A 72089-nucleotide genomic window follows, 5' to 3' on the forward strand; every position below is an offset into this window, starting at 1 on the left:
TTTACTTTAAATGCTGCAAATTGAGTTCAAAAATTGAAACCAGGACATATGCAGCCAAACAAGATCAGAGTGTGGTCAAGATGCCAAAAGTTATTAATGAGAACACACAAACCAGGAGAGGCTGCAGTAGTTTGCTTTTGCCTGAGTCTTCAGGAAAGGACAAGATTCTTCACTTTCCCTGTTGAGTTAACTGAGGCCCGGTACATACCTGACTTTGTGACGTCTTCGTCACGTGCGAGGGTTGCCTGGGGGCAGAGCACCCACATGCCCTGCAACCCTCACATGTGACGAGGGTGTAACAATGGTGGCACCCTGTATACACGGATGCTGCCATTGTTACGTAAGTGCTGTGCGGCATCTGCACAGCACCAAGCAGCACTTACGTAACGAGTGAGCCAGTGGTGCACTTGTTAACGCTGCCACGGCAGGAAAAACCCACTTTTTGCAGGGTTTTTTCCCGCCGGTGGGAAGCCATGCAGTTTGGCGGCTGAGGCTTCCCTCTGATGGAAAAATAGGCGCGGGCAGGCTTCCCTTTTTGGGCAGTCTGTACCGCACCTGAATGCAAAATACATTGGCACTTTGAACTGAGTTTGCAACAATTTATGTAAGCCAACAGCAAAGGGGAGAAATAGAAGGGGACACCAGGATATTTTAAAAGCAGCTGAAAAGCTGTGACAACGGAGGATTAAACAGGATTGTCCCTGTCAGATCGGGACAGTTGGAGGGCATCCAAGTGTATTTTATAGTTTTTTCTTAGTCACAGGCAGACTTATTATTATTGATGGGTCTCTCATCTATGAGTTAGATGACCTCCTTAGGCAGTTCATTTGGGATCTCATGAAAGGCCAGCAAATTGTTAGTTGGTTAATATATTATGATGGTGAGGAGTTGTTGTTGTTTTTCCGGCCCAGGGAGAGGCAACTGTTGGATTTTCCTGCCAAAGAAAGTTGGACAATCTTGGTTACTATGCAACTTGACAAGAGGAAAATGCATCATTTGCTGTTCAACCTCAGGCAGTAAAATAACTTGGGATGACCCTGAATTTGCTCAGTCCTTTTATAAATGCCAACTATGCAATCACACTACTATGCGGCAATGAACTGCTCATAAACAAATTCTGCATTTTATGATAAGTAGAAGTATTTGCCTAGGTTCACGCAATACCTACTCAAGGAAACCAGATTCTTGCAGTGAGTGCTGCAATTTTAATTTGGCTAGCTGTTTATGTCACAGTTGGTGCCATTACATTGAGTGATATACTGGAATTACAATGTATAAGTAACATTAGTACAAAAGACATTACTAAGGATTCTGTATGGTATGGTATGGGAGGAGGTCAATAAGGGGGGGGGGGGAGGTTAACACCATTAGTTTCTACATCAAGTGACACCTATCCTAGTGATGCCACTGTATCTCCCTTCATGAGCCCATCAGAGGTCTAAGATCTTCTGAAAATGCCCTTCTCTCTGCCCCTCTTCCTCTTCAGGCTTGTTTAGTGGGGACAAGGGAGAGGGCCTTCTTTGTGGCTGCCCCCAGACTTTGGAACTCCAACCCTAGGGAGGCCTTGTCCTTGATATCTTTTAAATTCACAACTTAAAACATTATTATGATGACAGGCTTTTAGAAACTGACTGGAGTGGGCTTTTTTTAATGCTGTGTGGTGCTATTTTTAATGTTTGTATATAGGCTTTTAATAAATAATTTCTAATATTTTCAATGTTTAATGTTTTTAACTTTATAAATTGTTTAATCATTTTTAACTTTTATATTCATAGCTTTATTTAACCTTTTGTACAGGTTTAATCTATATTGTTTTTAAATATGTTACAAGATGCCTTTGTTCTCATTACCAAGAGAAATTTAGGATACATATAAATAGATGAAGCCTTTCCATTCTGACTCAGCAACAAAGATTTTGAGAAGCAACGAAGGGTAGGAATCTGTAAATATTTCTTGCTAGTTTATTATCCAGTACTTTAGCTGTCACATTTAAAGGATCAACTTCAGCAGAAGTATTCTTGGATGTGCACTCTCAGATTGCATGCACACTTACTCAACAACTGTTTTTCAAGATCTCTCAAAATCTCACCCAGACACAAAAAGAAATGAATGCATCTATTCAGGTTTAACAAAGTTGATGGTGAGAGCAGACTTTGGTGGCATTTTCCTTTGAAATTTAATTGACCGTAACAACATCTGGAAACCTCCCTGATCCTGTCATAAACCTGTCAATGAAGTGGAATTGCATTAGTGGGTTCTTCCATTAATACAAAATGAAGGGCAAGGACAATTCCACCTCACTGATGGGACAATGCAACGTCATATGAAAGTATTTCACACGTTCGATGTCATTTGCGCTTCCCGGATGGGACAATGCCCAGATGAGTGCTACGTCGTCTGAAAGCCCTTCTCATGATCATGTGGGAAGGATGGGACAAGGACAGAAAAAGGACAGGACAAGGATGTCCCATCCCCCATCTGATAATCTCCAAAGAGTGTTCGTGCCTCACAAAACTACAAATCCCAGGATTCTATAGGATGGAGCCATGACAGTGGTGACAAACTGCATTATTTCTATAGTGCAGATGCACCCCTAGATTTTCTAACCACCACTTCCTACACACACTATGTCGTTTTGAGTAGGAGTATGCATGCCAAGAAGACTGCTTGCTGCAGGCTGCTGCTAAGGGCCTTGGTAGTAAATTATATAAAGCCTTGCTAATAAACCAGTTATGATTTTTAAAAAAAAATCTCTGTAGAATCTGAATTCACCAGTCAACAGACAAATGGCTTGTAGCGGGTCCTCCCTGGTGATGGAAGAGTATTCAGCGTATGTTCAAAGGCATTATCCTATTTATTATTTCATAAAATTGAGAACCGAGCCTGTTATGAAGCAGTTTTGCTTCAAATAGTGCTTCTCCTTCTGTGTTTACATGCATAAAACCTTCTGTCAAGCTAATGACTCCACCATGTGTAAAGCTACATTTATGGGATGCCCATTTTTGGAGATAGATGAAGGGGACTGTTGTAGCTGAATCTCCATGATTCATAGGGCTGATCTGCAGATGCTTGCACAACATTTGATTTTTATCACTTGATTACTGATTACTTGTTGACGCAGCACTTCACTCGGCCAAGCAACTTCATTGGAAAGCATTGTGTATGAGAGTGTTACTGGATAATATGAAAACTCCTCTCTGGTGATTAATTTGGACTGGCTCCTTCATGTAAGCCAATAATCACTTGATGCTAAAGTTGTGAGTGATGAGCATGTCCTAGTGCAGAGATACTGGAGGAAGCTGAACAGCTTTTACAATGGCCCTTAAATCTGAAGTTGCTAGCATCACTTTCCACATGTCCCTATTGAACTAAATGTGTGGTAATTTCAGTTACAAGAATACCAAAAACACATCCTAAACACAAAATAGCATTTAAATATCAAGCCCCCAGAAATGTTTTTAGGCAATAGCATCTTGAAAAATATGGGGCAAAACTAATGCACTCTAATAGAAGACAAAGTATATTATTAAAGAGGACAGAGGAAAAATAGAAAAGCAGATATATCAAATAAAAATAGCATACTAATTCAATTTCCTACTGCAGAGACTGAGAAATAGGCCACCTTTACCAGGAATTTATATTCTGTTAGATGGAATAAAATCTCTTCCTCTTTCAGTCACATAGTAAAGGCAGCATGGACACACAGTACTTCTTACAAATTAAATGCAAGTCTGCCTATGAAGAAAATCAAATCATAGAGGCTGTGTAGACCGCCCCTAAGGGGCAGTCTGCAGACACCTCCAGCTGTGCTGGATCAGGCATGCCGCAGCTTCGATCTGGCCTTTCCAGAGCGCAAAAAGGAGCCACAAAAAAGCAGCTCCTTTTTGCACCCTAGAAAGGGTGTGATAGCCATGGTGCTGTGGCTTTAAGGCACTCCTTTGGAACTTCATTGTGTAAACGCAGCACCAGAGGAGCATTATCATGCTGCCCTCCGTGTGGAGCAGCACGCAGCATCATGCCACCATATGGATGCCATGCCCTGACTCCACCCCCAGGCCAGCCTTAATGGCCATTCTGCACAGTCCCATAAACTCTTGACATTTAAAAAAAGTCAGAATTCCAGCCAGAATGAGGCCATATGTTTCAAAGACAACTGAAAGATATGTAAGTATAATGTAGTTACTTCATAGCTTATTTTGTACACACGGACCCCAGAAAGGGTTGGAGATGCAGGAGGCTTCAGCACCAGTACTGTTGCTACAGTTGTGAGTTGCTCCTGCTAAGGCCACACAACAAGGTGCCCTGCCATGTGTGCGATAATCTCCCGAGTCAACCTTGAAGTGAGTGGCATCCACAAAGTATGGCGGGTTATAGACCGCCATTTCGGGCGTCCTCAGGACGTCCCATTTTAAAAAAGGGGCGTCTCTTCTAGACGCCCCTTTCCCTATCATGGACTCAGTCCGTGACAAATGGCAGCGGCCGTTCCACACGGCTGCCGCCATGTTTACGTCTTGGATGCATAGCGTCCAGACGGGTCGCGGCGGTTATGACATTGTGGGGTGCGCCATGGGCGCCTCGCGACGTCATAATGGCGCCGCAGGAAGAAGCTCCATTTTGGAGCTTCTTTTTTTCTCCGTGAGGGAGTTGCGCGGTTTGTATGCTGTGTCTCCCTCGCGGAGCAAAGAGCAGTGCCAGCAGACCGCCGCAAAGCGGCGGTTTGTAACGCCTCCCCGTTCCCCCACTGATTTTTGTATACTGAATATGCTTTGGAGCTAGTTTCTCTCAATTTTTTATGGCCTTGGGACATTGATGGCTCAAGCCTAAGTTGCAGAATCATACAGTTGTAAGGGATCCCAAGGGTCATGTAGTCCAACTTCTGCCAGAGAAAGAATCCAAAATAAAGCATTTTTTGACAGGTGGCCATCCAACCTCTGCACTTTCCAATGAAGAAGATTTCACCACTCTCTACAGCAGTTCTCTAAGTGACGTTTTTATGCATAATACAAGAGGAAGATACTCTATTATACATTAATGTGTTATGTTTAGGTTCTATAAATATAAGCCTTTTGGTTCTATAAATATAAAAATAATTTTTGTTCTAAAGTCAACTACCCCCCCCCCTTTTTTTTTTTTTTTTTTTTTTTTTTTTTTTTTTTTTGGCCATCTTATGGACTTTGTTTTGTTTTTAATTAGGATGTGTGAGACTTCCTGAAAAGAAAAGGGAAGTCTGCCTTTTGGTGCTCATTGGCTAGACCAGCCAATCTTCATAAGTTATATTTTCTTTATTCTTGACTTTTCATTTTAATTTAAGAGTTCTTTCAAGAGCCCACAGAAATTTCCAGGTCTTCAACACTTGGGTTGATACAGGGACATAAGAAGAACCATGCTGAATTAATCCGAAGAACTATCTAGTCCAAAATCATGTTGACACAGCAGCCAACCATTTGTCTATGGGGAAGCCCACTAGCAAACCATTAATGCAAGTGTACTCTTCATCCTGTGCTCTCTAGCAACAAATATATAGAAGCATACTGCCACAGATATGGGATGCGATATACATATAACTTCCTCACCAGTAGCCATTGATGGGCACATCCTCCATGAATTTATCTAGTCTCCTTTCAAAGCTGGCAAGCAGCAATATATCTTGTGCCAGTAAATTCCACAGTTTTGCTATGCTCTATTCAACTATGCTTTATACATTTATCTGTCTTGAATCTTCCACTGTTCCATGTCAGTGGATGACCTTGAGTTCTAGAGTTATGAGAGATACATAATTTTATACATCTGTGTTTTTTATTTGGCCTTTTCTCAGGCCAAACAACCCTAAATGTTGTAACCTGTCCTCATAGATGAATTGCTCCAGCTCTTTATTCATTCTGAGTGGGCTTTTCTGTACATTTTCCATCTTTACAACATTCTTGTTGGGTTCAGTAATCAGAATTCCATATAGTATTTCAGTTATAGTTGTATTATGATATGATATCAGCAATGTTATCTCTGATTCCTTTTCTAATTATGCTCAATCTTGGAATATGTTTTTTTTGCAGGAGCAGCAGCAAGCACACACTGGGTGGTGTTTTTTAAAAAGATATCAACATGACCACTAGTTCCCTTGGTCAAATGCTTTCAGCTCAGGTCCCATCAGTGTATATGTGAAGTTGGGATTTTTTATATATATTTTTGCCCCAGTATGCATTACTTCCTGTTTCTTTTTACTATATTTTCATTTATTACTCTCAGTTTAGAAAGATGCTTTTGGAGCTCTTCACACTCCCTTTTTATCCTCAGCACCTGAAATAATTTATTGTCAACAGCAGATGTGATCACTGCACTAGACACTGTTAACTCCAGGTTATGTATTAGGTGAGTCTTTGTACCACAACCTTTGTAGATATACCTGTTTTGGTTCTTCTTTTGACAGCATTGTGTGTATGATCCTGCATCTTCTAATACTTATACATTTTTTGCTTTTAAAGTAATGTAGTGGAGATGTGGATGTTTTAGGAGATATTCTAGGCATCTTTGCATTTACTTAATAGGGTTTTACGTATTTCTTCCCTTTACTTGACATAGGGCCTGTACAGACAGGCAAAAATAAAGCTGCTTCAGGTCACTTTGGAGGTATGCTGTTTAAAAGATGCATGCGTCCTAAGATTCCAGAAGCCGTGCCAAAGTCACACTCCAGTCTTTATATTTTTCTGCTTTGGCGCAGCTTCCAGACTCTTAGGACGCATGCATCATTTAAACATCATACCTCCAAAGTGACCCGAAGCAGCTTTATTTTGACCTGTCTGTACGGGGCCATAGTGTGTTTATTCATTATTATTTTATTTAACCAAATTTGCACATCATTTATTACTCTTCAGTTGCTTTTATGGTAGTCAGATTGTTAGCTGATTCAGCTGGATATTATTGTTGTTTTAATGCAATGTATTCTGAGGTTTCATTGTCATGTAAAAAAAACATACCTGCAGAAAGGGAAAATTAATAATAACCTGCCTACCATTGTAAATAGTCCTGGTGATCATGTATGTACAGCAGATAAATCACCTGTTATTAATGAAAAAGGTCAAATATATTTGCAAATGAATAAATATAAACATGAAAAATGACAACAGCAATGGAATTCCAGTACTGAGTATGCATGTAGCGCTTTCTTCTAAGCGTTCAATTTCATAGCTTTCTTAGGTAGTTTTGCCAATTCCTTCCTCTGAAATATAGTCTACAGCACCTGGTATTCATTGTCAGTCTCCTATCCAAGTACTAACCAGGGCTGACCTTGCTTAGCTTCCAAAATCAGACAGGACCTGGTGGCCTTGGGGTATTTAGGCAATAACAAATGTCCTGTGAAGAAAGTATCTTCCTCATATTACAAAAGGCTGTGGTTGGGGGGGGAGGGGATTATACTGTCTTGTAAGAACCTGAATGGACTTACTTCCTGCCAATTTGAATTATTCTGTTTGTCTCACCATCTGTGTAAATACTACTGTGTTAATTATCTTTCCATCCCAGCAATATAAGAAGCTCCGAATAAATACTCAGTAATCAAGTGGATACGATTTAAATGTAGAAAGGCCCACTTCAAAAATCCCTGCTGAGTATCTAAAGTCTTTTGGGCAAATCAATATTGCTATTAGACCATTACCACCATTCTCATTCTTATAACATAGAGCAACCAATGTTTCACAACCATCATGACTTATCTAACAGAGGGCCATGGAGAAGGCAAAAATTATTCTTATTATATTGATATCTTACTTTCCCCCCAAAATTGGGACACAAAGTGGCTTACAAATTAAAAGAACAATACAGTTAAAAACAGGCAAAAGAAGGCACCCAGCCATGTGATCAACAAGGTTGAGTGCCTTGTTTTTGACCTTAGAGGGAGCAACTTGCATCAGCAGTGGCAGTGCTGGGTGGCACAACAGGACTCCTGTGACAGCCATTCGGCATCACTCCAGAGTATGGTGGTAATCAACGAAATTCAGTGCAGCTCCAGAGCCAAAATCCTCTGAGAGCAGGCCAGAGTATTCTGGCCAGTGTAGACCCAGCCCAAGAGGCAGAAAAGTCTCAGCAGCCAGGCAGCAGAAGCAGGATCTTTAAGGAAGGAACAAACATTGCTAGAACTCCTGGGCAGTAGCACTCGGCCTTCCCACTACCACCCCACCTCCAAAGGAGGCTTAAGCAACCCTGATTATAATAATTATTGGAACAAATGAACTAAAATTAAACACTTTTAAATCATATTGGTTTAAAAGGAAAAGAATTTAAATGCATGCTTTAGTCTCCCACCGGAATCCAGGGTCTTAAAATTGCTTCACATTTTCTCTAGATTGTGTCCTTCATGTACATGTGCAGACAAGGACCAATTCTGTTTTAGTCGGATTTATGAATGCATTAAAGTTCTGTTGGTTAAAGAGTTGTTGTCAAAGATATTGGGGCAGCTGCACCTGTAGCAAAGCACAGCCAACCAGAGGTAAAATAATGTGTGCACTGGGAGCAAAACACACATGATGGACCACCACAAAAATAGAAACTATTTCCAAAAAACAAAAAAACCAGAGCAGAGCAGAGCAGTGAAAATTGTTATTTGAAGAGCTATAGAGCTCTATTGTGTTGTAAATGTGATTAAACACTGCCAGCTCATGCGAATCAGTTCTTAATGGAGCTATTGTCCATTCTGCAAAGTGCTGTAGACTAGTAATGCAGGCAGTTATCCCAAGCACCATCAAAGCTATTTACAAACCATTCATCAGCATTAACTCCCATTGTGGAAATACATGGTTTCCTAGTTTTTAGAAGCAGTAGTTAAAGCTGCATACAAAAGGCAGGAATTGCAAGCTTGGATCAATTCAGATGTTTGCTGTATACCCTGTTGCCACTGACTGTATTGTTTACTTTGGAATGAAACAGACATAATAGCTTGAAAGACACAGAGAAGTAATAATGATAGTGAAAGCAAAATGGAAGGCTTTTTGAGGCCTGGTGCACAGAAACAAGTGGTGGCAATCTACAGTAAGGTAGCCTCTTGAAGCATTTGCTCAACAGCAGAAGCCAAGGCCAAAATCTTACTTTTGTTTCATCAAGAAGGCTGTTGAGGGGCAACTAAAATGCTTTATGGCAACAAGGAGATGAAGTTGATAAGTGTTCCCAGCTTGGGAATGAAGTGTTTGCTGGACTCTTATCTTGAACCTACTATGTATCGAATTCCTGCGTATAAACAGACACCCTGAGGCCTTGCCATTCAACAACAGAATAATACACAGATTAACATGTAAATCACTTCCTCTCAACCCACAGTATATATACCCCACTCTTTTCTATGCCAACGTTCTCTGAAGATGCTAGCCACAGCTGCTGGTGAAACTTCAGGAATGAACTCTTCTAGAACACAGCCTCATAGCCCAAAAAACCCACAAAAAACTATTCCTGAATATAGTTCAAATATAAGCCACCCTGGAAATTCTAAAGAGATTGCACACAATGAAGTATTTTTAAAAAAATAACCTAGCAAGGTGAAAAGTCCATTTTTTTCATGGATTTTTCCTCTGAATTTTTGTGGGTCTGGCAGCCCTTCTGATGTCTGAGCTAGAGTAACCATTAGCCTACAGAGCCCAGTCTAGGTGCTTCAATTCATCTTCCCAGTGGGAAGAGTCCATTGTTTCTATATTTACACTTAGTAATTTTGCAGAATATTAATGGTACCCACATTGACTACATTTCACCACATGGCAAAGACCTTCCTGTTTAAGCAGCCATTTGTTTCTTAAGTTTTATGTGATTACCTATATCTATTCAATTATAGAGAAAAGGCAGAACTACTCAACACCTTCTTTGCCTCAGTGTTCTGCCAAAAGGAAAAAAAACTGGGGAAAATGGAGCAAATGATGCAGTAGGGAAATTGCAGCAAGTAACAAGTAAAGAGGTAGTACAGGAATACTACAGATTGGGAGAAAGGGGCGATCCCCTCGATCGTTGCAGCAGCAACTGCATGGCATGGCAGAGAGTTGGACTGGATGGTCCTTGTGGTCTCTCCCAACTCTATTATTCTAATATCCTACATCCTCCAACTATCCTGATTTAGGAGAGACGGTCCTGATTAATTTTCTGTTTTTCATCCTTTTCAACTGCTTTTAAAATGTCTCAGTTTCTCTTTCTCCCTTCATCCATATCTTATTTCAACTTTTGCACAGAGTTCAAAGTTTGAAAGTAATTTGCACTCAATTAACTCAGCAATAGTGATGTAAAATGACTGCTTAATTCTTCTCGTGCCTGAAGAAGGATGGGAAATATAGGCCCAGTACAGATGGCCGTTTGCGCCGATATTAGGGCTCAACACGGTGCAACATCCAAATTTGGCAAGCCCTAATATCAGCGCCACTACATCACAAGGCTGCCACCCCATCCACACAGGGCACAGCCTTGTGATGTAAGGGCGCAAGAGCATCCAAACGCATCTGGACAGAAGAAGCATCATAGGGCTGCATCACAGCCCTTATGGTGGCGCAAAAAAAGGAGACGCCTAGAGTGGGTCCTTTTGGACAGTGCATCTGTGCTGCAGCATGCGGGGCTTACAGGGGCTTACGTGGATGGCTTCTAGCCGCCCGTCTATACTGCCCCATAATTATTGTTCTCTCCCCATCAGAAGTGTGAGATAATTAAAATGTCTCATCCCTCCCACATTGTAGTTAAACTATATCTGGAGGGCCACATATTCACAAACCTACTGTCTTTAATGTTAATCTTGGTTTTACAACCCCCTCAGCCACAATCCTGGGTAAACATACACATGCCCATAATACTCTCTGCAACTTCTTGTTGTGGATCTCCCATTTATAATAAATACTAAAGGAGAAGTCATTTTTCTTAGTACCCATCCTTATGGTGCACCCACATCCAAGAGAGGAAGCACTAGTAGTCTTCAGTAGAGATGGGAAAGCCTGGGGGGGAAAACGTAAAAATTCAATAACTGAAAATACATACTGGCACAAAGCTTTGAAACTATTAAAACCATCATACCATTTGTCTAGCTAACATTCTTTGAGCAAGCCTTTTTTGGAGTCAGAATACGAACATGTAATGGAATCTGTGCAAAGAAAAATCAACAAAGCATTATGCCTTGCACTACTTACACAGGGATGGATAAATATGTAAGAGGAGAAGGAATTATTAATTTTGTAATAACAACACCTCAACCAGGTGTTTTTTTTTACAGAAGCATCGAAACAGGAGACAACATACATACTTGTTGGGTGTAGAGAGATGCACTGTGTCCACTACGACCACATGAAGAGTTAATCCACGCAGGCAGGACGCCACGAGAAGGCTCTTGGAGAGACGTCTGCAAAGGCTTCAGGCAGAGAAGGAAAAATTCCTCCCATGCAGGATTCAGCCTTGAGCTCCCAGCTTGCAGAAATAAACACTGCTGGACAGCAAGGCTCTCACTCAAACAAGAGGGCTTTTAATCACCTGTTGCAAGCTGTATACAAGATAGCACAGAGTACCAAACAGCCATCTTGGATACTCACAGTTCTATATACAAGCAGACACCATCCATAACAACCCAACAACGGAGATAATCACCTTCTCCCTTATATAGGTGGTCTTCTGTGAAGTCATGTGATAGCCATGCCACCAACGAAACCTTGCTGGTTTCATCCTCAGTGCATGTTGCATCATACCATTTCCGATAATGCACCCCTTGACTGACTTCACCAGCTGTGCATGTTGCATTAGATGTCCCATGATGCACAACTCCCAAATGCTGACTCATGCACACCTGCCACTTGAAATGTAGTTACCTCTGCTCCAGTTCCACCTAGTGGCCACATCCATGTCATTTCCAGGCCAAGTGTGCCACATGGTCCTGACATTACTGCAGATTATATGTTGTAAAATATGTGAAGTATTCACTTCGCTGACTGACATTACCAGCAACATGAAAGCAGCATGGGAGATCATAATGGATAGGTATCCACATATTACTGCACTAGGATATGCATTTCATTGGGTTAGATTTGCTTATTAATGATATTATGAAACTGGACACCCTTCAAATGATCTATAGACAAGTAAAAGAAATTAAAAAAACATGTAAACACTATTCGTGTTGTAGCTGCAGTTTTCAAGAAGAAGCAAGAAAAAAAATGCAAAGAATAATATAGGGCCCATACAGACAGGCCAAAATAAAGCTGCTTCGGATCACTTTGGAGATATGCTGTTCAAATTACACACACCTCTTAAGAGGCCAGAAGCTGCCCCAAGCGTGTATGCATCCTAATAGGCCAGAAGCCATGCCAAAGCCATGCTCCAGTCCTAAGGACCGGAGCGCAGCTTTGGTGCCGCTACTGGCCTCTAAAGGTGCATGTGTCTTTTAAACAGCATATCTCCAAAGTGACCCGAAGCAGCTTTATTTTGGCCTGTCTGTACAGGCCCATAGTGACACTGAAGAGGTGTAGTAAAGCTTGGTGGGGTGGAGTTGTGATCTCCTTTGAAAGTTTACTAAAAAAAATAAAATAAAGAAGGTCTTCAAGAAACAGTAATAGCTGAAGATCTTAAAGTACTCAGGACTGAAAGAAACACTGTTCTTGATGAGGATGTCTTCTGGGTTCAGCTGCAGAATTCCCTGAAGATTCTAAAGATAATTTCTACAGCAATCACTGCATCTGAATCAGACAGTGCACTTCTGTCAGAAATTCCTTATCAAATGGCCAAGATAAAAGCAGCTGTTTTTGAGAATCTGAGTGTATCTCCACTTACAACTGTAGAAAAAAAAATAAAAGTGAAAGATTTTATTAAAATAAGAGAAGAATTTTGTTAGCATCCAATTCATGCTGCTGCAAATCCGTTAGGTCTAAGATTCAAAGGTGGTAATATAAGTGATAATAGCATTGCTACTGCATTTGAATGGGTTACAAAACAAGCATCATACTTGGGACTTGATGTTGGGAAGGTACTTGCAAACACTGCAGAATATAGAGCATCTTCAGGGATTTAGTCCAAGAATGCAATCTGAGATTCTGCCAAACATACCCCTCCTGCAACATGGTGGCAAGATCTTTGCATAATGCAGCCTCTGACTCCTCTTGCTACTCACCTTCTTCAGATCCCTGCATCTTCTGCAGCATGTGGAAGAATGTTTGGAATGTTTGGGCTATGTTTGGAAACACACTAAATCAAAAAATCAACTGACATGTGAAAGAATAGAGAAATCTATTTCAAACCAGGCAAACTTTCAGTTTTCAGAAATCCATGATAACTGTGTTGATGACAAATGTAACAAAGCAGAAGCAGAGAATGAAACTGATACTGATTACTATAGCTCAGAAAATGAGTCTGACTAAATTTCATGCCTTTTCATTAAAATCATAGTCCCTCCTTTTCCCATCCACACACTCCCCCCCCCCCTCAATTATTTTTATTGGAATGAGTGCTTTATGTCTATTTGATACAGTGGAGAGGAAATATAATTTTTTGTGTTACTAATGTTGATGGTTTCTTCTGTGTTTTATTTTTATTTTTTGTCTGCTCCACCTTAACTCGCAAAACCAAAGTTCAGGAGATTATTTACGCCATTTGTTACAAATAATTTTTTTAAAAAAAATAAAAATAAATTCTGTTTGTTATAATTGTTTGAATACACTGTATTTTAATATATCAATTGTGATAATTCTATGCCAAATCAAATTGTACATACAGCGCACCCGCACCATACGCGGGCACGCCATACACGGCCTTGAGCATACGTGCTCAAGCCGCGGGGCTCCCACGGGGCGGAAGGGGCGGCACGTCCCATTCAATTGAATGGGCGTGCGCGCCTGTTGTGCCCTGCGCGCGCCCGCACCGCCGCGCACGAGCTTCATTGTTTCCAATGGGGCTCGAGCATAGGCGGAATTCGCCTTATGCGGAGGGATCCGGAACGGATCCCCTGCGTAAGGCGAGGACGGACTGTAGTCATATTTTGTGTTGCTAAAGTAACAGAGTGACTTTCAATCTGTAAAAAGTGCTAATGTTGCATTTTTTTCAATTTTTCTGAAAATTTTCCATTTTTTTCAGGAAAAAAACTGAAAAAAGTTTTTTCCCCGTGGCTTCAAAATTTCCAGAAATTTGACAGTTCTAGTCTTGAGAGCCCTATGTGTTGCACAAGTAATAAAAACAAACCCTTTAGATGAAAAAGTCCAAATGGGAGAGAATTCTTGAAAGCCCAATGCAGCATGAGCATGCACAGTGGCCAAGATATAATTTGGAGGCAAGAAACTGGAATAAAATTTTTGGAAGAGGGTATGGCTGGTTTGTTGGAACACTGATCATGGAGAAGAACACTATGCTGCAGCACCATTGTTGTTGTTTTGTTGTTTGTTTTTCAAAACCTGCTGTTTTCACATTCTACCTTGATGTATTGTAATACATCATAATTTTCAAGTCATGTCTACCGTATAGGATTCTATGCTGGGTAAATTGGTCAGTATTTTGCCAATTTCTTTGTTATCATGAAGGAAGATTCCTTTACAACTGGTACTTAACTTTTGTGAAGTTAACATGGATAAAATCCATATCTAAGATCAATTAATTTTTCTTTAAAGATGTTCTTTCCATAATCTCCTGGTAAATAGGAAATGAAAATTGTTTGTCAGCCTCAACTCTAAAAGCCAGTATGGCATAGTGGTTTCAGTGTTGGACCAGGACTCTGGGAAACCCACTGGGTGACCTTGGGTAAGTCACCCTCTCTTAGCCACAGAGGAAGGCAACAAATCTGAACAAATCTTGCTAAGAAAACTTCATGATAGCTTTAGGGTTGCTGTAAGCCAAAAACAACTTGAAGCCACACAAGAGGCTGCATCTTTCAGTCCACTTCATCAGCCTGAATTTATGAGTCTAACACTTGATACCTAGAAGCTTTGCTATATCAATTCTCATCATAGAGGCTGGATTGCAGATTTGTTCATTAGAGCATCTTATTTCCCCCAGCCCTATCCTATTGTCTTAAAAGTCAAACCATGAAGAAAGGTTATTTTAAGAAATCCGGTTGTCAAAGTTTCTGTACTGTAGGTTCAGAACATAAATAGAAATGCAGATGGAAAACAACTGCATACTGGCTTGGGAAGAAAGTGAAACCATAATAAAGAGCTCGGCTGATGTAATTAAAACAACAAAAATAACAAATCCCAAAATCCTAATGCAATCTAGAAGGAGTAAGAATGCCATTGCAGGTGAAGCTGTCAGAATCATTCTGCAGTCCTCATTTAACAGTACTTCTACATATAACAGGAAATTATGTAGTACAGGAACAGCCTTTTGCCTTTTGTATCTGAGGAAAATGTGATGTTAAGAACTATCCATCTTATGGGGGACAAAGGGTGCAGTAAGGACAACATTTTCCTTTTTTACTGTAATTGTCTTAAGTCTGAATATTCCTGATTGCTAAAAGCTAGCAAAACCATTCAGTATACTTGCGTAAAAGTGATTATTCCCTGCAGTAATATCTTTTTTAAAAAAAAAAAATCACAGTAGTGTTCATTTTATTTACTGCACACAAAATCTGTCCAAATGACAACTGAGCAAGGAATTAAATAAACAGTCCCTGAACACTTGGGAATTGTTAAAAAAGCATTCTACTTCTCTGAGGTTTTGTTTGCATGTCATGTTTTCTTGTTAGGAAGCCTTGAAGACTTTCTAATATTTAGCATAGGACTATATGTCAATGGCACTTTATAAGAAACAGTGGGTTAATCTCTTTATCTGAGGATCACCAGGAGACAGGATTGCAATTCTAGTCACACTGACAGATTAAATTTCATTGAACTCAGTGGGAATAATGCTTCAATAGAGATATAGAGCAGGACCAGTTCTACTAGGGAGAATCAGGATGACTGAGGTGATGTGTTAAAAGACAACAAGGTGCTGGAGGAAAGAACTGCATACTAAATGACCTACCCTGTGTCTCCAAAGCCAACTTACAGAATCATAGAAACGTAGAGTTGGAAGAGACCACAAGGGCCATCCAGTCCAACCCCCTGCCTTCTTTTGAGAGATGGCCTCCAATGAGGGGGGGGGCGGTCAACTGCTCTTAACATCACATAGGATCTTAACATCACAAGTGACTGCTCATCCTGTTATGTTTGTACATGAAAGGGTGGGGAGTAGAATCACCTTGTTCACTTAAAGCCTTTCTCCAAGGCTTGAACAGCAAGTTTCGTCTTGTTTCACAGCTGTCTCACAGTGGATGCGCCATCGGCGTTTGAAGTTCAACATGTCCAAGACAGAGCTTCTTGTCTTTCCTCCTAAGTCCACCCTTCAACACTCCTTTTCTGTCTCTATGGACAACATTTCTATTCAACCAGCCCGCAGTCTTGGTTTTATCTTTGATTCTTCTCTGTCGTGTGTCCCTCAGATCCAGACCACAGCCAAGGCTTGTAGATTCTTTTTATACAACATTGCCAAAATCCGACCATATCTCTCCACCTCTACTGCCAAGATCCTGGTCCATGCCCTAGTGGTCTCACGACTTGATTACTGTAACATCCTCCTGGTTGGGCCTTTAATTTCTGTCCAGCATTCAGCTGCACGCATTATCACATCCGCCCACCGCTCTGACCACATCTCTCCTTTGTTGGCATCCCTTCACTGGCTCCCACTCCCTTTCCGTATTCAGTACAAGCTCCTGCTGTCGACGTTTAAAGCCCTCCATGGGCTGCCCCCCCCCCTTATTTATCAGACCTTCTTTCTCCTCACCTTCCCACTCAGGCCCTCCGTTCTGGTAGTCAAAGTTGGCTGTCCCAGCCCAGGATTTCCTCTGCCCCATCTAGGATTCGCCCCTTTTCACTTGCTGCCCCTCACTCCTGGAACCTTCTTCCCTCGCAAGCAAGGGCCATCACTTCTTTAGCCAGCTTCAAAATGGACCATCCTGTTCAGAGAAGCGTTCCCAGACATTGCGTGATTGTCACTTGCTATCTGATGTTCTTTTTGTTGCCTGTTTTATTGAACCATTTCCTGTATTGCTATGTGTTTTATTTGTATTAACCTATCATTTCTTAGATTGTAAGCCATAGGCAGGTTTACTCTTTTATATTTTTGTTTTTATGTACAGCGCTGTGCAAATCTACAGCACTATATAAATAAAATAATAATAATAATAATAATAATAATGTCTTACAGTGGCCCTGGTGCACAGATTTTCCTGTGAAAGCCAAATGATGGAGAAGATGATGAAGAAGATGATGACCAGAATCCTGTATCACAGTTACAAATGTGTAAGCACCATATTATGTTTTATTTGTTTTTATTTTATTTGCTTTGCTTTTATTTTATTGTATTAATTACTTTATTGCTTCAGTGTGGTTAAACAGCAGGTGTGCAACTGAATTTGTACAAAGGTCCAACAATCAAGCTACGAACCTGTTCTTGCCAATGAGATGGTGAAATTGTGTCATTTTGTTGTTTTTGCAAATGACTGGGTTCAGACTTGTCAAATGTAAAACAGAAAATGTCCTACAGTGAAGGCAAGCTGGGATCAGTTTTTTAGTTCAGCTCCCTATGTGTTGCATTACAATCAAAATGGTATTGAAGAAGTACTCTGTGTAGCTCAGGAAATACACACACATGCTGTGGTATGATACTAGTCCTGAGTCAGCTCCCTGAAGAGACTACAAATACTTTTGCAGTTGTATTGATCCTTACACAGACTCACACACACTTTGCAATCTCTGGAGTTTATGATCTAAAATGGCCCCCAAAAGCAAAAAGCAAGGTGGACCACAGAAGCTCACCGGGCAAGTCATGCTTTCACAGCCTCAGAAAATGGCTTTGACCAATCTTACCAAGAAAACCACATGATAGCGTTGCTTTAGGGTTTTCAGAAGTCAGAAATGACTTGAAGGCACATTAACAACTAAGCTAGCCCCATGTGAGAGACAGACACAGTTGCACCCCTGCTGTTTAACTGCTCCGTTTAGTACTGAAACAATGGCGGGTTATAGACCGCCCATTTGGGGCGGTCTGGACCGGCCCCTTTCCCTGGATTATCGGAGCCTCAGTGGCCAGAACGGCAGCCGCTGAGGCCCCGATCCGCCGCTTTTCAGGCTGCCGGGAAGCAGCAAAACGCCGCTTCCCCGCAGCCTGAAAAGGGGTGTCCCTGGGGTTTCAAGCCCCAAGGGCACCCTGCGACGGCGGGGAGAAGAGAAAGGGGCCGCTTGGCCCCTTTCTCTTTTAGTCCACTGGGCGCAGCCGTCTGAAGGCTGCACCCAGCGGACTAAACCAGGAAGGAGCTCTGAAACGGAGCTCCTTCCTGCTCCGTGTTCAGGGCGCACTAAGCGCCCTGGCGCGGAGCAAGGACGTCACGTCCACATCGCCCCGTCTAGAGGTGGCGTGGCCGTGACGTCCTCACGGCGGCGGCCGTATGGAAGGGCCGTCGCCGTTTAGTGCGTGACGAGCACGCACTAGGGTTAGGGCGGTGCGGAAGCACCGCCCTTTTGTAACCCTAGTGCGTGCTCGTCACGCACTAAAGTGCCGGTCTGTAACCGGCCAATAAAACAATAAAACCATCCAGAACACTGAATTTCAAAGGGAAATTCCTGCCCCATTAGTTCATTTGTAAATGAACCATCTGAAGATTCTCACACCTGGCCTGACAAGGTGGCAAATTTCTCAGCTCATAAATAGAAATTTAAAGAGGCAGAAAAACATATGCTTAGCAAACTGAATGATCCTCACAACTCTATTGGAGACTGTGTGAAAGAAACTGTAACATAAGCTTTCATAGACCTGGTTTACTTCCTCAGATGCATGGAATGAAGTGTAAACTAGGTTTGGGGGAAATCTCAGATAAGGCATGATGGAATGTTCATGTCTCCTTTCTCCATTTGTAGTATGAAAAGGAAGGATAAAGAAAGGAAACAAGGAGGATCTTTCTGGGACCAATCCAAAAGATCCCGTAATGGCTAACTAGATGCTTAAGTAGGTTTATGAGCAAGGCTTGAAGTCTAGTCCACTCCCACTGTTGCTGGCTAGCAAATGGTATTCAGTGGTTTACTGTCTCTGAACATGAAGGATCTATATTGGAAACATTACTTTTTTGGACTATAATTCACAGAATTTGTCAATCAGTGTGGCCTCTGGCAGATTCTGGCAGATGTGTTGTAGTCCAAAAACGATTATTTTCTTCAAGCTCTGTCATATAACCACAGTAACTAACAACCATTAGTAGACCTAAAGGAAAATCATGTGGAAATGAATGCCACTCCCAGGAAAGTATGTATTTGGTTACATATAAATCTGTCAAATTCCACCAATGACCTAACCAAAAGGCTAACCAAGAGGAAAAAGTAAATAAAGAAATATACTTTATATTCATGCACTACACAAACATCAAAACTCATTTCCATATGATGCTAGGTCAAATAGTTGCAGAGAATAAAACAAACAAAAGGCACTTTCAGTCTTAATCCTGCATTCAAAGCTATATAATGAATTCACTATGAGATCTGAGCATAAATCAAGAACAACCAGTAAAACTGCATCCCAAATTTGGCTTCAAATCATTGCCATAAGTGTCAATGTGAGAGACCCATGAATATGATAACCTACTTCTAAAAATACTAAAATATGAACCAGAAAAATCTCTGGGACCTTATGTGACATTTCAACCTATTTATCGCAGTCAGGAGAAAGTTTGCTGATAATATTTCTCTGAATAATAATTTTTAAACAGACAAAACCTAGCAGCCCGTAGCACAGATACATTAGCTTTCCAATAGTGCGAGAAAGGGGGAAGTCTATTTTAATAAGGGGCTTTGCAGGGACATACCTGCAGATGCCAGTTTCAATTAAGGACAGCTACCAAAAATTCTAGCACTGGATATCTGTGCTTATCAAGAATGTCAGAGTTCTTTGAAGAAGATCCTGCTATGAGAGATAAGGGTGCTCAGCAGATGTAATGCATTCTGATTTATTATTATTATTTTAAAAAGAAAGTTTCCATCATAACAGGGATATACAGTTGGGGAGATAAGTCGCTATGGAACCAGAGGTGAAATGGATTTCTCAGCAGAGAAGTAATTATTTGAGGGTCCATAAAGAAATGCTGCTAGTGAAACTGACATAAGCAGAAAAGGAACTGGGAACCTGTTCAGACAAAACCCAGGACAGCAAAACTTTACAGTGAGGATTGTTCCCTTTCAGTGTTCCAGGCGGAAAGTCCATGTCAGTTCTAGGATGACTAGGTCATCTCATTCTCCCCCCTCTATTGACACCTCTATTGATACCAATACCAAAATTGATTGATACCATCACCCCCATCACCCCTCCTCTAGAGGAAGATTCATTTCTTCCACTATTCTGCCTGAAATTTTAATATATTCCTACTAAAAAAAATTATGCTTAATCTTTTTTTATGGGTTCATCACTGTTTCTATGATTGGGGGAAGGGTTGGGGTTTGGGGGGTTTAAAAATGTAATTTTTAATTGTTTGATGTTTTATTTATACTGTTGGAATCTGCTTTGATTCCTTTGTGAAAAAGTGGAATAATAATAATAATAATAATAATAATAATAATAATAATAAGCAACTCATTAGTCCACAAACATTCTGTGACCACAGAACATGGTCAGTACTAACCGCACTATTTGAGGCTAAATCTCTTAGGCTTTTTATGGATGGAAACACTTTGGCTCCCTGCACCCCTAATTTTTTTCTTACACTACAAGGACCTTTTCATTTGGTGAGGATGAAATAAATTCTTATGGGGATATAATTCACACATGTGCCCGAACACTACTATATGCTAAGGCTGGAATCCTGTTGGCACAAGTTCCCTTGCCAAAGCAGACTAACATTTTTGTTTCATTTGTGCTATCTGCATTTTATTCAAGATTGCAGAAATGGAGTTGTACATGCAGTTCCTTTGCACACTGTGTGCATCCTTGCCCATCTGTCCCTGCTTAAATTCTTAGTAGTATTCCTTCAACTGCACATTCTGTTGTGCATTTTTAACACACTCCATTGTGCATTGTTGCCATTCAACATATGGGTTGCATAGCACAATCAACATATAACTTGTGGGATTTAATGCTACACAGCCCCAGTGTAGGATCTCAGCATGAATGTTGTTGGAGTCTTTGACAGAGTCTCTGACATCAGAATGGTGGCTGAAGCTTTATCACACAAGTCCCACTCTCAATGTGACCACTTTAGTAAAAGAAACTAGATACATTCCAGTTTGGGAGCATTCTGTATCACACATTTGTTTTCAAGAGCATGACAGCCCTCATGTTGTCTTCCTGTGTTCCACACTCCTGCCTAACCCCGTCTTCCTGCCCTATGCATGTGTGTCTTTCGGGGGGGGGGGTGTTTGTTTGTTTGTTTTTAATGCTATTCCAGTGTTATGCTAATATATTTTTAAAAAAGAAAAAAGAAAATAAATGAAAGTTAAAAAAAAAGAAAAACAGCCTACTTGGGAATAGTAATGGGGGGTCAGGAAAGGAGGAGACACTGCACCTTTATAGATGAGCAGATATCAAGGGCCAACCCCGTGGTATACTGAATGTGGTGTCGACTTGGTTCCATCACTCGGCTGGTGCAGTGACACACAGGCATTCACATGTCTGCCCACTGCTGTGGCATGCCCCTTACCTGTTGCCACCATTATGTTCTCTCCAAATGCCTCCACCATGGTCAGGGGGTAGGGAAAACAGGGCATCTACCTACACCCATGGGGCAAGATGCTCACTGCCAATGTCACAGGCCATAGCAGGGGCCTTCAGAGCATACATGACAGTGGCTGTAAGTAAGAAGCATATGTGCCTCTATGGCCTGTGGCTGTCACAGTGGGTTTTCCAGGAAATTATGCTGCAAACAGTCAGTCTTTTTAGACTTCATTAAAGGTCCTTTGGACCAGGCTCAGTCCAGACTAGTCAATATTGGCCCAGGACTATTGGGTTGTGTTGTCCAGACAGGACAACACCAGACATGGGAGAACACAGGCCTTTAGGCCTGTGTGTTTTGTCACTATCCAATACTGGAACTGCCATGGGAAGTACTTTGTACACTTGTGGATTAATGCTACAGCAACCAGTTTGGGAACTTATTGACAGGTTTTCCACACCATTGACAAGGTGTGCTCTAACAACACTTTGAGGGCAATACAGCATCAAGATGAAGACAGTATTGTTCAGTAAGTATCATCAAAGGTGCTATTTTCCAACTTTAATCACAGTTTAAAAGCCATGTGTGATAAAGTCCAAAGCCTTCTATGGTGAGGTACAGTTCTCACTTGCCCCTCACAGCACATTTCAAAAGGAAAATTGTGAACGCCAATGTAATATGTGATTGTATGCACACATATTTTATTGCTTAAAGTCACATTCTGTGACATTTAACAGTCTTCCCAGTGTGGCAGAAAGTTCCTCTGTACTAGACATTTGATAGTACAAATGCATTATTTTGACTTTCCTGTTCCTGTTAATAGGAAATGGCTGCTCCATGAACGATTCAAGGACAGTTGAGGCAAAGGGACGCTTCACTGACATTTTAGAAGTGTGACAGGCTTTCACACCCTCACACTTCAGCATCTCGGTAAGCACCAGTGTGAAAACCTTCTATAAGAGCTGTTTTACAGTGCAATAGGCTACCTCAGAAGATGGTGGATTTCACTGGAGATTTAGGCCTGATGCAGATGGGCAGAAAGGCTGCAGAAACCAAATGCTGTGGCCTCCAGGAGCCCTAAAAAGAACCCACTCCTGGTGGGTTCTTCTTAGGGTGCGCACGTGGTGCCATTGGTGCCCTCATGCACAATGATGACGTCCACATGGCACCATGCCATTTGGAGGTGGCGCCGTAGGTATGTTATCATGGTGGCCCCCATGTGGACGGGGGTGAGCCATGATGGCTGCAGGGGTGCGCAGTAGGTCTCGGGAGTATGCAGACACTCCACGTTCCCGAGCCCTAAAATCAGCCCCATGACGGCACTTTTTGCCCATCTATATCGGGCCTTAGTCTCATTTTTGTCTTTTATTTTTATTAATAACTTTAACTTCCAATACAAAATCCCTTGCATTTCTATATCAATAAATGGACAAATACAAACAAGAAATTAAGATGATCAGTCATTACAAACTGCAGTTTTAACCCTGTAAAAATAAAAACAAACTTTAATCAACAGGTTATCTTATCCAAATATATCACAGAGATTTGAAATAAACTAAGGGATTCCTCTGTAAATCTTGATGGAAGGCAAGCACTTGTCTTTATTTCTTTCCCTTAAAATTAGCCATAAATAAATGACTCAGACAATAGTAAATTTGTCTGAATTAATTTATTCTTTCAAGTACATATAGTGCTATGTCTTTCAAACAATGTTAGATGCCGGATTCTTTTGTAGTAATTCTCCAAAAAGCAGAATTCTCCTTTAGCAAAATCTCACAGCAAGAAGATTACTAGCTCCTGATGTCAGATATTAAATTTAGATGCTGAGAAGATATTTAGCAAAGTTATGCCATGGTTCATTATCATCAGCCTACTCTTAATTTTTCTGTTTCTTTCTGGACCTTCCACCAACATAAATGTGCCAGAGGAAACACATACCACATATGCAAATATGTCCTGAAATTGTTACAGCTACTCAAGCAAAATATAGAGCCTAGTCTGATAATGTAGGGGCCTAAATATTCTAAAGACAACATATCCAGTTTGATCTTGAAAGCTAAACAGGTTCAACTCTGGTTAGTACTTGAATAGGAGACTACCATCAAACACCAGGTGGTGTGGGCTATAATTCAAAGGAATAAACTAGCAAAACTATCTCTGAGTATTCCTTGCACAAGAAAACTTTATTAAATTCATGAGATTGCCATAAGTGAGCAGGCAAGTTGAAGGCACAGACATATGCTCACACACACAAAACCTAGCTAAATACCTTCTGTAAAACAGCGGTATTGAATTCTTTTCTGTGTGTATCAAAACTTATTTTATGGGTTTCTTTCTCTAGAACAGTATCCCCAGCCAGCCTCTGCAATAAGGACACCCAAATCTTGCTTTCAAACCACCTTTAGACTCTGTGTGGATAATTTTGCAGCAATCTGAACATTTTTGTTGTAGTTCCTGTTGAACTTGTAGTATGATTAAGTATTAATTTCTTGAACAGAATGAGAAGTCATATGGCTTGTGTTATTTCTACCTTATTAAAGGGGGGTGTAATTTGGTTCATTTTTCAACGTATTCTTGGAGTGCCTCACTGTTTAGTTTTTATTTGTTCCCTGTAAACCAATTGCCTTGGGTTTTGGGTTTTGTTTTGTTTTTTTAAAAACAACTCTGTTAATAATGCACCATTTCTGTCCAACCTGCACATTGTGTAAGCTTATCAAGGTAGTAAAAGGATAGATGCAACACCATAAGTATAAGCAAGGGAACTGGGGATGGGGGGAGGCAGGACAAATAGTTACACCACTTTTTCCCATAAGAAAACAATGGTTTTCAGGAAAGAATAGTAATGCTTTTTCTGTATTTTTGATTAGACTGTGAAGAAGAAAAAATGATCTCACTGAAGGATCGTTGGTGTCTGTTTCTAGCACTACCTATGTTTTTCCTACATTGTTGCAGATGTGTGGTAGTGTTTCTCTTATCACATGAGCTCTGTTCTTGCCTCTATCACATTAGAGAAAGAAACTGGATACATACTGGTTTGAGAACTTTCCTTATCACATTGTCACTCCGTTAATGCTACCGAGGCTGTCTGTGGCATGGAGTCACTTTCCCAGACTCCTTCTTAACCCTGCCTCCCTGCCCAGCATGCCTTATCCAGCATGACTTTTGTTCCCCCCATCTTTTGTTGTTTTTTTCTCTCTATTAAACTGATTTTAGCTATTATGGCACTGTGATGGCAGGGGGCAGGAAGAGTTCTTTTAAAAACAATAAAGTTTTTTAAAAAAAATAAAGTTCACCTTAAAATCATCTAAACCTGGCAATTTATACATTTCTATTTTTATTACAGGCCTCCTCACCTCTTAAATTGAGATTCCATGCTAGGACCTTTTTTTAAAAAAATCCTCTTTAAACTGCTTAAGTTGAACATCAGAAAGATATTATTATACCTCAACCTGAATGGGTAAATCAATTACATATAATTTTGAATAAGTAGTAGTATTCAATTTTTCCTGTATCCCAGTTAGCCTTTTTCATACTCTCCTCTTTATTATTTTCCTCGGGTAGTTTGCAAGTGATTTTGTTGCCAAATTCATAATACTGTTCTTTTAACTAGAGAAGGGCTGTTCATTGATATCTAAACTATCTAATTCTGCATTCTCCTTAAATAGTTTCCTATGCATTTTATGATTCCCTGTAGTCAGATGGTGTACCTGATTGGGGCCAGGTCTGGGTTTCTGTAGGACTTTCAAGTTGCTTTACTTCACATTGTAAGCAGTCATTCTTTAGATCAAGCTAACTTGAAATCACTACTTCTTTTCTAAATATGCTTTTTTTTTTTAAGACTACTGGCATACTGGACTAAAATTTAGCCGCTGCTACACAAAGACGGGTTGAGACTTTCCACAGAGTATATAGACAGGCAGAAACTGTACCAAACCCTTTAGCTATTGTCAGAGCCTGGAGAAAGCTTCAAGTGAGCCAGCGTGATATAGTAGTTGGAGCACTGGACTATGACTCTGGAGTTGTTGTTGTCTGCCTTCAAGTTGCTTCTGATTTATGGTGACCCTAGCGTGAAACTAATCACAGGATTTTCTTGACAAGATTTGTTCAGAAGTGGTTTGCCATTGCCTTCCCATGAGGCTGAAAGCATGTGACATGCCCAAGGTCCCCCAGTGGGTTTCATGGCTGAGCTGGGAATTGAACCCTAGTTTCTAGAGATGTAGTACAACTCTCAAACCAGTACACCACATTGGCTACCAGGGTTCAACTCTCCACTTGCACATGTAAACCCACTGAGTGACCTAGGGCAAGTCACACTATCTCAGTCTCAGAGGAAGGCAATGACAAACCTCTGAACAAATCATGCAAAGAAAACTCCTTAGGGTCTCCATAAATCAGAAATGATTTGAAGGCACACAGTAACAGAAATAAACATTATTCTTGCCTGAAGTGTACAGCCATAATGGACTGGATGAGGGAAAACAAGCTGAATCCAGACAAAATGGAGGTACTTACAGTAAGGGCCCCAAAACCAGGTATTGGGTTGCAACCCCCAGTCATAGAGGGGCTCACGCTCCCCTTGAAGGACTGTGTTCGCATTTTGGGGGTGCTTCTTGACTCGTTGCGTCAGTTGAGAAATCAGGTGAATGCAATGGTCAGGAATGCCTGCTATCAGCTTTGGCTGATATGCCACCTGCACCCTTTCCTGGAACTGGAAGACCTTGAAACTAGTACAAGCACTGGTAACCTCAAGACTTGATTTTTGCAATGCGCTCTACATGAGGCTATCCTTGTGCCTAGTCTGGAAACTTCAACTGGTACAGAATATGGCAGCCAGACTGATTACAGGAACAACTAGGAGTGACTATATTACACCAATATTGAAATCACTCCACTGGCTGCCTATTAGTTTCCGGGCACAGTACAAGGTGTTGGTCATTACCTTTAAAGCCCTTCATGGCCTGGGCCCAACCTATTTAAGGAATCATCTTCTTCTGTACAATCCGCCCCATGGACTCAGATCTTTTGGGAGGAATTTGTTGCAGTCTGTAAAGACCAGATTGACTGCAACCTCCCAGAGGACTTTTTCCGCGATCACTCCAACCTTATGGAATAGCATGCCTGATGAGATCTGTCAAATTACCAACATAGATAGCTTTAAGAAAGCTGTCAAGATGGACATCTTCCAGCAGGCCTTCCCAGAATAGCACTCGGCCACGTAAAGATCCCCCCACAGAGATATATATGTGATGACTCTGCCCACTATTGTTCTATTGTTTTAAGATTTTAGTCTTTGTAATTTTAATCGCTAGAACTGTTCAATCCTTTTGGGGGGGGGGGTAATTGTATATATTATTGTATTATTTTAATATTGTACGCTGCTTAGATTGTCAAAACAAAAAGCGGCATATAAATAAAATTATTATTATTATTATTCACGGATTAGATTGATACATTCTCTCTAGGAATCTCTAAGTCCTCAAGTGCAACTCTATGGTCAACTTTAACTAAAAGTTGCACTGAAAGACCTAGCAATTCCTAGAGAGGACACTCAACTAGGCATTTGTAGCTCCTCTGGTGCAACTCTGTGGTCAGTGTCTGTCGGACGATGTCCACAGAGTTGCACTGGAGGACCTAGAGATTGCTACAGAGGTGTCCTCTCAGGTAAAAACATTGTGTTTTTGTTATTTGCGAGTTTTCCATATTCACAGGGGTCTTGTGCTCCTAACCCTAGCGAATGTAGAAGGACAAGTGTACATATCATAGAATCATAGGGTTGGAAGAGACCACAAAGGCCATCCAGTCCAACCCCCTGCCATGCAGGAAATCACAATCAAAGCATCTCCAACCAATGGCCATATAAATTGAGAACATTAGTTACCATTACCTTTCCTTAAATTAATTATTTCCATTAATTAATAATGACATCATTTTCACCTCCCATAAATTAAAATAATAGATTAAAATCAAATCAAATAGGGTACACAACTCATTTGAGGATGCTTGGGTGGGGCAGTTTTAGTAGCTGGAATTTCTTTCTTTCTTCTCCCTTCCTTTTATTTGTTTGTTTGTTTGTTTTATCTTATTTAATTCCAAAACACAAAAGAAGCAGAAGCTAAGCTTCTGATTGCATGCTTCTGTCACATCTGAGGTAAACAGAAAGCAGTTCACAGGCCCACATGAAAGAACGAACATAATTATTGTTTCTGTTTCTTTTCTCAGGTCACACTGAATATGTAACCTATAGCAGCTCTTTCCAAAACTTATTACAAGTACGAAGGGATGGAGAAATAATGACTGTTTTGCCTACAGTGTGTGGGAAGTGGAGATTTATCCTTCCTACCACCATTAAAACTTACACTATCAGAACAACACCTTCCCATGCAGGTCACCTTCTGGAGCTTACCATCTTGTATGGTAAATGAGGGCAGGCCCCATGTGGCTCAAACCTAGGTAATAACTCTGTGTATACACGATTCACTTGAAAAAGCTATAGTTGCTCAAACCATAAAGTTCTATAGCATCCTAACCTTGAGAAATGGGAGGTAGGTTGGGGAGCTGCTTCAAACCCAGAGCCTGGAAAGTTTACTTTGGTAGCATATTCATGGAGGAAAAGAACCTCCCTGTTCCCACACTAACCTATTTACATGATGCACAGCGCCAAAATGGGTGGGATATGGTCTCAATCCATGCTCCAGTGAAATTTTCTGGAGTAAAAAGGGTCCCCTTTTGCTCCAGATCAGGGTAGAAACTCCAGATGAGGGCATCTGGGGATCGGGGGAGGAGCGTCAAATGTCATGTGCGCTGCTGACTTCTTCTCATCCAGAACCAGTTCGCCACCATAGCACTTTCATTTTCAAGTTCACATGGTTCCTCTGATGCCATTCCTTTTGCAACATGCAACTTGATTGCACAAGTGCACATTAGCACAACACCACCATCAACAGAGCAACCTGATGTTCAGTAGGATGGACATTGCTACTATGAGCCATGAGAAGAGAGGGAGAGGGGTTTCAGGGAGTGTGCAGACTGTGCTGAGAGTATCAGCCTGCTGTGTGTGCCAGTTGTACAGACAGCTGGTCCTCCCTGCAGATCCGGAAGCCCCAATGGTAAGCCATGTTTTCCCAACAGTGCAGACGTGGCTGCAGGAGATCAGGAGATTCTGGGAATTGTAGACCCAAATAAAACCTTTTCCAGCTCTGCGAACCTGGATATGCCCCTCAAGCGTTTCCGTAGGTGACTCCCTTCTGTCTATTGTGCCTCATTTATTTTTTCTGACACATCCTTGTGTCAGATGTGTTTAGCCGAGAAACGAGCAGTTTAGTAAACTGTTGCTACAGACAATCAGCCTAGCATTTGAATAAAAATTACTGTGCTTTCTGTCCTATAAATCATCATCTGTCAGAAGATGCTGCAATTAGATGCAGCTGATGATGCATGTGCTAGGCTAAACAAAGTCCAACTCATTTTCTGTCACTTCACTGAATAATGAAAACAGTTTCAATTCACAGATCCACTGAGATCAATATGCTTGGTAATGACATGGCATTTCTGCTTACGCTGGATCATAATTTTGATTCTTAAATATTGACACTGAATTTTCATCAACAATCTGAAATTCAGATAACATAACTTTCCACAAGACTGCAGTACTGATACCTTATGAGCCATAGGGATGTCAGCTTTAATTGGTAGATCAATCAATTGCACCTTAATCATTGGTGTACCTTAAACTGATTCCTTTCCCCTAAAGTTGTTTTGTCTCTGGTGTGTTAAAGAAACAAGACTTTTAAGAAAAATCCCTAAATGACATTTCTTCTGCCATCTTTTATTAAATTGGTACATCTTCACACAGTTTTCAGAATACTCTCATATAGGAGCTAATGTATTGTCATAGTAAAGATAATGAACTATGACATTAGTTCAAATCTACTCTAAGGCATCAATTTGTGGAGACATATAGGCAAAATAGTTTCTTTGGACCTTAGCACCATCCCTCACCTTGACAGGGATTGTTGTGGTTGTTATTTGCCTTCAAGTTGATTTCAACATATGGCGATGCAATCATGGGCTTTTCTTGGCAAGAAGAGGAAGGGGCAACTAGATGTTTTCTTATCTTTCCCTGTTTTCTAAGGTTTGTCTCTTCCTTGTTAAACTGATGTACTAGCAGCTGATGTGAAAAATATTTGCCTGAGACCTCAGAGAGCTGCTGCCATTTAAAAAGAAATACTGGTCTAAAGATGGGCAAATGGTTTGATGCAACATGAGGGAGATTTCTGCATCTCTGTAGTGCCACATGACATCAGTTTAGGGCTGGCTCATTTTCTAACCCAGTTAGATGCATACAGGATGCATACAAATGAAAACTGGGATGCATGTGGCTTAGCCACATCACAGTATGCTCAAGATGGCAAAAATTGTTAAGGAGGAACATGCAAGCTAGGAGAGGTTGCACCATTTTGCTTTTGCCTGAGTCTACTAGGAAGGGCAAGATTCTTCCCTTTTCTATCCTCCCCTCTGTTATGACCTGTGTAGGCATGAATCAATCCCTCGTCTTTACTATTAATAATGCTATGGAATAGGCCCTCCTATGACTCTAAGGTGGAAGCTATTATCTAAGAGTGAGAACGTCATGTAGCCCGCATTACAAGTCAACAGAGCTCTGTTTTTCCGGACATCTAAGAGGTAAGAAAAGCTTAACTATAAAACAATGGGATGGCTCCAGGAATTCCATTCCTGTTGTAGAATACAGATGTTTACACCCCATGTTACCTCTTTGGAAGAACCAACTTCAAAGTGTAATGTATGCACATCAAAGATTTGGGCATGTCAATCCCCTGGTTTTTGCCCCTGGGCACAAATTTCCTTTAAATATAGGATTCTTTCCTTTGTTCGCCAGCTTAGTCTTTCAGCGGGCAGAAAATGCTTCCGGTTTGTCTGGCCAAGCTCCTCAATGGCTCACCTAACCCTTCAGGGGTAGCCTTTGAGCCCTTCATTTCCCGAGAACCCTCAGTAACTGAAGTTGGGATCCATCCAGGCAGTATCTCCACTTCAGCCTAATTCTATCTCATTCTAACATCTCTAATTCTCTAGTTTGGTGTGTGTGCTTGTGTGTGTGTGTGGTGATTTTCCTTTTTAAATAAAATGTAGACCATGAAGGAAGGATGTCCTTCTGAAGCTTCTCTTTGCCTCTGCCCAAAGTATACATAGGTTAAAGATCCCATGGCCAGTAAGCTGGCCAGTAAGCTGGCCAGTAAGCCATACTACCTTGACCTAATCTTATTCCCCAATTATACTAGTGGGCAAATGACCTGGGTTGCAGCTGTGTGTTTACACTTCATTGAGCTAAGTTATTTTAAACTATTTTTTGCACACTGAACTCAGTTTGCAGCAATTCAAGGAAGCTGAGAACAAACCGGGACCATGGAAGAAGGAGAGAAAAACTGGAATACAAAGCAGTTGAAAAGTGGAATGGCAAATGATTAGTTGGAACTGTCCTTGGCATCCCAATCTGACTGCAGTGAACTGAGCCTAATCACAAGTCTAATTTAATAATTTACATTAACTAGTATAATATGTATTAAGACAATCTATTTAACATCGTAGAATTTTGGGATTTTTTCATGATCAACCCTGCTATGCGGCAGAGTGAGGTGGCCACAGATTTCAGGTGTCATGGGAGAAAGTACTGGGAAGGGCAAGACCCCCCCCCCTCACACACACCCCTCCTATTCCTTTGAAGTAATTAAAATTAACTGAGGACAAAGGGAGAAAGTGGGAGGAGGAGAGAAAAACTGGGACATTTTAAAGCAGCTGAAAAAGTACAACAGAGGATTAATCAGCCCTGTCCCTGCTAAATCAGGACAGTTGGGGGGGGGGGGGAGATGTATTCTGGAGAGTTAGTCATGTCCCCCTTTCCTTCCTCTTGAAGCATCCCTTTGTTAGAGTTAGTAACATTTGCAGGCTTCCACTCACTAAGGAGATTATCGCACTGCGTTCTGAGAACGTTCCTATCATCACGTGATGAGAACTTTCCTGGAACAGATATTACTGCATTAGTAAACTAGAACGTGATCAGACCGTGATCAGAACTGCATTTTACCGCACAGCGATTCCTGAAACCGTTCCGAGAACATATTCCACCAAGGCCGCCTCCGTCTCCTGATTGGCTGAAAGAATGACAGGCAGGGAGGCAGGAAAGCAAGCAGGCGAGCGACTGCAGTGAGGGAAGGGGGGTGTGTGAGAGAGAGAGGGGGGAAAGGAGGAGGGAGGGAAGGGAGGGAAGAAGGAGGGATCGGGAGGAAGGCAGGGAGAAAGAGAAATGGGGATGCAAGTTACATCCCAAACCTTCTTTGCAAGGCTGGGAAGAAGGAGGAGCTCCATGCAGGTCTCTTCAAGCCGAAGAAAAGCAAGTTGCCAGGGAGGGGACTGGGCCAAGGGCAGAGCCCCGGCAGCCATAGCAGCTCTTTAAACCGGTTAGAAAAGAAGAGTCCTCTGCTGTCATCCCAATTCCCCTTTTTGGCTGCTTGTCACCCTTTTGCCTCCTCTGTGTGTGCGCATGTAATGTGTGCCTTCATAGAATCATAGAAACATAGAGTTGGAAGAGACCACAAGGGCCATCCAGTCCAACCCCATTCTGCCATGCAGGAAATCACAATCAAAGCATCCCCAACAGATGGCCATCCAGCCTCTGCTTAAAGACCTCCAAGGAAGGAGACTCCACTACACTCTGAGGAAAGAGTGTGTTCCACTGTCGAACAACCCTTACTCTCAGGAAGTTCCTCCTAATATTGAAGTGGGATCTCTTTTCCTGGAGCTTGCATCCATTGCTCCGGGTCCTAGTCTCTGGAGCAGCAGAAAACAAGCTTGCTCCCTCATCAATGTGACATCCCTTCAAATATTTAAACAGGGCTATCATATCACCTCTTAATCTTCTCTTCTCCAGGCTAAACATCCCCAGCTCCCTAAGTCGTTCCTTGTAGGGCATGGTTTCCAGACCTTTCACCATTTTAGTCGCCCTCCTTTGGACACGCTCCTTTTTGAATTGTGGTGCCCAGAACTGGACACAATATTCCAGGTGGGGCCTGTGAGCTTCCCTCCCCGCTTTAATTCTTGTCTGGCTCTTTGCTATGGAATTCTGGGAGTTGTTTGCTTGCTTTTGTGTGTTGCTCCAAACAGAGGAGCTTTTGTGGGTTCCTTCCTGGAGGGAAGGAGGAGAAGGTCCTGGGCATTCCTGCCATCCTTGCCTCCTGCAGGCTGCCAGCACAGGAGCCCCGCTGGACATGACACTAGAGGCCCCCCGCAGAAGCAGCCAGACCCTCTCCCTCTTGATCTCTGCTCTGGCCCCCCTGTTTCCCTCTCTCTTTCTCTCTCTTTCCCTTCTTTCCTCTTCTCTCACTTGTCCCAACTTTCCTCCCTTCCCTCCCTCCTTCTTTCCCCCCTCACACACACACAGCTTCCCTCACTGCAGTCGCTCGCCTGCCTGCCTCCCTCCCTGCCTGTCATTCTTTCAGCCAATCAGGAGACAGAGGAATGCGAGAACGGATTTGAGAACACATAAGAATATCGCACACACTTCTGTTGGAACGTTCTCATCCCGTTCCAGCTCTCTGGGAACACATTCATATCTGTACCCTCCTGGAACACATTTGGAACGCATTTAAGCGTTCTGAGAACCCGATTGGAACACATACTGTGCGGTATACTCAAATGCGTTCCGTTCTCATCACGTGATGAGAACGGTCTCAGAACGCAGTGCGATAAACTCCTATGTGTTGGTTTACTTGCATGCAGACTTCCTGTGTGTTTTTCTTTACCGCATCCATTCACTCTAATCTGCAGTCATTTTCTTCTTCCCTCTCTCTCCTCCATTAGACCTTGTGTTTGATTATAAAGAGGTATTATAAATGAAGCTAATTTTATATATTTCACAAAGACTAAGCTTGCTTCTATTCATTGTTAAACATGTGTGTATGCATCTGTATGTGTGTCTCTTTTGTTTTCTCAGTAGATGCTTTAGCATTCCACACATCCTATAAGCTCACAATTCCTTCTCAAGGCTGTTAAATGTTTGTTTGTTTGTTTAGTTAACTATTTTATATTACTCTGTGTATTTGGGAAATCCCTTAAATCAAATCCATAATCCTGAAGGGATATGGGTGTGGCTTTACTTCCAGACTGAAATTAACTGAATCACATATTCAGGGGTAGCTGTTTGGGCCAAAAGCAAAGTAGAGAAGAGGTGGAGGAGGGAGGGAGAGAGGGAAGGAGTAGAAGATCCAGGAAGAGACCCCTGGAGGACCTTCTTGGCTCCTCTCCTCCCTCCCCGCTGCCTCCCTCCTCCTCCTCCTCCTCCTCCTCTTCTTCTTCCTCTTCCTTACCCGGCCTCTGGAGCTGAAGTGAGGCCAAGGCAAGGAGGCCCCAAGCCGGCTTGCAAGAGAGCTGCCAAGGGAAGAAGGAGGAGGAGGAGAGGGCCAGGCTACCTGCCAATGAGGCTGCCGAGGGCGGGTAGAGAATAGGATCATGGGGATTGTAGTGTATTTCTTACAAAGGCAATCCAAGGTCGATCAAGACATGCATTTCTTAACAGGCAAATGTGGATTGACTGCAAATTTGGAGTGGAACAGGATTTATAAATTTGAGAGTTTACCGAATTTAACTATTTTTGAGATGACTCATGATTGCATTCGGGTCAAGGATGGATTGTGTTTGACATTGTTTGATGATCTCATGCGAAATAATGTGAAACCCAATAATTGACTCCGGATTGACCCTAAGATACACTTCCAATTTTCCCTGTGTGAAAAAGTCCTCTGTCTATCACCAAACAGCCAAAAGCTGTTTGATATTAGCATGTGCACATATAAGCACACACACTTGTCTAGTCATGGGTGTGGTACAGCCTGCAACAAGTGGCTGATATCACTCCTGACAAGTCTGTGTGGCTAACTGCGCCTGAAAGTTGTAAAACATAGCAATGCTGAATTACTGCGGATCTGTATCATTGGCCTTTCTGTCACATAACTAAAATAGTTAAGAAAGGATAGCCCTTTTCTTTTCTATATTGTCAATTTAGCCTTCTAATGAGGCTAAATTGAGAACATTTGTAATCCAAGCTATAAACGCTAGAGGGTTTGTCAGGTTTCCAGTATTCTGTTGTATTTCTTTTGGTTGCCAATAAAGCAAGATGTATAAATTTCCTGAAGTGTGTGTGTGTGTGTGTGTGTGTGTGTGTTGTGAGTTCACTTATATGCTGAAAGAAACAGATGTCAGGGGAAAGAGATGATGATAGAACTCATAATCTTACTGACAGCACAAGCAATGCAGCTCCAGTAGCTCAATATGAGTCTAATTCTGTTCCTATTAAAGTCAGTATAAATTTGGCTGTTGGGTTTAACAGGAGTGAAAGAGCAAGATGTGGCAGAAACCAGGCAACAATTTGCCTGGAGATGAATGCCTCAGAACTTATGGAATGCATGAGAGGCAACTCTTTGAGACAAAAGCCCATTTTCCTTGGGCTATGGTTGGTCATGGGTCAATTTGCCTGTGCAAAATAACCCCCACATATCACCTGGATAGATGCAAGCACAGCCAAGTTGCTGAACATGTCAAATGCTGGCCTGGAAGCCATCCCTATGCTAGTTGTTAATAGCTTCAAAATACTTCCCTTTCAGTCTTTTCTGACTGCTTTCCTAGGTTCCTTCATAAGCCTAATAATTTCCCCTCTGGCTCTGGATCAGTTTGAAAAAGACAACTGTTCAAAAGTCAGCACCACACATCGCTTCATGTACGTCAAGATGTCAATGGTAGTGTCATGAAGTATACTGGCTGGGATCCAGAGATGTCCCCCTGTGAGTAGAAGTGCTTTTCACACTGTAGGGTGTCTGCAAGATCCTTGTGGGAGAAAAGAGCACTGAGACATTCTAGGGCATGACATTGTGTACCAGCTTGCACAACGTCTTATGGTGCATGCTTTTGCCATGTCCATGTTGTGCTAGGTTTTTAACTACCTCTTGGGCAACAATCTGCTGAATGGTACTCCTGCCAGAAAGTCTTCCACTCCTGTAGTTCTGGATACACCCACTGAAACACAACAAAATGGAAACTTTTACAGTTGCCTCTTTCCTCACAGTAGATGCAAGGTTTGTGCTCATTTGTTGTACATGATTTAAATTATTTTCTTTGAAGCAGTTCAGTTGTGTCATCCATTTCCCCAACCCTCATCCACACCAACTAATCTTTCTTTGACTATCTAGCCAAATATTAGTTCATCTAAACAAGTCACTATCAATTTTCACTCTTTCCAAGCACCTCCCAAGGCACCTCATTCACTGCCCCTCTCCACAGCTCCAGAAGCAGATATCATAAAATCCTTTTAAGTCACAGTGCCTAATAAGAATTATGCCTTGGAATTGCATTGGAAGAAAGAAGCTTTGAAATGTACTGACCAGCACAGCACATTGTACAGAAACAGGCACTTTATGGTTTGGCTAATGACCACTTTGTTCTCCAGCACTGTACAAATGAGATGAACTTTGTGCTCCTTGTGGTATATATTATCCATCAACAGACATAGCTAAAGCTTTAAAAATAATCCAGTTGTCAGATTTTAATGGAAAGTACCTTATGCATACAATGAAATCACAGCAATATGATATATCATTCCCTATATGTGCTACTGTGGTAAATTTTGAAATACAGGCACTTACGGCAGTTCCCATAGCCATGTGCCTATGTGTTATGTCAGTTCTCATTTTAACCAAGAGCATGTCTTTTCTAAAGCTATTGGGTCTTAACTGCTTCTTTGAGACCAGATCAAGCCATAACACCTCACATTACAACATCACAGTAAAACAATTACAGCAAACAGGGACACACAGAATGCTGGAACTCACTCACACACACACCCCTTAACTACTGTGAGATTTGCAAACTCAGAGGACACAAGAAAGTTTAAGCATGGAGCAAGGTGGCCAATGATGCAATAATCCCTGCTAATTAAAATGCCCACAGGTAATGTATGATTCCATCATGTGACCCCTGACTCTAAAACAGTACTGCTATGTATATTTATAGATTCACTGTACTAGTGGAAATGCTCCTGTACCAATAGACTATGACAAGTAGAGAATACAGCCAGAGGCTATAGGTAAGAGAACATATGGGCTTCAAAACTGTTTCGAAGGCTTGCCTGATCTCATGCATCTTTACTTCTGGCTCTAGCTCAGGCAGTGTATGAAATATTGGTATTTATATTAAGCAGAGTGTAGCATGCCCCAGTGTAACATGAGCTTCTGATATAAAAGAGAATAGAAATATATAGGATGTTGTGGTAAGGTTAAAAAAACCCTATTTTATTGTTGCAAGAAATCCATCATTGATAGGAAAGTAGATAAACAAAAGAAAATTATCTATGGCCTGGTACAAACAGGCCAAAAACAGCATGGCGACGCCAATAGTAGGGTTTCGGAGCATGCAGCAACCACAAGTTCCCAAACTCTAATACATATGGGCACCACCATCTTGGTGTGCACGCATTTAGACAGCGTGCGTACCAATGACGTGTCTTGTGCGATGCGTCCAAACAGTGTGGCGCACACGACAGATCACCGCGATGCTCAGGGTACAAATGGCTCCTTGGCGGCATTGCGGGAAGGAGCTCCATTTCGGAGCTCCTTTTGGCAGCGGATGGTTGTCGTGGCTGTGCAGTTGCCGTGGCAACGATCCAGAGAAGAAAGAGACAACTTCTGGCTGCCCCTTTCTCCTAATCTGTACCGGGTCTGAATTTCAGTAGAAGGGTCTCTAATGCTGACTGTCATGTGCATGTGTGTATGAGCCATGCCAAGAAGCCTTATGCATGCCTCCTTTTCAGACAAAGGGTTGTAAAACACTAACACTAACTTTTGGAGAGAAAGGGGGAATGACCTCTGTATGTGGTAAGCAGAAGAGTCTTGAATTATACATATCAGGAAACATAAGGATGACAACAACACAGCCACTTTAAAGTTCTTTCTCTACCCCTAATTACTAAAGAGGTAAGCATGATGTCTCTTCACTTCCAAAGGATAATAGGGTGACTACAGGGAATGCCTACTGTATAAACCCCCTAAAAATGCTCTGGGCCATCTTCCTAGAATCTTTTCTGTGTGGATTTATTAATCCAGGATTCCTCTGGCCATTCTCCTGAGTGATACCTCCTTGGTATCACTCATTCCTGAGGGCAAAGCAGACCAGCAGCTTGGAGCAGCCATTGGTCACTCCAGCCCCGATTGGCCGAGAAACGTGGTGATCAGATGGCCCACTCTTAAAGTGAGCTGCTGCCACAATCCCTTTTCACCACTCCTTTTGCTGGTGGCCTCAGGCCGCCTTAGGTTGCCTCAGAACAACTTCTGGCCACAACAGGGGCATGCTCCATCTGTACACCATACAATTGAAGCAGCCAAAAGCTGCACCTTTTGACTGACCCATCTTGTTTCAGCCCATAGACGTCTTGGAAATTGTCCTTTTATTGGCTATGTTTAAGTAAGTGACCACAGGGACACAGACCTGGAAGCAATGCTCTTTGTCCATAGCATAGTAAATGCAATGCTCTTTGTCCTTGGCACAGTAAATGCCCAAACACAGCCTCTCTGTTTCTGGCACAGACTTGAAGCAGAAACCACCCTTGGCCTTTACCATCTCTTTTCATGTTGAAAAAAGAACAAGGGAGGGCCTTTCCATTTCCTGCTTCCTGCACTTTGATTTCTTTTATATTTTCACGTTTCTTTTACATTTTTTAACATTTCTTTTACATTTTATTTCAAGGTGTTCATCCTCATGCTATTACAGTCCTCATTTTATTAAAAACCCAGAAAAATGCATGATCATCCCCAAGTGATCCACTCCTGCTGTAATATATGGGATGGAGCTATCACATTATTGGGACTGGATCAGAGTCTCAGAAGCATTACCCTGTTGGGGAAAAGTCAACTTTTTATATGGCGTTGATTGTTTACTGGTGCTGCTGCTATTATCCAACCCATATCGCCCCTAAACACACACAATCTGATCTGAATTCAGAAACTCAGATCAATCATGATTAGGACATGGATGGGAAACACCAAGAAATGTCAGGGATTTCCAAATAGAACTAAGCAAGAAAGCTGTCAAGATGGATCTCTTCCAGCTGGCCTTCCCGGAATAGAACCCAGCCATGTAACGCTCCCCCCACAGACATATATAAGCGAAGACTCTGCCCACCATTATTTTATTATTGTATTATTGTTTTTAGATTTTATCGCCTGTAATTTTAGTGGATAGAATTGTTTAATCCTTTTTAAGGGGGGGATTGTATATATTGTATTTTTAAAGGCTGTGGTTGTGGTAACAAAAAGCGAGATATAAATTAAAGTTTTGTTTTTTATTTGTTTATAGTATTATCTATCTGAAACCTTAAAGAGGCACCCTCAAGTCAGAGTTGACAATACTGGACTAGATGGACCAATGGCCTGATTCAAAGATAAGGAGGCTTCCTATGTTCCTGTGTATTTATACTACAACTCCTGCTATACCACAGATACCACAAAATATAACCCAGTCACTTTTCTCATGCCATCCACTTCCAGTTTTTTGGTATACAGTGATGGTGTAGTGGTTTGAGTGTTGGACTATGACTCTGGAGACCAGGGCTTGAATCCTGGTTAAGCCATGTAAACCCACTGTGTGACCTTGAGCAAGTCTCACTCTCTCATTCTCAGAGTATGGGAACAGCAACCCCCTTCTGAAGAAGCTTGCCAAGAAAACCCCATAACAGGGTCACCCTAGAGCCACCAGAAGTCAGAAACTACTTGAAGGCACATAACAACAACAAAAACAAAGTAATGTTTTTATATGGTGGGAGCTTTTGTATGGAGGAAGAAGTAGAATGCTTGGTTTCTTCTTTGATCAGTATTAAAGAGAATCAGCAAGGAGAAAAAGATGGATAAGAGTTCACAGGAGCATTAAAGTCTCGTGACAAGATGTATTTTATTTACATTCCTATATTACATCCATCACCTGTGCTTTGGATTTCTCACAGCTATTATTCATCAGGACAATTTGGTGAAGGTGAAAAGGTGAGGACCATTTTTCAGCAAAGCTGTTACAATTATTACGAGCATCCTAGCAAGAGAAGCAGGTGAAGGACTCTTTCTCTGAAGCCTAAAATTTGCTCAGACTCACCCCAACCTATTTTGATTTTCTACTCTGTTTCCCTTTTTGTTAAGCAATTTGATATCAGTGTCTAGAATTGCATTGCAGTCACTCTGCTTTACAAGTAATACACCATGATGTAATGGAGCTTAAACAATCCTACTCTGTGCTGCCCTACAAAGAGGTTCTATGGTCATTTTCAAAGTGTGGCTGTATGTCTTCCAAAATATCCCATCTATCTTTGTTTTCTTTTCTTTTGTTTCTAAATGCCATCCATCTGAGTGATCCACTCCCTGTCCTGAGTAGGCAGGACAAGACCCTTTTCTCCTGATCTGAGCAGCTGTAGTGGCAGACTAAAACAACAACTAGTTTTTAACCGTTCTGAACCATTTAATCATCTGTAACTAAACAAAGAGGGTCTACAGAGATATACACTATAGGGAATGAAAGCCCAAGTGTTGTTTACTGGATGTATTTTTTAAAAAATTGTTTTCGTTAGATATAAGTGGGGGGAAAACAGCATTCATTATCCCTGGAGCTCTGGGGAAGTAAAAAAGGAACATAGACATCTAAACAGCGACAGAAAATAAAATAATTCTGCTAAATGACTGAACTATTAATTGTCTGCTGGATTTAGATTGACGTCTACTGTAGCCCAGCAAAGTAAAATCTCCCATGGCTGATGGTCCATTAGAACCTCTGAATTTGGCCTACTGTTACCATGATGCCATCGAAATAGTTAGAATTAAGAATGTTGTAATTGTGCGAAATGTAAATGTAGGTAGTGTATTTTGGATGAAGCAGTCCATGAGCATCAATAGGCCCATTCACAGGATACAGTAATCAGTCATGTCTCTCTGAAGCAACTTCAGTGTCCAACGTGGTTTCCACTTGAGGGTAAGTCAAAGGTAACATGAATATGCAACCAATTGTCACTATATATTTCATGTTTATATATAAAAATCTTTTTGTTCTGTCTTCAAACCTTTACCCTGAAACCTTAATTGCTCCATGACCTCCAGATCACTTGTACATTTTTTATTTTTTACTTTGCTCCTTCAAACACATTCTAAAATTTACTGATATTACCTTTTTCTTTGGAGCTGAGACAGCACAGACAGTTTCTTGCTAGCTCCGCCACAGCCTACATATACAGAACACTTCCAATTCACAGAAGTGACACTGGGACCATTTCATGTTAGAGAAAAAGGATTGCTTGGGGAATGGAAATGTGCAAAACCCACATAAATTAGATGGACTTAAAAAAAATTAAGTAGTGCCAAAGTGATTTGTGAATCAAATCCCACTTCATCAAGTCTCCATGCTAGTCCTGTTAAAGCAGAATTAATGGTTGACTGGTTTAAGCTGCTAATTTTTAAAATATGTATTGCAGAGTTTGTGGTTACTTATGCTGACACTTGCTGTTTCTGTACTATATACCACTGTTAATTTTTATTTAGCTACAGTGTTTGAGTTTTAAGAACTCAGTTTTCACTTTCATTTCTTCATTAGCTGAATGCTTAAAATGGAATGAAACTAAATACAATAGAGCAAAACACACTGGTGATTTTTTTAAATTAAGCTTCAATCTTGCTATATAAAATGCAAGAGAAATTAAAATTGTAGACTTGAGGAATGTGATTTAATGTCCAACCATTTTAACACCACATTTTGTAGGAACAATAGTATTCATATTAACAATATTTTACATGGAGACTACTCAGACAAAAGTGCATTAAAGATTTGTGTAAAGTCTCCTGTGGAGTTGGGAAAAAAATAATACAGTAGAACCTGCCTGAATTCCAAAGGGAAAATCACTCAGTTTTGAATGTTTTCAATAAAGAAGGATGAGGAATCTCATTGAAAGACAGGAGCAACTAGAGTCTTGACGTGAGCTTAGCAAATTTTGTTATAGCTAGCTAGCATTTTTAAAAAATCAATAGCCGAATACTAGACACAAGGATCATGGGACCAAATAATGGACAGAGTCACTGAGAACTATGTAAGAATGTAACTGTTGTGTAATTCAACATAGATATATAAAGTGAACTCATAAATGTTTATGGCTTAGAATAGTGGTTCTTAACCAGTGGTCCACAGACCCCCCCCCAAGGGGCCATGATGTCCTCACAGTGGGTCCAAAAAAACTTTGAAGGCTTGAAAACTACTAAGCCCACCTCCTCCCCACAGTGGAGTGGCTACATTACAGGAGTCAAGGCAAAGTTGGACAGCTGGGTCGGCACATTGTTGTTCAATCTGATCCAACCACAAACTGGCAGGACAAAGCAGGAGAAAAGTCCTGCCTCTTCCTCCAGCACATTTGAGGGAAGGTTTAATAGATTGTGTACTTGTTAATGGTTCAGTATTATTATTATTATTATTATTATTATTATTATTATTATTATGTTAAGTTGGGAGAGGGGCCCATGACAACAAAATATATTTAAAATAGGTACTTGGTAAAGAAAAGTTAAGAACCACTGGCTTACAGGAAACAATACATCAGGTGAAAACAGATAGCATTTCCGTGTAGACAAATGAACATGGAGTCCATATTTTTCACATTCAAATATTTTTCATTCCATATACCATAAACCCACAAAACAGACATCTGTGATTATCACATATCAGTCTTAACAATGTATGCATGCTTTCCCCCACATTTAGGAAATTCATCGTACTTGAACTGTCTTTGGGATAAAACCTAAAATCAGCTTCACATATCTGTGGATCTTATCACACTAGCGAAATTCCATTCAGAAATGGGATTTAAACTAGATTTAATTTTTTTAAAAAAAAAAATGCAAATGCGGGAGGTTTATCACATGACATTGCTGCCAATCAAGAAAACCCTGCAAATGCAAGAAGTTTATTACACAACGTTACTACCAAAATAATGTGAAATAATACTTTCTGGAAGTTCCGAAAGTGAAAAGCTGTCGTTTTTCTCTGTTTTACCTTCAGTTTATTTTTGCATTATTTCACTTTGGTAGTAACGTTGTGTGATAAACTTCTCACATTTTCAGGTTTTTCTCGATTTAAATCTAGGTTAAATCCCGTTTCTGAATGGGATTTCGCTAGTGTGATAAGGTCCTATGTTGGGGGGGGGGGGGACAGAGTACCATTGTTCATTGGATCTCCTATTCCTGTCATGCTTCTTTATAATGCCCTCAAATGCTATGATCATGAAATGAAGGGCTCATGCATAGTTCATAGAAGATATATTTGAATGTTCCAAAGAAGCATGACAAGAGGCTTAAGACATCCCTGCTTCATATGCTTCAAAATTGTTGTAATTGTTGCCCCTGGTGGCGCAGTGGTTAAATGCCTGTACTGCAGCCATTCACTCAAAACCACAAGGTTGCGAGTTCAAGACCAGCAAAAGGGCCCAAGCTCGACTCAGGCTTGCATCCTTCCGAGGTCCCTAAAATGAGTACCCAGACTGTTGGGGGCAAATTAACTTACTTGCTAATTAGCTTACTTGCTGTTCACTGCTATGATCTTTGGAATAGCGGTATATAAATACAAACAAACAAACAAACAAAACAACAAAAACATAAGCATGAAGGACATCAGCATGAAGAGGCAATTGGGACCAGCCTACCATTCAGCAGTTAGGTGACTGACTGAGATAGCAGATGCTGAGCCCACCAGTGGCACCTCCAAGCTCTTCCTCCTAAGTGGCTCCCCACTTTTGGATGATAGTGGTTTGTTTACCAAGTGGCCTGTTGTGGACCCTAAACTAGCCTGCTGCCACCAAGGTTATCCCATCAACAAGCACTGAAGTAAGATTCAGGTGTCAGTCCAGTTTGATATTATGCATGGACTAGAGATTGTGGCACCATATTAGCTTTATCTCAAGCAACAAAATGTCAATATGAGAATTACATAAATTGTAGAAAAACAAAGATCCAGGACAGGAAGTTTTTTGTCCCATATGGATTGGACTCTGCAGGATAAAAGATAAGAAACAAAGTACAATGGGAAATATTGATAGGTCTTTGGTGTGTGTGTGGTGGTGGTGGTGGTGGTGGTGGTGGTGGTGGTGTTGGTGGTGTTTATATCATTTTATTCTAAGGGGCTGTGCAGACGGCCCCAAAGGGGCAGCCTCCAGCTGTACCTTTTACAGCCAAATCGGGACCGCAGCAACCATGCACCACAGCCCCAATCTGGCCTTTGCAGGATGAAAAAAGGAGCCGCCAAAAAATCTCATTTTTGCGCCCTGAAAAGGGCACAATAGCCATGATACCGCGGCTTTGTGGCACTCCTTCAGTGCTGCATTGTGTGGACACAGCACCAGAGGAGCACTGTGATGCCACGTGCCATGTAGTGCAGTGCCTGGCATCCTAAGAGGTGGTAACACCATTGTTCCTCAAACATCTGCATTTTGGCAAAAACAGGGTGTAACATTTGCCTGTATCTCTTTAAACTGCTGAAGTAATGGGGTGAGTGGGGTGAAGTTCAGTGAGAGGACAAAGGAACTTTTTTAAAAAAAGAATTCAAATTTCAAATTTTATTTTTTTATTTTTAAAAAGATTTATTTTAAAAATACCACATTTTACCAAATTTTCACTTTCACCACATCTAACTATGTATAGTTAAACACATTTATTCTGTGCATATGGTATTGTAATTTAAAGTTATCATTTTAATTTTGCTGGTTGTTTACATCACAAGTATTACCATTACATTCAGTGATACATGAGAATTATGATTTATGAGTAAATTAGTACAAAAAACATTACTAAGGTTTCTGTATGGTTGTGATATGTGAGGAGTCAGTGGAGGGTGACACCATGAGTTACCACACCAAGTGACACCAAATCTAGGACTGTCACTGCCTACACTATACTATGATGCAGTGTGCCTGCTCCTCCCTTCATCCCTCTTGTTCTTTGCTACCCTGGCCTTCCTGCTTGTTACAGTCACCTACATAGCAAATGAAATCTCTCACCCCATATCATTCCCTGGTAAATGCCCCCCAAATTATACTAAGCTTCATTTGGAGAAAAGGTAGTTTACCTTCTGGCTTAAATTTATTTTTAATTGATTCCAATCTGTGGAAAATAAGGAATAACAACCTTCACCCCCACCTGCCACCACAACCTATGAAGTATGAGTTTTGGTCTAGGAAATTCTAGGTTCAACTCACTACATTTGATTTGTGCATTTCAGCCCTTCAGTGGTGTTGCAGCTATTGTTCTATAAACTTGAATACCATCAGAATTCTGCCAGCATTCATTACATAACACATACATGGATAGATTATCTAGTTATTTGCAGAGGCTTTATCAATTTTCAAGGCTATGTTGAACAATAAAAAGGTACATGCATGGAATAAATATCATCTAAAGTGGCACAGTATCACTATATGTGTGATTACGAATACCCTATCGTTCTCAGGAAGATCTGATGTTGTATGGATATCTGAATCATTTGTATCTATGATGTCCAATCAGTGGTTAATGGTTTGTTTATTTCTCATTTTTCATCACGCTATGTCTAACCTTGAGGTCTTATTCTATGAATCATAGTATACCAATATGACTAAGAACATCATTAGCCATTTTTCTGCTCACACAGGTGAACCACTTGTCACTAGCGCTTTCACATATGTCAGGCTACCTTGAAGAATAAAACCAACACCAAATTTACTAGAACAAAAACACTCACTTGGCAGAACTAATCAGGCTGTCAGAAATATACAGAAGGTGGTTTGTTAAGAACAGAGACAGGCAACTTTGGACTGGACCAGGGGACAACTGTTTTTGCCCCTGAGACTCTGTAAGGACCACACGGACTGCCAAAAATTCCAAGTTTTGAAAAATGGATTTTAAAAAATGTTGATTAGTGGAAGGGGGTGTATTTTAAAAATACATGGCCATTCTTGGAAGCTGGCAGAATAAGCAATTCACTCTTTTTTGCCAGAAAAAAAGCAGTCTGGCAGAATCTGGTGGGTTGGGAACCATACAAATAGCTTTGGAAACTATATGTGTTCCAAGGGCTATGTTTTGCTGACACTAGTAAGAACACAGTCTTTAGCCATGTGTAACTTTCACATGAAATAATTTTGTATAGGAAAAAAATTATTCTCAGGTGAAATTGCTGAGTTTATTTATTTATGACAGGTAAACACTGCCTTTCCATCTGCTAAGGCATTCCAGATTAATAGTCAACTTTATCAAGTCTTGGGGATAATTTTAATACTAACTACCACCAAAAAAGGGTTCAAATAGGTTAAAGGATAAGTCTTGTCACAAGGCCTTGGTGGGTCTGTCTACATGAGCCAATCACACTGTGATTAGGTCCCTTGGCCTGAGTTTAATTAGTCCTTGGAAAGATAAGTATTCAGGAGTGATAAACCACAGTAAATTGCTACTTGAGATTTTATTCTCTGAATAATGAAGTCATCAACATTCAGACAGCAAACATGATCTTGACTGTCAGCTTATAAGTAGCTGTGTAACAAGGGCTTGGAAAAGTCACTTTTTGGAGGGCAATACTCAAAATCCCCCGGTCAGCATGACCTTGGTGGGGATGGTGCACGAAATTCAAGGTCTACCATTTTCTTATTGTGCTCCTGCTCTGCTATTGCTTGTCATGTGTCATACTCGCTAGATTATAGTCTACTAATGGAGCTATTACATACCCTACAACATTTCACAGATGAAAACAGGGAAACATGTGGCCAAGCAATACCAGAGTGTAGTGAAGATGGATTATGAATGAGGAAGTTATGAATGAGGAAGAATGGACAAGCTAGGAAAGGCTGCAGCCATTTGCTTTTGCCCAAGCTTACTGGGAAGGACAAGAGTCTGCCCCATCCACCCTGTCACTTGACGAGTTAATTGAGTACAAGCTGCTTTTCCACTTTGAACTGAGTTTTCAGCAATGGAAATAAACTGAGGACAAAAGGGAAAGTGGGAGGAGGAGAGGGGAAGTGGGTCATTTTAAAAGCAGATAAAAGCAGGTTGACAGAGTATTAATTGGTACTGTCCCTGGGAAATCAGGGCAGTTGGTGAGTATCCAGTTAGAATAGGCTTCATCAGAGGACCTGTTACAGGCAACCAGGCTGTGGCAGTGAGCAGCTTTAACTCAAGGTTTTACTCTGAAGATCAATTCAGTGGTGTACTGGTGATTAGTGTCACTTGGCTGGGGGGGGGGGGCAATGGGGAGGCAGAATGCCTCAGCCCCCAGAGGTCCATTTGGGCTATGGCGTGGCTGGAACCACACCAAAGCCCAAAAGGAAGGGGCTGCTGTGGCTGCTGGGACCCTCTGGGGTGTCACCAGGTGTGGTCTGCGCACACACACACACACACGACACCACTGAGCCAGTTGATGGAGCAGGAAAAACAGGAGGCTGGAATACAGCAGGCAGAAGGCAGTCCTATAAAGCCCTATACAACTGAGGTCTAGGTTATCTGAAGCACATGTTCTCCCTTAAGAACATAGGTAGCTTTGAGATCTGTTGGGGAGGCCCTTCTCTTTGTCCCACTACCCCCACAGGTACATCTAGTGGAAACATGAGAAAAGGCCTTTTCAGTGGCTGCTCTAATGTCTGGAACTCCCTGAGAAAAAAGGTAGAATTATGATGGAGATTGTGATTCATATTGTACAGTACACTGAATGAAACCCAGTGGTAATGTTTTTCTTCTTCAGCTATATATTAAGCTCTGCCCTGGTTAGCCAAGGATGAGCAAGGTATTTATTCCTTGCTTTTCTGTAATTATCATGTTAAGAATATGTGAATGACTCATGACAGAGGGATCTAATCATCATAACTTGACAACTTTTGCTACTTCATTGGCTTGGGATTAAGGACCTGATCACACATGACTTTTAAAGCATCATAAAAGTTGGATAATAGCATCTTTGGTGATACCTATCATATGATACTGTCTCCCTCCCATCGCTGTCTTGTGCTCCAGGTGTGGTTAGTCCACATCTTGCCATTGATGGGAAAGATCCATCAATAAGCTGCCAATTATCCTGATACAGCATTAGTCCTCTGGTGTGGTAAATTACTCATATGGCAGTTTCCGGGATTGGATGGTCACATAGTTTCAGTGTCTTCTTCTCTCACCTGTGCCTTTTCCTATTCTGTAACAGCCTGTTGGGGTTTGTTTTCCTTTTTGCTTTATTTTATTCTATTTGGTTTTTTAAAACAACACTGGTATAAGTCAAGAATTGTGTTAAAAATGCACACAAGAACAACAACAACACCCAAACAAAAATCCTAAAGGTATGGTGAGTAAGACACAGGACAAGGAGGTGGGGTTAAAGATGAGGGCAGAAAAGAGTATACAGGACCAGCAACAGTCCAGTCATGCTATTGAAGGGACATGTGGTAGGGAGTGCTTTGAAATTGGCATGGATGCACTTCCTTCCGTTAACATGATTGCAGCATGTAAGGGACCATGTGATGAAGTCTTAAGTCACAAGTTTCTTTGAGGGAGGAAGACCACAAGGACATGACATCTATACTCACAACATCTTGGCTCATTGTATTAAGCTGCCTTACAGGTCAACAGGCAGAAAATTGCACGTTTGATGTTCTTTTAACATCACAAGCACTAGTTTATTAGATGAAGGTAAAATTAGCTTTATAGCTGCCTTCATGATTTCCACAAACTAGATTACACATGCATGCCACTGATTGCAAAACTCAAAAACAAGTGGGTTAGGCAATACTTGATTAATGTGACTGTGATTTAACTCAGGCTGTGATTTAATGTGATTTGCCTCAGCCTTTTTGAACCTCAGTAACATTTAATTACATTACATCCCTCTACATTTCCTCACTATTTCCTCTGTAGGAGGAAAAGTTCACACTCTCAGGGCAGCTATCACTAGGTCTCAATTTCTCTTGTTGTTCTTTTTTAGTAAGCATTATCCACTCAGGGCAATGAATTACTAACATTGTACTCTGTTGTTGTTGTTTTAACAGTATTTACCACTGCAGTATATGAGTATTTATAAACATTGCAGAATAAATCTTTTTACTATGTATATGAACTGAGAGAACTAGAGGACACTGATTAAGACTAAACATGCAATTGTAGTTATTCATTTGAAATAAACATAGCCCTCCCTTGCCCCCACAGTATATTCAATTTATGTTATATGGATTAGGTTTTATTCCATAATATCTTATAGGTGTTCACAACTCTGGGGGTTCAGACTATTTGCAGGAGACCAACCCATTCAGAGTGAAAATTGTTCTAAAGGACTTTATCTCATTTCTTAGGAAGTGAAGTTCTCAGATCTCACTCTGGTCCTCAGAGTGAGGTGAGTAATCTCAGGGTGAGCATGTTGCCTTGAAAAGTGTTATTCTTCATCTATTAAACATGGTGTTTTTCATTTGAATGACACACTCTATCCCATAATGACATTTCCCAAGTAATGTGTGGGCAGAATTAACATCTGATGACGTAGACAAAGGTCCAAAACACCACTGCAGAAATAATCCAGTTTGAGACCTCTTTAACCACCCTGGATCAGTGCTAGGCAATTCTGGAAATTGTAGTTTTGTGAGACATTTAGCTTTCTCAGAGATAGCTGGTGTCACAATAAACTACAGTTCCCAGGATTCCCTAGCAGAGAGCCATGGCAGTTAAAGTGGTCTCAAACTGGATTATATCTGCAGTGTGTTTTGTACCACAGTCTACAAAGATTTTGGTATCAACTTCTTTCTCTCAGTAGGCTCAAAGGTGCGAGAAGATTCCTTTGCATACTGATCCAGACTAATATGGATCTTTGAGCTGCACCATCTGATAGATGAAGAATAACACTTTTTAAGGCACTATGAACACCCTGAGATTTCCCACCTCACTCTGAGGACCAGAGGAAAATGTCCAGACCCTATGATCTGAGAATCCCAATTCCTGAGGATTATGGGGAGGTCATCTGCAACTGTGTTTGATGGTTACTTTATCCTGCTTAATGAAGTCATCAGGAGTTCCCCCTTGTAAGATCACGAGAACCCACCCTCTGTAATCTGACCAGGGGTCATCCCTAGATCCCATCTTTTGACTTTGAAATCTCAGAATATTTCTGATTGGCAACCATATCCAGGATCACACTGTGAGTGAAAGAACATACCCATTTATACAGCAATTACCTTCAAATTCTGTTTTAAAAAGTAAGGTAGTCTACAATAAAAACTCTTCATCTTGTCAGTCAAAGCAAAGCCCATGGTGATCCATCATTCTATGCAACAGTTCTACACATTGTGATTTTCTTTTTCTTCTGCTGTCAGTTCTACCTGTACTGAATTGGCAGTATAAAAACATTTGGTTATTGATGCCTCTGTTTCTGTCAAATACCATGCACATGCACACAGACACACATGCTAGAGAGTACTACAGAATGCAAGACCATAGCAAAATCAAAGCAGAGTGAACAAACAATACTACAATAGTCTTAAATGCCAACTACACCAGGTATGCATTGGGGACGTAATACCATCATTACATCAGTGGAGTGGCCATTGTATCCTATCTGTGCTTAGGATGGGGTAGTGGGGAAAATATTCCACAAAACATTGGGAAATGGCTGTCATCACCTTCTTTTTGTATCTATTGGCCCGGAACAGATGAGCCGAATGTGCGTGCTGGTGCTGATTTTAAGGTTAGGGACCGCGCACCAACCATATGGTCCCTAACCCTAGCACAGCGCAGCAGCATAGTATTGGCGGCGTACCATCTATACGGGCACTGCCATTTTGACGTAAGCGAAGCACAGCGTCCACACGTCGCTGCGTGTTACTTATGTAACAAATGTGATACTGGCGAAAAAGGCAGGTGGCAGTCTGCCCTTTTGGGGTGGTCTGTCCCACACCATAGAAAGACCACCAAAGCACCACTCAAGGACTGTTTTGTCAAAAATACTCAAGGAACTTAAGACACTGAAACACCAGCAATCATTCCATATTGTGTGTCCTATTCTCTCAATAACTACCTGAGAGAGGTTTATGTGCTGATGATTGTGAGACTTGGTGCTAATTTAACATCATATCATCTAATCTGTCATGGTGACATGTGTGGGGCCAGATTAAACCATATAGAGGATCTAAACTATGTCATGTTAAAGAAAGTATTTAACAATTATGCAAAATTTGAATCTTAGCTTTTGGGTATTTTTAAATTTCGATTTTGTAATATTTATTTTTTAAAACAGTAGCTTATTTAACTTGTGCATAAATCTGGCACATCAAGTATGATCATACACAGCAGAAGAGAAATGCCTTATATCAGGCACCAGGTTTGGTCTGGGGTTAAACATTTACTGTTAAATGAGCCATATGGAGATTTAGGAGGCATATGCTCCTCCTCTAGTATTTCCCTGTGATGCCCACAATTTTATCAGTTTTGACCATTCCACTGGTAATATCTTCAGTGGCACAATGCTCCATCAGTGTGTCTGCCACAAGAGAAGCTTTTGTTGCTACAGGATGGTGGGGCCTCTCTCCTAAGATCTCAAGTACAGCATTGGTCCATTAATTTATTAATGTTATAGTACTAAAAAAACATTTGGGCAGAAACATTTTTATTTGTATTTGCTAGGCATGTGCTCATCTCTGTGCGTATCTCCACTGTAGAAATAATGCAGTTTGACACCAATTTAACTGACATGGCTCCATCATACAGAATCCTGGGATTTGTAATTTTGTGAGGTACCAGCACTCTTTGACAGAGGTGGTGTCTACATGGGTGAGAATATTCTGGGGGATCCCAGAGTATCATGGCCCTGGGGTTGCCCAAATGTCCCTCAGTTACCCGGTACTCCCATTGCAATGCCAGGCAGTTATTCACATGTGTGTCTCACTGTGCCTCTCAGCATGTTGGCAGCTGCCACATGTTACTCCTTCTGAGGTTAGAACAATGTGCCTAGTGTGGATCATAAGGCTGGGTGTCTTGCTCTGACTTCAGTGTGCACAATATGTGGCAGCAGCACAGCAGGACACATTGAAAACAGGCACCCAGCATCACAACAATGGGCTCCAGATCTTCCAAGAAGATCCAGAGTAAAAGGTGAGGTTTTTAAAATTCATTATAACAGTTGTATACCCCAGGTTTGATGCTGAATGGGCCAGATGTTGTCCAGACTGTTTGCACCAGAACTGGGGGCTGGGCCCTACATCCAGACTCCCTGCTAAGAGGATAGGGGCAAAGACATTTTATTTAGCCTGTTCAGACAGCGACAGAGAAGATTAAAGATCTTGTAAATCTACAAATCCCAGGATTCCATAGGATGGAGCTACAGCACTTAAAGTGGTGCTAAACTGCATTATTTCTACAGTGTATCCTTCAATAAATTAATTTTGAGCCAAAACAGATGGCTTGGGGATGGGGTGTATGTATGACGCATCCCCAACACTACCCAAAGCTGCCCGGTTTCCCACACATGGGCAGCTTCATGGCGCTCCAACGGTGCGGTATTTACATGCCACATGCTGCAAGAGCACTATAAAGCCAAAGCAGGGAGTAGAAAACAGTCTTTTTTCTGGCTTAAAAAGGACCGGCATTTTGCCACTTCTTTTGGGGGCAGCAAAAAGCCAGATTGGGGCTGTAGCGTATGGTTGCTGCAACCCAAACCCGGCTCTCTTGGGGCAGCTTCAAACTGCCCTTTTGGGGTGGTCTGTTTCATCCCATAGCCTCATTAATGAGGCATCTTAATTTGCTTCTTCCACAATTAAACAATCACAAAATAGGTGCACAGTTTTTAAAAGCACATTATCTGTACTTGAATTTTAAATGTAGAGGGGGAGAGGCAAAATTCACTACTGCATTATTTGGAATTTTAACACAAAGGGTCTCCTTGGGTCACTTAAGTGAAACAGGTCAGAGTCTCTGTTCTCATCAAAGGTCTTTGCTCTATGGAGCCATTCATCATCTTCATGTTCCAATTCACAATCATAAGAAAAGAGAGAGACAAGTCTCCAGGTGCTCAGTGCATAGCAGTTCAGAATCATCCAGACATATTGCAGCATTACTTCTCTTCTCCATTAAACTCATTCTAATTCCTTGATGTACAGGAAACAGTCTAGGTCATACTTAAGAAGCAATTCACAATGTAACTTAACATACCTAATTTAATATATTCATGCTTAGCTAGCTATTTGGTACGGGAAACCTTTAAGAGAATCAGTTATGACCCAAGAGGCTGTTGCTTTAGTGAGATGGCCTGGAAGATTCCTGAGATGGTGAAGTGGACTATGCCACTTCAAGATACATGTGGGGAGGAATCTTTTTTTTTAATAATCCCCTTTCCATGTTTAAAAAAATCTCTCTCTCTCTCTCTCTCTCTCCCCATATATATATATGAGGGAAAATGTAGCTACATCTCTGCTGTGTTAGCAGTTCTATTTTTAGGGTTTGTCCTGGGAATATTTTCCTACCTGCTGTCTGTTATGGTATAATGATTTTTGTGCTGTTTATTTGCTCTTCTGAAAATAAACAGAAGTCATTATACAGACATTCCTGATGGGTCTAGTCAGTTTGTAAAACTGCAGGGAAAATGTTGTTCATAGAAATTAATTCCCAACATGACTGAGTAATCTACTGCCAATCACAGATTTCAGATCTGATTCTCTGCTACCATGTATATTGTATACAGCATGCCTGTGTCATATGTGGGTGCGACATGTATACTGTAGTAACTTCCTATATATAGCCAGAGCTGGCCCTACTATTAGGTGGCATGAAGTAGCAGCCACTGCAGGAAGAAGAGGTTAGGTATCATGAATGGGCAGGAAGTTGTTGATGATAGTAACAGTAGTTGTAACATTTAACATTTCTGCCTTCAAGCAATACACAAGAAAAATCTAAAATATTCTTTCAAAATATTAAAACAATTTTAAAATCCATTTTTAAACAAATAAAATAAAAACAAGGGCCACACAGACTAATAAAGAATATAGCACTGAATTTAAAGCAACTTATCCCCGACAGGCTAAAGTCATGTTAAATTTTAAAAGGGGCTGTTATCACACGCAGCTGCAGCAGGGCAAATGCAAACTGTATGCATCCCAGATCCCAGCTGTGTTTATCCAGCTGCTTTTCAAAAACAGCAAGCTCCCATTTTTGAAAGGCCGCTGGATAAGGGAGGCTGGGATCTGGGCTGCATACAAGTTGCACTCACCTTGCCATGGTTGTGTGCGATAACACCCGCTTTTAAAATTAAACACAACTTTACCCATCAGGGATAAGTCGCTTTAAATTCAGTGCAATAATCTCCTTTAACAGTCCACTCAACATGGATCAAAAAAGGTCCAAAACCAAGTTGCTGCTACATGAAAAGCTCTGTCTTGTGTAATAATAATAATAATAATGAGAAGAAGAAGAAGAAGAAGATTTATTTCTATTATTTCTTTATTTCTAATCTGCCTTTTCCCGATAGGGAATCAAGGTAGATTACAACAGGTATTAAAACATCAAAACATTATGTACTCTCCAAACTAGCTGCCTTTTAGAGTCATATGTGATAGCTCACCACCGAAGATCCCAAATTTCAGACAGATTTATATGAGAGGAAGTAGTCTTTCAAACAAGAAAGCCAGCATGGTATAGTTGTTTGAGAGCTGGACTAGGTGTCCAGTATTCAAATCCTTATTCAGCCATAGAAGCCCAATGGGGTGACCTTGGGCAAATTACACTCTCTTAAGCTTTAGAGGAAGACAATGACAAACCTCTTCAGAATAAATCTTGCCAAGGAAATCCTAAAATAGGGTAGCGATACATAGAAGTTGACTTGAAGACACATGTAAACATCAGGTCCTTCAGACATCCTGGTCCCAACACACACACCCCATCTGCCCAAAACACATGAGCAGATGAGGAATGGCTTCCAGGCACTCCAGGGGTGTGGCATTTACACAACACATGTCCCTGGAGCAGCGCAGAAGCCCTGGGGCCATGCCCCCAAAGGAACAGCTTGTTGCCACTCCTTGCCATGGCCCATTTAGGACTGCAGCAGGAGGTGCCCTTGGGCTGGGTGTGATCAGTACGCTGATGACGCCCAAATATATTTCTCCATGTCCCAGTCATCAGCGACAATGACAGATGGCATCTCTCCTCTCAACCAGTGTCTTCAGGCAGTAATGGATTGGATGAGGTAAAACAAGGTCAAGTTCAATCCAGACAAAACGGAGGTACTTATGGTAGGGGGCCCAAAACCAGGTATTAGGCTGCAACCTCCAGTCCTAGAGGGGCTCATGCTCTCCTCAAAGGACTGTGTTCGCAGTCTGGGGGTGCTTCTTGACCAATCGTTTCAGATGAGGAATCAGATGAATGCGACGGTTAGGAGCGCCTTTTATCAGCTATGGCTAATACGCCAGCTGCGCCCTTTCCTGGAACAGGGTGACCTCGAAACCGTAGTACACACACTAGTAACCTCAAGACTTGAGGAAAAAGAAGATTTCGGATTGAATCTGATGAAGGGCTCTCTCGGAAGGGCAGGCTGATCAGAGACGCGGGTGAGGCTGCCCTCTACTGGATATCTTAAAAATTGCAGAGGCAAGAACCATCTAAGCTGCAGAAGCAAACGTGAGGCAGAAAAATAAAAGGAGTCAAAAGGAGAGGAGATCCGAGAAAAAAAAAAAAAAAAAAAAAAGAAGGAACAGAGGAAGGGCTCTGACTTCTGTGTATCCCATCAGTGGGGAGAGAAAACCTATTGGAAAACAAAGTAGGAAAGATCCAAACAAGCTGAATTACTTCGAGGCAACATTGCCCTAGGAGAATAGATACAGTAACAGTGAAAATAGCACTTAAGGCAACCTGAGAAAGAAACAAAATAACGGAGTAACAATACAGATAAACTGAAACTGTTGCAAAGGGGGGCAGTGAACATTTGAGACAAGAAGGCTATAAAAACCTGACAGGGAACTATAAGAATAATTATATTAACCACACTAAGAATAAAATAAAAAGGAATAATACCTAAGGGATAAATAATACAATAAATTATAAATAATAACAAGGTGAAACCAGTGCAGTACGAAAAGATAATGTATACAAGGAAAGCAAAAACAGAAGCCAGCCAACAAAGAAGACCATCATTTGGAACAAATCCCGGATCAACAGAACAGATGCAACTCTTAGAAGAATTAAAAAATCTTTATTATGAAATGAAAGAAGATATGAAGGCGATGAAGAGAGATATGAACGCCATGAGGAAAGAAATTAAACAAGAGATTCGTCAGGAGATAAGGGCTGAACTGAAAGATATTAAAGACACATTGGGCAGAGCAACAGAAGATATTACAAAAATGGGAAAAAATATGGAAAAAATTGAGAGTAAAACAGAAAAAATAAACAAAAAAGTTCTTGAAATGGAAAAAAACTACGAACGTGATCTTGATGAAAGAGCGCTACAAGATCAAAAGCAACGTGAACAGTGCATCAAGATCAGAGGCTTAAAAGAGAAAGATAACGAAGATTTATATGAATACCTCACACCGATTTTGGCTGAATATGTAGGAGCAGAGAAAGAACATTTTGAACAAGAAATAAGTAAAATGTTCCACCTTAACTCTAAGATAGCGAAACAAAAAGGACTGTCTAGGGACGTGATCATTTATTTCACAAGGAAAAAAATTAGAGATGAAATCATTCAACTAAATTACGAACAACATCTTGAAGTAGAAGGGGAGGAGCTAATTCTATTAAAAGATATCCCTTTGAGGATCTTAAAAAAACGTAATGAGTACAAACCCCTAGCGATGTTGCTCAGGAAGAACAACATTCCATATAGATGGGATAGGCTGGAAGGGCTGATTTTCAAATATAAAACGGACTTATTTAGAATAAACTCAATTCCAAAACTAAAAGATTTCATGAAAAAACATAAGAGAGACCTGGAGAAATCGTCGAATACAGAGGAGAAAAAAGACAAAGATAACAATATAGGTGAACCTTCGGACTCAGAATTTGAACAGGAACAAGAAAGGGATGAGAATAAAGGAAAAGAGGAAAAAGCAAATAGTGAAGAGGAGGAAGAGACAGCAGAGGTGAATTGAGATAAGGTAAGAGATATAGCTTATTAACTATATATACAACTATGCATAACCTAAAAATACTCTCGTGGAACGTAAGGGGCATGAACTCCCCTCAGAAACGGAAAAAAGTAAATCACTATTTGAATAAAATTAAAGCTAATGTAATATGCTTGCAAGAAGTTCATATTAGAGAAAAAGATTTAAGGCTATTGAAAAATAAAAAATTAGGTCAAGAATTCACTTCAGTTAACATTAAGAAAAAGAATGGAGTAGTCATATATGTTAATTATAAATATAAAGCCAAAGAACTATTTAAGGACAATGAAGGCCGTTATGTCGGGGTAGAGGTTATGCTCCCAGGCGGTAAATATCTTATTGTTGGAATTTACGCCCCCCTGGATCAGAAAGAAATATTTTATAATAAATTGAGTGACGAATTGAGTAAAGTGAGTCTTGGAAAAATTATGATAATTGGAGATTGGAATGGTGTAGTAAATCCCGAATTGGATAGGAAATCAGATAAGGCAATCAAAAGGACACAAGGGAAACTACCCAAATTTTTGAAAACCTGTTAGAGGAACACGCACTTTATGATATCTGGAGATATAAATATAATGATTCTAGAGACTATACATTTTTTTCGGAACGCCACAAGTCATTTTCTAGAATTGATATGATGTTTGCAACTAAGGGGATCTGCAAGGAGACAATAAAGATAGATTCAGAACCGAGAACTATCTCCGACCACAGCCCTATGATTGCAACATTAAGACTAGAAAAGCAGGAATATTCTTGGAAATTAAACCTTGCCTTACTGCAAAATGTGGACATCTTAAAGAGAGCTAGACAAACGCTGAAACTATTCTTTAAAGAGAACCAAAAGGATGATATTGAGATGACGACCGTATGGGAAACCTCTAAAGCATTTATGCGGGGTTTCTTCATCCAGCAAAATCACATTTTACAAAGAATAAAGAGAGAGAAACTAGGTTGTCTATATGACAATCTTCAGCAAAAGGAGAAAGAACTTGAAAAGAAACCCTCAGAGAAAACAATCTTTAAAGAAATTAAAACATTAAAAAAACAAATAGAAATAATTGAAAATGAAGAGATTCAAAATAAAATAAAGGACATGAAGCAAGTCCACTTTGAGCAAGCAAATAAACCTGGACGTTGGTTGGCATACAGGCTAAAGAAACAAAGAGAAAGAAATATAATTTCAGAAATTGTGACAAAAGACAAGAGAAGGATAACGGATCAAAGTGGAATCAGAAAAGAATTTCAGAAATTTTATACAAACTTATATAAAGACAGCCTGACAAAGAAAGAAAATATTACAAGTTTCTTAGACAATATTAATCTATTAAAATTTAAAGATCATCAGAAGGACACTTTAAATGCTCCAATAACAATGGCTGAGATAGTGGAGGCAATCAGAAACGGGAAGAAGTCCAAAACCCCCGGACCTGACGGCATACCTATAGAGTATTATCAGAAATTGGAAGACGAACTGTCAATACCCCTAAAAGATACTCTAAATGCAATCGGATTAGAAAAATACCCTGCAACATGGCAACAAGCCAACATTACACTCATCCTGAAAGAAAACAAAAATCCCGAGGACGTAAATAGCTACAGACCCATCTCACTCCTTAATGTGGATTATAAAATCTTCACCACAATACTCGCAGAAAGAATGAAGAAAGTCCTTATGGAATGGATAGGGAAAGAACAAGCAGGCTTTCTCCCAAACAGACACATTAAAGACAACACTCGCATTGTCATAAACACACTTGAATATTATGAAAAACATAACGAAAAAGAAATGGCTTTACTTTTTGTGGACTTTGAGAAAGCTTTTGATAATGTGTCTTGGGAGATGATTTTTGCTATGTTGGAGAAAGTGGAGGCCGGGTTTCAATTTCAGAGATGGATCCATGAAATATATAACAAGCAGATGGCAAGGCTAATAATAAACAATAGTAAATCGGAAGAATTTAAAATTAAGAGGGGAACTCGCCAGGGGTGTCCTCTCTCTCCACTTCTATTTATCTTTGTTTTAGAAGCCTTAAACCACCTGATCCGAAATGAAAGAAGAATTCAAGGAATGAAGGTCAAGAATTATGAATACAAAATGAGACTCTTCGCTGACGACATTGTATATATTTTAGAAAACCCTTTATGTAGTCTGAAATACCTGACTAATATACTTAAAAATTTTGAAGAGATCTCTGGTCTCAAGGTAAACAAGGGGAAAACTAATATGCTAGTTAAAAATATGGAGGAAGAAAATATGAAACAGTTAGAACGGGATTCAGGATTTAAAATAGAAAAAAAGATCAGATATCTGGGTATTATTCTGACAAATAGGAACATAGATTTATTTCAAAATAACTATACCCCAACATGGAAAGAGATACGAAAAGATTTAGACAGATGGGGAAATATTCAATTATCATGGATGGGTAGAATCTCGGTGATTCAAATGTTAGTCTTGCCTAAACTTCTTTATCTATTCCAGACAATCCCAATCTTACATTCCTTTAGACCTTTAGATGCATGGCAAAATAATATAATGAAATATATCTGGAATAAGAAAAAGGCCAGAATTAACAAAAAAGTAATGTGTGATGATAGAGCAAGAGGAGGCCTGGGTGTCCCTGATATAAAAATGTACTACTTCTCAGCAGCTCTTTGGTGGATATCTGATTGGATACTATTGGAAAATGATCACCTATTAGCATTAGAAGGGGAAAATCTAAGATTCGGATTCCATGCTTATTTATTTTATAATAAAGACAAAATTCACAAAGAATGTAAACATCATGTAATTATAAAAGCACTATTGAAAGTGTGGGAGAAATGGAAACCTAGATTGTCAAAGCAAATAGTGCAGCACTGTTCCCCACATGAGGCGTTCTTCAGTAGGGAAGGCATCCCGAAAGGGAAATGGCTAAGATACGTAGATTTAACCATAGAAGCTCAAGATAAAATAGACTTTAAAAACCAAGAGCAACTGTATGAATCAGGTATTGAATGCCATTGGTATCTCTACTTGCAACTGAGACAGAGATGGAAACTAGACATGATAGAGCCTGGATTAAAAAGAGAAATTACGGATTGGGAAACAATAATGGTAAAAGGGCAGAAAAAGAAAATGGCTAAACTGTATAAAATGATCCTCAGTTGGAATACTGAGGAGGAAATTATACGACACTGCATGATAAAGTGGGCTCAAAATGTAGGACATAGTATATCATACGAAAAATGGGAGAAAATTTGGAAATTAAATCTGAAGCATACAATATGTCAGGATCTTAAAGAAAACACTTATAAAATGATTTATAGATGGCATCTCTCGCCAAATAGAATTGCGTTAATCTATAAAACTAGTAACCCATTATGTTGGAAGTGCCAAAAGACTATTGGTACTTACTATCACATGTGGTGGACATGCGAACTTGCCAAATCCTTCTGGCAAAGAGTATATGACATTATCTCCAGAGAATTAGAAATTCAAATTCCTTGCACACCAGAAGTTTGTTTGTTAGGTATCTTTGAGGATAAAGTTGGAAAAAAATTTGGTAAACTCTTATTTTATCTATTTACTTGTGCTAGAATTGTTTATGCAAGGTTTTGGAAATCGAATCAAATCCCCTCCATGGATAAGTGGTTGATGAAAGTCCTAGAGACGGCAGAGATGGACAAGATCTACTGCGGATCAAAAGAAAAAGAAAATGATGCAGAAACAAAAGGCATTTGGCAACCCTTATATACATACTTGAAAAGAAGATGGAACAATTTTATTCTGACATAAAGTAATGTTGTTATGCTGCCGTGCTCTATGTTACTTAGTAGATTAGAGTAGTTCACTCTATATGGGGGGGGCGGGATACAGGGGCGGAATACAGGGAATGCAGGAACTCTTAGAATGAGACTCTGTGTTTAAAATTTGTTTACAAGTACTTTGCGATAATTTAAGTTAAATAAATTTTGAAATCTAGGGTTGTGTAAAAAGTCAGGATGTCTCTTTAGAAAGACATATAGGGGAAAATAAGGACTAGGAATGTCCCAAAATGTTTACTATTTCATCTAAAAAACTAAAGTATATCTTTCTTTTTAAACGTATGTGAAGAAGGGCTTTTACTTAAGTTTCGATTCAAGATAGAACGAATAAATATAACAGATTAACATGGAGAGCTAAGCAATAGGAAGTATTTATGTGTTAAATGTTGTTTTAGGAAAAGAGGTGTGAAGGTACTCAAGTTAGATGGTCTGTATAGTTATGTTTATATTGTTACAAGATATACCTTTGTAATGTCTTTATGTGTTGTTTGTTGTATGTGCTATATGTGTAGAAAAATGCAAAAATAAGAATTAAAAAAAAAAAAAAAACAAGACTTGATTTTTGCCATGCGCTCTACATGGGGCTACCCTTGTGCCTAGTCCGGAAACTCCAGTTGGTACAGAATATGTTAGCCAGGTTGGTAACAAGAACAGCAAGGAGTGACTATATAACACCAATATTGAAGTCACTCCACTGGCTACCTATCAGTTTCCAGGCACAGTACAAGGTCTTTAAAGCCCTACATGGCTTGGGCCCAACCTATCTAAGGGATCGACTCTTTCCATATAATCCGCCCCATACACTCATGTCCACTGGAAGGAATCTTCTACAGACCTTAAAGACCAGATTGACACCGACCTCCCAGAGGACATTTTCTGCAGCTGCTCTCAATTTATGGAATGGCCTGCCAGATGAGATCCATCAAATTACCAATCTAGAGAGCTTCAAAAAAGCCATTACGACGGATCTCTTCTGGCAGGCCTTCCCGGAATAAAATACTCGGCCACAAATAAGACTTCCCTATTTATCGAACTCTGCCCATGGTTATTGTTTGGATTTTAAACTTTTAGTTTTAGTTTTATACTGTTTAATCTTGTTTTACGGGGGGAGTACTCTGTATATATGGATATATATATATCAAAGCCGCTTTGACTGCTTGGCAAAAAGCAGGATAAATTTTTTTATTTATTTATTATTTTAAAAAATTATTTATATGTTCAGTGATCAGGCTGGGAGTGAGCTCCTGGATACCCATCTTTTTTGCCCCTTAGTTAGTTATGCAGGGGTTTTTTCTTATTATTGTTTTCATTGCCAGGTAGAATAAGAGGTGCTTGTAGGGTTTTTCCCCCACTGCCAAATAACCAGTATGGCTCTGGTGCCAAACAACCAGAGTGCCATACATCTTTATTTTTCTTGGATTGGGTGAATCAGTAGATAGTCTTCATTGGTGAAAGTATTTCCACTATCAGTGTCACTCTCCCAGGCCAACCGTTCACAAACTGGTGCACTCCAGATGCACTGCAGCACAAGTCCCATTGGCTGAATCTACATGAGGGTTGTATTCCAACTCCACTGTACAGTAACCTGCCCTGGTTTGACCTCTTTACTGCCATACACATAGACCTGTTTTAATCCAAACTGAAATCAGTTTGGAAAGCCACAAGGGACTCTGATTATGTAGCCAGATCAGAGCAAGAGGGTCCTTCTACTATGTGCATGTGTTCTCCATGTCATTATGTTCAGTCACACAACCACAGCCGCTGTGGGCTTTTTTTTTTAATTCCCACCATGCATGTGAATATTCACATATTTGCTTAATCAAATAGACTTTCTCTGTTTTCCTGTCATTCTGATTCCCAACTGTGCTTCTATAAAGTGAAGTCAGTAGAGCAGGGGGAAGCTAAATGCTGGTCTGCAAATATATGTAACAGTATGTATGTGAATCTTCCATGCAAACACCAAATCAAAAAGAAAAAAAAAACACCCCTTTTCTGTGTGTTATAATGGGACTGGGATCAAGGAAGGACATATTATTTAGCCTGTGTAGATTCAGCCATTATCCCCAGAGAACAAAGTCTTATAGCCATGACAGCATTACAGTACAACACCTCTGGACAGACTAGGAATGACATTCACAAAGATAAATTGAAAACGCTGAAGAGGAAAAGCTATCATAACTACATTTTCTCCAATATGCTATTTAAATTACCAAGATCCAAAAAGTATTCTAATTTCCACCTTTCCCTCAACATTGCTTCTTATAACAGGATTTCTACCTAGATTAATATCTTTTCAGTAAATCTACAGGTTCCTGGCTAGAATAAGAATTGGTAAGGAAGTGTCCCTGGTAGCTAGGGTTTGATAGCATTATTTTCACAAAGTAATTGTTTACACTTATCGATTCAAACTGTCTTCAACACTCCATAGTCAGTTACTATTGTAGTTATTTTTTTTAAAAAAAAATCACTTTCTAGTTCCTTGGAAGTAATTTACAAAGTATTTGTTATTCTCAGCTACAATCTTGGGGTCTATGATACCAAACACCTTGTCCCGCCATTCACCTTGGTTGTCACCACAGTACCAAAAAAAACAGCACAAACCAGCAGCATGAGGAAACATTTGAATCATGTGATATTCATCCTTCAATATTAAGAAAGACATCCCTCTATAACTAAAAAGTAACTAAAAATGACATTTGCACTACAAAAGGAGTGGTCATTGACTTCCAGGTGTGGCAATGGCTAGCTGAGACCTCTTTTATGAGGTCTCCATGGAAAAGAAAGCAGCAGCAGAAGCAGCAGCAGCGACCTGAAATGTTCTGAAATGGTGATTTTCCTCTCTGGACAAGGAGAGAATGAGGAGATCATCTACACAGGCCTGAAAATTTCATCACAGACCTGAAAATTTCACCAAGCTTGTGGGGATTGTTGGGGGGAGACTGCAGGGCAAATCCACCAGGTTCATCCCACTGCATGAAAGCCTTAATACACACTAAATTGGCAACCATGCTTCCTTTTTCAACTATTTTGTCATTAACATTTGGGTTTATTGAGCAAAAAAGAAATCTTCAACGCAGTAAGGACAGCAATGTTTTGGTGAGGTTCCTGTTTTCTGAATTAAAATGGGAAATATTGAGGATTATTCTTTAAGAATTAAGAATTAAGAGAGTAGAAAATCTAATGAAATTGTGGGGTAAAGGAAGAAATAAATTGTATATGAGGGAGGTTTTGGAAGAAAAACTATGACATTTGGTGGTTAGATTTTTGGAAGAGGAAAACTGATAAAAGGGGTAAGATTAATAGGAATGTTCCTTAGGGAATGATATCCCCCATCAGGTTTTGTGCAATCTGATGATAAATGCCCAATTTGTGCAAACACAAAGGTTTGGCAAAAAAAACCCCTCAAAGGTGACATTTAAGAAGGAAAGAGTAAAGAAATAAGGATTGTTTTTTCTCATTTAAGATGTTGATTTGGGGCCTGCTGACAAAAGTTGATTTAGTGTGAAGAATGTGGTCATAAAATAAAGCTTGTTGATTTAAGAAATTATTTTTTAAAAGAGTTATTAAGGTTGGTTTATATATTTAGAATGGATATGGATCTGAGAATTTGATGAAGAGGGAATTGGCTAAAATTATTTGTAGAATGTTGGGAGACACAGCTGAATTTATGATAGACTGATGTTAAATGAGAAATTGAAGGGCAATTTGATTGGTTTCATAAAAGTATCTAAGAGGCAAAGTGACATGATTTTCCTTAACTTAGGGAAGGGGAGAAGCAACAGGAATAAATGAAGATTACAAATAAAGATTACTAATACTTTCTCTCTCTCTCTCTCTCTCTCTCTCTCTATATATATATATATATATATATATATATATAAATGGTAGATTGACTTTTTATAGGGAATACATATATGCGGATATATGAAATCTATTTTTTTTATTTTAAACAAGTGTATATTATAGAAAGGAAGTTAATTTAGTGTATGATTGAAGCACTAAAGTTTTGGTAGATTAATTCAGGTTAATCACCAATGAAGAGAAAATTGGAATTCACTATTATCTTTCTTGTATTTTCTTCCTTATTCTTTTTTAGTATTTACTCTTTTCTCTTTGTTGTTGTTGTTTTCTTTTTATCTTGTTGTTCTATGCATTGTTACTGTTTTGATTAGGTAACTGGAAATTTCAAATAAAAATAATATTTAAAAAGAGTGGCCATCCCTCATTAATTGCAACTCTAATGTAATACCATAGTATTTGGGGAAATGAATTGATTACACAAAACAAGTTATTTGGCATTAAAACTTATTTGTAACTAGTTACTCCTAAGCTGTGAAGGCAACTACAGTAACAAAGCATATTTGAAAAGTTATAGCAAATTCAACATTCACTATCTAACGAATCCAAGTAGTAATTACATGTTGCAAAAAAAAAAAAAAAAAGAAAAAGAAAAAGCTCACTACAACAAAGTCTACATTTATTGTGAACAGATGGCCTACTGTTAGGCAGGATGAAATGGCCACTTCTGGATGAAGATGTTGTGGGTGGGATGGAAAACAATACTGGGTGTAGTTATTGAGGGGCAAATTGAGGGCATTGCTCCCAAATAAAAATCCTGCCTCTCCCCCCCCCCCCCCCGGGCAAATGAAATTTTCCATCAGCCCCCTAATTTCTAGTATTGTGGTAACTTAATCATAGAATCATAGTTAGAAGACATCACAAGGGCCATCCATTCTAACCATGCAGAAATGCATGATAAAAGCACTTGAAACATTAAAACTTAAAACATTAGTTGAACAGTTAAAAATATAGTTTAAATATCCAAAGAAAGGGGGTGGGCAAAGTTATCAAAGAATGTGAACACAACAAATAGAGGAGTTTAGGTGTGAATAATTTTCAGTGTCTCACCCCCTCCAGTGCTAGAAATCTGAGGACCGGAAGGAAATTTCACTGCAAGGCAGATTACTAATTTGAGGGGACAATGACCTAATTCTGCTCCCCCTCCACAGCTCACACCCCTGGAACAGCAGCAGCCCTTGCACCTCCCAAGTTATCTTGCTATCCTCATATGTTGTACATGATATTGTTTTAGGGAGGTGTAGATGCAAGAATACTGTCACTTCTATAGTAAGCTTTTGTGTGTGGAATGGGCCATTATCTTGCTCTTCACCAGAGGCAACCAAATGTCTTTGGATGCCCCTGTTATCACCTAAAGTAGTAATGAACTCCGTCAGAAGCCTTGTACAAGTCAGGTTAATTTCTCTCTTCATAGAAAAGGTATTAAACAGCCTCCCAAAAGTGTTGCTTTAAGGAGTGAGTTAAGGGAAATGCCAAGATCTAAAAGTGAAAACCCTTTAGGTGCAAAGTTATTTAACGCCAAACTGATTCCTAATGTGTTCTTGACATACTAGCTCATTCTCAGGAGAAAGTATTCAAGAGTTAAACAGATATGAAAATAGCATTCTAGTTCGAGCTGCTGTCCATAAAATACATACTGAGATGTCTAAACCTAGATGACCATCAGTAAAATTCCCTCTTCTGGGGACTTCAGGAATGCTACAGCTACTGTTTAACTACAGGAATACCTGTCCTCCGACTAACTTCTTCTGGCTCCAGCAGCCACACAGATTTTTTTAAAGTTGCAGAGCATCTCTAAACTAGAAAATAGAGGGAAAATATGGATTAAAAGACAAAGTGGTGTCAGCTTCTGTATCCATGGATTCAACCATCCATGACTTGAAAATATTTTTGAAAAAATAAATAAGCCCTAAAAGCAAACCATGATTTTTCCATTTTATATGAGACACCTTTTTACTACTCCACTGTATATAATGGGACTTGAGGATCCATGGATTTTGGTATCCAGGGGGGGGGGGCATATTTGAATTTCATTATCACACCTCTTCTCCATCAGTCTGCCTCTATACCTGTTCTGTTCTGTTCTGTTCCAGAAGGTCCCCTTGTTCAGAAAGGCACACATCAGAGAGAGAGGTTGGGGTCCAGGGCTTAAGTTGGTAGGTGAGGTCTATCAAAAATCCAGTGTCTTGCCTGAAAGAAAGTGCTTTCTGATATAGCAAAACCACTACTCGCTACCACCACCACTGGAAAATTCTAAATATCACTATATATTTAAATATCACATGATATTGCTCAGGGTGCAAATGAAGGACCCACAGCAAAAGAGTAAGACCTGAATCCATTTGGGCAGCCATTCCTCCACCATAATTAGAATTGTGTGAAAGAGAAGAGGAATATGTGCACCGACCCAATCCATCGCATTCTAATCATTGCTGATAGCTTCCATGTCAGTAGGGTGGTAAATCCATCTCAGTCTTGACTTCAAATGTTGAAGGAGCATTCCAAAGTACTGAACCTATTAAGCTTATTACATTGCCCCCGGGGATGTGATGAGGGAGGAACGAAAGGGAGCAGGATGGGAACAGAAGGGAGCAAGGGATGCATTTTACCACACACTGGAACATCGCCACTGCTGCCGTAAGTTCCCATTCCATTCCCAATCCATCCCAGAAGAGCATTCCTGAAAATCACCTCCTCTGGGACGGATCAGGAATCAAATGGGAACTTCTGGCAGCACCAACAGTGTTCCAGTGTGTGGTAAAAAGGAAAAACTGGCTGCCAAAACAACTTACAAGGCCCGAATTCAGCACTGAAGGCAACGGAAAGGCATTTTGAGAGAAGAATCTGTTGAATAGGCTGAGGGTACTGACAAAATAAGCCTAACATTTTACCTAAGATATACACATTGGATAATTTTATTGCTCTTGTAAATAAATACTCATCAAAGCACAGAACTATCCACATTTTTAGTTGTTAAACTGGATAATAAACTCATCATTTACATTTGAAGAAGCCATTACTATATATCCAGGGATGCTTTATCCTGTTCCTGGCCTTAAATGAGAAGTGAGACACATACAGAAAAATAAGAAAAAGCTGGCTTTCTTGATTATTTGTGTGTATCATAAAGGACAAACTACACCTATAACCTGTTCTGCTTTGGATCAGGCACTAAGGAGCTCATAAAACTAACACAACCTCCAATATTTACTGCCACATCATATGTACTCATAGGAAGCTGAAATATTTTGAATAATTTCACACACAGCAGTGTCCATAATTGTGATAGGCAGCCCACTAGCACATGCTTCATTACTTTGGCGGGATACAAACCGCCATAAAGTACGCGCTCCGCGCGTACTAGGGTTAGGAAGGGCCGTATTAGGGTTAGGAAGGTTCTTACCTTCCTGACAGCCCTTCCTCCCAGTACGCGCGGAGCGCGTACTTTTTTGCGGTGCCCATCCACATGGGCGCCGCCATGTTGACGTACTGGACGCTGTGCGTCCAGACGTGTCGCGGTGGAAGTGACGTCGCGAGGACGCACTCCACCCCTCGCAGCGCCACTTCCGCGTTCCAAAAAGGAGCGGCATTTCGCCGCTCCTTTTTTGCTGCGCAGGGAAGCCTCGCGGTCTGGCAGCTGGGGCTTCCCTACGCAGCGAATGGCGGCGGCGGGAAAACGGCCCCTTGAGGGCCGTTTGTATCCCGCCATCGTGTTAATTCCAGTATCACTAGTTTCTGTCAACATGTTTGTGATGAACAATAGGAAATCCTGGTTGTGCTCATTCTTTCCTTCCCACTTGCTGCCATATGGTCCAGAGAGATGGCCCAGTTCACTACAGAATTCTAGAAACTTCTGTTTTAAACAGGCAAAAACACCAAATGACAACTAACATTAATGTTTGCACTTATGCTGTTCATTTTTAGACCCTCAAGGGAGTCAAGAAATAGAACGAGAGGAAGATGGTTACACTCTTTCCTCCCTCTGCTACAGTCGTGACAAAAGCCTTTGTATTATTTTTTAGAAACATTTTCATTCGCTAGCCTAAAAATATTCATGTTGAAGGCTCACAGCAAGAAAAACAATACTTTTTTTACTACAGTTCCCAGAATTTCCCAGCCAGCATGACCAGTGGTTGAAATGCTGAGACTTGTAATCCAGCCCACCCCCCACCCCCCCAAAAAACCCCAAGTTGTTCTGTACGTATAGAGGATGACATATAAACAGATTAAAGCTACAGCCAAAATTTTCCACATTTCATGGGAATATGTTCCATTGAGTTCAGTGGAATTTACCTAATGGTAAGCATTTTGTTCTGTTCTGGTTCTAATATTCAATAAGCTTCCTTAAGTACCATTATTGGGGAAAGGCAGAATATAAATGAATAACAGTAGCAATAATAATACCACAGAAAACACCTGTGGTTCTCATGGTAATATGTATTCTGGCAACAATTTCAAATGGACTGACAAAACATCTGAATGAAGTCATCATAGGTAGGATCACAATAGCACAAGTACAAAAACTGACATTGCTGGAATATGACACATTATCAGATAATACTTTACTCATTCCGAGATTCTTGGATATAATTTGAATTATTGATGGTGACCCAAACATTAGTCAGTAATATCTAGTAGGCTGTGAAACGGAATGTAATAATGAATAACATTTAAAAGCTGCATATGGCAGCTTTAGGTCCAAAACACACTGCAGAAATAATCCAGTTTGAGACCACTTTAACTGTCCTGGCTCAATGCTAGGGAATTCTGGGAGCTGTAGTTTTGCCTTCTCTGTCAATGACCTCTGGTGCCACAATAAACTTCAGTTCACAGGATTCCCTACCACTGAGCCAGGGCAATTAAAGGAGTCTCAAACTGGATTATTTTTGCAATCTGTTTTGGACCTTGGTTTCCTTTTTGTTATTGTATGCTTTATTATTATTATAGGCCCGTTCCGCACAGGCAGAAGTACGTGCTCGGCACGTACTAGGGTTAGAAAGGGGCGTCCTTTCCAGATGCCCCTAACCCTAGTACGCGCAGAGTGCGTACAAAATGGCAGCGTCCATTCTACATGGGCGCTGCCATCTTGACATAGCGTCCGCATGTTGCACCGCATAAATGATGCTGCGAGTGTGCCACTGGTGCCTTGCAATGTCATTTCCACGGCGCAAAAAGAAGCCCCTTTGGAGGGCTTCTTTTTCGGCCACCGGGAAGCCTTGCCGTCTGGAGGAACGCCGGGAAGCCTTGCCGACAGTGGAAACGGAGGCGCCGGCAGACCGCCCTTTTGGGGCAGTCTGTAAAGCGCCATAGTTTATTTTTATAGTGCTGTACATACAAATGATCAAATCAATAAAAATGAAACCTGCCAATGGCGTACAATCTACAAAATACATATAAAACAATAGGTAATAATATAAAATAGAATTGGTAAAAATAAGCAGGCAACTATTAAAAACAACATCAACTATGCCTTCAAGTTGTTTCCTATTTATGGGGACCCTAAGGAAAATCCATGGCATTTCCTGTGGCTGAAAGTGTGTGATTTACCCAAAGTCACCAGGGGGTTCCCATGGCCAAGTGGGGAATTGAACCCTGAACTCCAGAGTCATAGGTCCAATGCTCAAATCCCTAGAGTACACTGGTTTCACTACCTCCTCCAAATTTTCCTCAAAGCCAAAAATTCCTTTTTCAGATCAGTTGGGAACCAAAGCTGTGCTATCATGTACTACACAACCAGGAAGGCAAAAAAGGTAAGGTGACATTTGCCTCACCCTTTGTAATTGGATCAAAGATGATCAACAAGACTGAGTTTGGCAATAGTGATGGTCAGAGAACATCACTGCCAGATGATGAGTTTATTCTTAACTAACCCGATTCTACCCACCACAGTAGTCCTGAAGCTATTTGAATCACCTGGATTAATGCACGTACAAGTTTTAGGCAGTGACGGCCCATGGTCCAACCTTGGCAGAAGTGTCTTCCTTTCTTGGACCCTATGCTATTGATAGTTTTAGATGCTAGACATATGAATTTGGAGAGCTTTTTAAAACGTGTTTTATTCTGGTGAAGCACATTAAAAAGAAAAAGTTATTCAATGAATCATTGTTTGCTGCATGAAGCACAGCAAAATTATTAGTTTTAGTTCATTGCTTATAGCCCATGGTGAGAAACAATAGTTAAGCAGAAGCCATTTTCCTAACCTTAAATGCCACTGGTTTGCCATAAATGTTACTATAATTATATCAAATCATTTTATAATCTTCTGAGGAACAATGAGTAAAAAATAATTGCATCTCATCTCAAGTACTATTTTTCAAGATTTATATGGCTGTGTGTTAAGTGGGACATCACAGATTGAGAACGTATAAGGTTAAAAAGGCAGAAAAATGAATGTTTCATCTTTTTAAAAGAAACACATTGTCTATAAATAATATGTTTTTCTAACACTGAGAAACTACAAGCTCCTCTCTAATGAAAAAAAAAACCTCTTTGTAATTACTTACATTAACAGGGAAATGTTTTCAGTTCTGTTATTGCTCATACACATAGATTTGCATTAGCAAGGGGGGATGGTTGACAATCATCACTTTTAAAATGTTTTATTTTATTTATTTCTTACAGTCATGGAGAATATAATTGAAAATAACAGAAAATGGAAACTAAAAGTATCATAATATCTCATTCAAAAGCAGGATCTGTGCAATAAGATCAGCAATTCCCAAATATATTGTGGATGTAGCAAATTTACAGTGATTAAACTATTAAAATTGATAGATTTCATTTGGTTGGCCAGGGGTTGGAATGATGTTGGCTGTATAATAAATGGATACCATATTGAGGCAAATGTGTCCCCTTCTATTTGTCCTTTTGATGCTCTTATTTGATAGATTGGTTTTTCAACAAGGGCAATGCAAAGAATACATGAAGGAATCATAAGTCATGCTCCCTGGTCCCATTCTTAATTTTCAACATACACACTGTCCATGTTCCCCATTAGTTATACACGATTTGTGTAGTCTTCAACCCTGAGAATATGTCCTATATAAGTATCTCAATATCCACAAAATGGTTGTCCCAATGGCAGCTGGTAGCTCCCATGTTAGTGAATCCAATCCAGGTTTTAGTCCAGACTTTAGTCCAAGGTGCTGATTCCATTCTGTGGATTTTGTCTCAGAACCTTATGTAATAACTTTAAACTATCACTGGCTTCTTCTGACTGGCCCAGGATCTTCCCTCATCTAGAGGAACTCTGTAGGTGTGTGGTGAGGAGGCTTCCACATGCTGAAGAAGACAAAAATGGCTGAGTATATTTCTGCTGGTGGAATTTTGCAGTTCTGGCAGGCATCACCTAACCCCCAACAGGTAATAGTGGTCATATTAGCACTTTTGAGTCACTGCTGCTTTCCTCAAACAAGTACAAACATGTGTCAGAGGCTAGAAGTGTCATCCTCACAATATTGTTGGACTGCAGTTTCCAGCAGCCTTATTTACCACTGGCTATGGTGATGTATGCTGGAAGATGCAGTCTGGCAACATCTGGAAAGGCATGTAATTTCTGCCCCTGATGCAAATATTTAAAGTTAT

Source organism: Sceloporus occidentalis, unplaced genomic scaffold (genome assembly GCF_023333645.1).
Source record: "Sceloporus occidentalis isolate IW3139 unplaced genomic scaffold, rSceOcc1.0.p SCAF_6, whole genome shotgun sequence".
Classification (NCBI taxonomy): Eukaryota; Metazoa; Chordata; class Lepidosauria; order Squamata; family Phrynosomatidae; genus Sceloporus; species Sceloporus occidentalis.